The sequence below is a fragment of the Equus przewalskii genome, chromosome 6 (assembly GCF_037783145.1).
Source record: "Equus przewalskii isolate Varuska chromosome 6, EquPr2, whole genome shotgun sequence".
Classification (NCBI taxonomy): domain Eukaryota; kingdom Metazoa; phylum Chordata; class Mammalia; order Perissodactyla; family Equidae; genus Equus; species Equus przewalskii.
In genome coordinates, this window is record NC_091836.1 from 66,842,700 (window position 1) to 66,903,647 (window position 60,948).

General features: G+C 38.7%; 2 protein-coding genes across 5 annotated transcripts in view; both read left to right on the forward strand.

The window, feature by feature from the left end:
- The window catches only part of RSF1 (remodeling and spacing factor 1), a 146,008-nt gene extending 145,702 nt beyond the window's left edge, over positions 1-306 (forward strand). For all 3 annotated transcript variants that reach the window (XM_008524529.2, XM_008524530.2, XM_070625791.1), the window contains one exon: positions 1-306. This exon is cut by the window's left edge and continues 7,351 nt beyond it. The gene's annotated coding sequence lies outside the window, so the exon portion shown is untranslated.
- Positions 307-33,842: 33,536 nt separating this feature from the next.
- CLNS1A (chloride nucleotide-sensitive channel 1A) lies at positions 33,843-60,604 on the forward strand. Of its 2 annotated transcripts, XM_008524527.2 has the most exons (7): positions 33,843-34,273; positions 47,008-47,144; positions 51,416-51,517; positions 52,169-52,276; positions 53,396-53,569; positions 57,480-57,569; positions 59,831-60,604. In XM_008524527.2, the coding sequence occupies exons 1-6, from the start codon at positions 34,149-34,151 to the stop codon at positions 57,545-57,547; spliced, it is 714 nt and encodes a 237-aa protein (XP_008522749.1). In that variant the 5' UTR covers positions 33,843-34,148; the 3' UTR covers positions 57,548-57,569; positions 59,831-60,604. The 2 variants fall into 2 exon arrangements, with proteins under 2 accessions (XP_008522749.1, XP_008522748.1); XM_008524526.2 differs by lacking the exon at positions 57,480-57,569 and having other exon boundaries at positions 34,058-34,273.
- Positions 60,605-60,948: the final 344 nt, after the last annotated feature.

Sequence of the window (60,948 nt, forward strand, 5' to 3'; positions counted from 1 at the left end):
TAACTGCAGTGTATGAACACCTAGTGTGTTAGAATTGCAATGCATAGTTGTTTAAATATAATATTCCTTGTAAGTGACAACCAAAATATGTTGTGGCTGGTGCCAATATTTTTGTTAATGAAATGTTCAATGTCTCACTACAGTCTGATCAGCACTCTTGGTGTTATAAGCCAGGCCTAAAGCTATTTTATAGCTGTTGGCCTAATTGTGTAACTTTTTCTTTCAAAATGTTTTATTACAATACTTCTGTCATTTCTTTCACTTAATATATGTCAATTGTCATAATAAAAAATTTAAATAATTTGATGTATTTAGCATGATGTGTTTGCAAACTTAGTTTATTTTAAACTTTATGGCACATAGGTAAGAATTTTCTATGGCAGTGGATGAAGCTTGAAAGTTTTTATCACCCCAGCAATAGATGTTCTGTTACTATCTAGAGATTAAATTTGCAAGTGCATCAACTTCCCCAAAATAATTTTTAAGGCTATTTGCCAAGTTGGCAAATTATAGATATCAGAAAGATATTCTTGATTTCTATCTTTAGCCTCTGGAGAACTGACACCTTAAAGACACCTTGGACTTGCTCTGTGTGGCCCTGTGGGAGCACAGAACTAGACCAGAGGGCAGAAGCCAACAGGCAAAAGCTTTCCATCAATTCTTTGGAAAAACTTTTTTACAGAGTTTTCTAATAATAACCTTGGGGGTGAATTCTCACCAATAGGGGCTATTTGGGTTTAGGCTGAACTGCCACTTGACAGGAGTATAAGAGATGAACACCTTTGAAAAGGGGTTAGGCCAGATGACTTTAAGGGGCCCTTCCAATCCTGAGTATGATTCTCATCTACAAATGCTGATTTGAGAGATTTTCCTTACTCATGGAATATAGTAAGATTCACAGCAAGCTGATTTTCTTTTTCTTTTTTACCAACAATCTAGTGGAGTTCATCACTATTCGCAATTCTGGTTAAAAATATTAACTAGGTAAAGAACTTTTTTCATCAAAATTTCACTTAATGGAGTGGATTCACAAATGACAAGCAACAATGCTTCTCGATTGATTTGAAATTTTCACTTAAACAGAATGAGTCAAGTGGAGGTTACATGCTGTGTTGGAGGCTAAAGGTGACAGTGGTGTGGCAGCCTCGAGAGAGTTCAAAGGAGTCTTTTCTGGAGCTGAGACGGGTCCAGAATATGGCTGTCAGCCAACATCTCTTTCAGACTATGAGACCAGAGGATGTAGAAGAGTTCTTTTCTTTTAAAAACAGAATTGGTGTACTACACTGTGGTCATTTAGTAGAGATGGAATTATAAAAAATAATGAAGGGGCCGGCCCCGTGGCCAAGTGGTTAAGTTCGCGCGCTCCACTGCAGCGGCCCAGGGTTTCCCCAGTTTGGATCCTGGGTGCGGACATGGCACCACCTGTCAGGCCATGTTGAGGCGGTGTCCCACATGCCACAACCAGAGGGACCTGCAACTAAGATATACAACTATGTATGGGGGGATTTGGGGAGATAAAGCAGGAAGAAAAAAAAAAAAAGATTGGCACGAGCTCTCTAAGGTCCTAAAAGTCTAAATGAAAATCAAAGAGAAAGAACGCTCTCTACGGGATGTGTCTTGATATCTGCAACATTAGCACATAAAGTCATATCCCAAATGAAAAGTTAACTAGGAACCTACTAGTTCACGGTATAGGCCACCTATAGCTTCCTTATTGTTCCTCTTGCCCATATCAGAGCCACTTTATCCACACATGAGCACCCATCCTCTCCAGCCTGTCTCCAAAGAGGAGGTTTCTTCTCTGTTTTTGCCATGTGCCATCTGCTTGTGTCCTTGATCTGGCCCTTTCTCTTTTGCCTCCTCTGGGTCTTCATATCTCAATGATCTCTCTCTGATCTCCATCCCTCTACCTATATGAAGCTCTCCCTATCATGGAAAACAAACATGTCATCCTATCTCCTACTGAATCTGCCATTCATTCATTCATTCATTTGAGGAAGATTAGCCCTGAGCTAACGTCCGCTACCAATCCTCTTCTTTTTGCTGAAGAAGATTGGCCCTGAGCTAACATCCGTACTGCTAACATCCGTGTCTTCCTCCACTGTATATGTAGGATGCCTGCCACAGCATGGCTTGATAAGCAGTGCATAGGTCCTCACCCGGGATCCAAACCTGCGAACCCCAGGCCACTGAAGTGGAGCATGCGAACTTAACCTCTACGCCACTACGCTCCTGTCTCCCAATTATTTCTTACTTGTCTTCCGGTCTTTAAAATAAGTAGATTATAGAAATGTTAGATTATATTTGAAAATTCTCACTGAAATGTCAGAAATTCCTAAGAGAAACTCTAGGAAACCAGCAGGTTTCTCAGCAGCACACTTGAACTCCATCATTAAGAACAACTGTTAGGGAAAGCTGAAATTTACAATAGGGAAGATGTGCCTCCCTTTTCCCTGCACTTGTTTCATGTTTTTCTGTTGAAATGTCCATTTTCTTTTCTGTTTGGCATATTGCTTGCTAGTGGGATACCAGTAATTGCACCATGAACTCATACAATCAAATAGCTCTTATTCTGTCATTTGGAGCCAAAAAGTTAGAAGAAGGACTTGATTAATGATAACAGAACCTGATTAGAACCTGTGCTGTCTATAGTTTAGACTGTAAAGTAGATTTCCTGTATTTCAAGTGTAGATTTTTTTTTTAATAAGGATAAATTTTGTTGGTAACTAGGACTTACCAATAACAAAGAGAAGCAAGCTGGCTCAATGCTAGAAAATCAGAAGTTGGCTTCAGATTCAGATGGCAGGGCTGGAATTTTACTGGGAGAAGCTGTAAGCAGAATCAGGACATGCCAAAGACGCAAGGATGAAAGGCAAGGACCCACAGGCAGAAAAGACACACGAGAGGGTGAGAGGAGGCTGGGAAGCAGGCTTCAGGATGCTTGTCTCTGTGCCACAGCCACTTTTAATGATCTAGCTGTGCTTATGCAAGGCTTCCCAAAACAAAAGTACTTGTAAATTTTATTTCAAAATCTTTCTTCTGGTTTTTTAAATTGAGATATAATTCACATACCATAAAATTCACCATTTTAAAGTATACAATTCAATGGTCTTTAGTATATTCACAAGGTTGTCATCACCTCCGAAAGAAATCCCATATTATTAGCAATCAGTCATCAGTTCCCCCAATCCCCCAGCCCCTGGAAAACACTAATCTTTCTGTCTGTAAGGATTTGCCTGTTCTGGACATTTTATATAAATAGACTCATACAATATGTGGCTTTTTGTGTCTTGCTTCTTTCATTTAGCATGTTTTCACGATTTCATCCATGTTTTAGCATGAATCAGTACTTCATTCCTTTTTATGGAGAAATAATATTCTACTGTATGGATATACCACATCTTGTTTTATCCATTCATCAGTTGATGGATATTTGGATTGTTTCCACTCTTGGGCTATTATGAATAGTAAACATTCATGTACAAGTTTTTGTGTGGACATATGTTTTCAGTTCTCAAGTACGTATCTAGGAATGGAATTGTTAGATCATATGGTAACTCTGTGTTTCATATTTCAAGGAACTGCTGAACTGTTTTCACACAGCATCTGCATCTTTTTACATTCCCACTAGCAATGCATAAAGGCTCCAATTTTTTCACATCAATAACACTTGTTGTCAATCTTTCTTTGTTTTTTAAAGATTGGCACTCAAGCTAACAACTGTTGCCAATCTTTTTTTTCTCCCCAAATCCCCCCAGCACACAGTTGTGTATTTTCAGTTGTAGGTCCTTCTAGTTGTGGCCCATGGGACGCCACCTCAACGTGGCCTGACAAGTGGTGCCATGTCCGTACCCAGGATCCGAACCAGCGAAACCCTGGGCCACGGGAAGCAGAGCACGCGAACTTAACCACTCGGCCAAGGGGCTGGCCCCTCAATCTTTTTTATTAAAGCCATCCTATCCTAGTGGATCTGAAATGGTTTCCCATTGTGGTTCTGATTTGCATTTCCCTGGTGATTAATGATGTTGAGGATCTTTTCATGTGCTTATTGCCCACTTGTCTATCTTCTTTTCAGAAACATCTATTCAAATCTCTTGCCCATTTTCTAACTGGATTACCTCTCTTTTTAATGTGGAGTTGTAACAGTCCTTTATATATTCTGAATAGCAGACCCTTACCAAATATATGATTTGCAAATACTTTCTCTGATTCTGCAGGTTGTCTTTTTACTTTCTTGATGGTATCCTTTGATACACAAAGGTTTTTAATTTTGATGACATCCAATTTCCAGGTTGTTGGTGGTTGGTTGGTTTTGGTTTTGCTGAGGAAGTTTCGCCCTGAGCTAACATCCACTGCCAATCTTCCTCTTTTTGTATATGAGCCGTCACCACAGCATGGCCACTAACAGATGAGTGATGTTGGTCTCTGCCTGGGAACCGAACCCAGGCCCCAAAGCAGAGCACACCAAACTTAACCACTATGCCACTGGGACTGGTCCTGGGTTTTTCCCTCATTGCTCATGCTTAGATGTCATATCTAAAACACTGTTGCCTGGATTCAATGTCATGAACATTTTTTTTTTTAATTTGGCAACTGAGCTAACATCTGTTGCCAATCTTTTTTCTTCTTCTTCTCCCCAAAGTCCCCCAGTACATGGTTATATATTCTAGTTGTGAGTGCCTCTGGTTGTGCTATGTGGGACACCACCACAGCATGGCTTGATGAGCAGTGCCATGTCCACGCCAGGATCCGAACTGGCAAAACCCTGGGCTGCCGAAGTGGAGCACAGGAACTTAATCACTTGGCCACTGGGCCAGCCCCCACTGTCATGAAGATTTATGTTTTATATTTTCTTCTATTAGTTTTATAGGTTTAGTTCTTAAGGTTAGGTCTTTGATCTAGTCTGAGTTATTTTTGTATATGGTGTGAGGTACAGCGCCAAATTCATTCTTTTGCATGTGGCTGTCCAGTTGTACCAGCACCATTTATTGAAAAGACTATTGTTTCCTCTATTGAATTATCTTGGTATTCTTGTCAAAACTCAATTGACCAGAAATGTATGGGTTTACTTCTGGACTCTTCATGTGATTCCACTCATCTATATGTCTATCCATATGCCAGTACTACACAGTCTTGATGACTGTAGCTTTGTGGTTAAGTTTTTAAATCAGGAAGTGAGTTGTCCAAGTTGGTTCTTTTTTTGGTGAGGAAAATTGTCCCTGAGCTAACACCTGTTGCCGATCTTCTTCTTTTTGCTTGAGGAAGGACAGTCCTGAGCTAACATCTGTGCTGATCTTCCTCTATTTTGTATGTGGGACGCTGCCACAGCATGACTTGATGAGCAGTATGTAGGTCCACACCTGGGATCCAAACCCACAAACCCCAGGCCACTGAAGTGGAGTGTGCAAACTTAACCACTATACCACCAAGCCATCCGCTATTTTTTTTTTTTAAGATTGATTGTTGGTACCTTGAATTTTCATATGAATTTTGCGTTCAGTTTGTCAATTCAGTTTTGTCAAAAGGCAGTTAAAATTTTGATAGGGAGGAGCCGGCCCAGTGGCACAGCAGTTAAGTTCACACATTCCACTTAGGCGGCCCAGGGTTCACTGGTTTGGATCCCAGGTGCGGACATGGCACTGCTTGGCATGCCATGTTGCAGCAGGTGTCTCACATATAAAGTAGAGGAACATGGGCACGGATGTTAGCTCAGGCCAGTCTTCCTCAGCAAAAAGAGGAGGATTAGCAGCAGATATTAGATTACGGCTAATCTTCCTCAAAAGTAAATAAATAAATATGGGGGCTGGCCCCGTGGCCGAGCGGTTAAGTTTGCGCACTCTGCTGCAGGCGGCCCAGTGTTTCGTTGGTTCGAATCCCAGGCGCAGACATGGCACTGCTCATCAAACCATGCTGAGGCAGCGTCCCACATGCCACAACTAGAAGGACCCACAATGAAGAATATACAACTATGTACCGGGGGGCTTGGGCAGAACAAAGGAAAAAATAAAATCTTTAAAAATAATAATAATAAAATAAATAAATAATTAATTAAAAAAAGAATTTTGAGAGGGATTTCATTTAATCTACAGATCATTTAGGGGAATATTGGCTTTAACAATAGTAATTCTTCCAATCAATGAACATGAGATGTCTTTTTATTTTAGGTCATCTTTCATTTTTTCAAGAATGTTTTGTAGTTTTCCATGTAGTTTTCTTTTGTTAAATATATTCCTATGTATTTTATTCATTTTAATGGTATTATAAATGAAGTTGTTTTTCTTAATTTCATTTTTATGTTGCTCATTGCTATCATATAGAAATACAACTGATTTTTTTTTTACTTAGGAATAAACTTAACCAAAGAGGTGAAAAACTTGTAAACTGAAAACTACAAAATGTTGCTTAAAGTAATTAAAGAAGACACAAATAAATGTAAATACATCCTGTGTTCATGGGTTGGAAGACTTAATATTATTAAAATGTCAACACTATACACTAGGATGTATTTTCTGCAGAAATAGAAAAATTAATCCTAAAATTCATATGGAATCTCAAGGGCCCCTGAATAACCAAAACAATCTGGAAAAAGAACAAGCTCTGAGGACGCACACTTTCTGATTTCAAAACTTACTGCAAAGCTACAGTAGTTAAAACAGTGTGGTAAAAAACATAGGGCATAAAGATAGACATACCGTCATGTGTCACTTAACGACAGGGACACATTCTGAGAAATGCGTCATTAGGAGACTTTGTCATTGTGCAAACATCATACAGTGCACTTACACAAACCTAGATGGCATAGTCTACTCCATGCCTAGGCTGTATGGTACCAATCTTATGGGGCCACTGTCATATATGTGGTCTGTCACTGACAGAAACATTGTTATATGGCCCATGACTGTATAGACCAATGGAATAAAACATAGAGCCCAGAAACAAACTCTCACATATACAGTCAGATGATTTTTGACAAGGGTGCCAAGGCCATTAAATGAGAAAAAGACAATATTTTCAACAAATGGTGCTGGGAAACTGTATATCCACATGCAAAAGAGAGAAGTTGGACCCTTACCCAACACCGTATGCAAAAATTAACTCAAATGGATCAAAGATCTAAATGAAAGACTTAAAACTATACAAATCTTAGAAGAAAACATAGGGGAAAAAACTTCATTGCTTTAGATTTGGCACTGATTCCTTGGATATAACACCAAAAGCAAAGACAACAAAAGAAAAAAACAGCTATAATTGACTACATCAAAATGAAAAACTTCCGTGCATCAAAGGACACAATCAACAGAGTGAAAAGGCAATCCATGGTATGGGAGAAAACATTTGCAAATCATATATCTGATAAGGGGTTAATATTCAGAATATATAAAGAATAACTCAACAAAAACAAAAACAAACAGTCTGATTTTATAATGGGCAAAAGACTTGAACAGACACTTCTCCAAAGATGATATACAAATGGCCAATAAGCAAACGAAAAGATGCTCAAAATCACTAATAATTAGGGAAATGCAAATCAAAATCCCAATGAGATATCACCTCACATCCATTAGGATGGATACTATCAAAAAGCCAGAAAATAACAAGTGTTGGTGAGGATGTGCAAAATCGGAACACTTGTGCTCTGTTGATGAGAATATAAAATGGTGCAGCAGCTATGGAAAAGAGTATGGTGGCTCCTCAAAAATTAAAAATAGAATTACCATATGATCCAGCAATTTCACTTTTGGGTATATAACCAAAATAACTGAAAGCAGGATCCCAAAGGGATGTTTGTACATCCATGTTCATAGCAGCATTATTCACTACAGCCAAAAAGTAGAAGCAACCCAAGTGTCCACTGATGGATCAATGGATAAACAAAATGTGGTATATACCTACAATGGAATGTTATTCAGCATCAAAAAGGGAGGAAATTCTGACACATGCTACAGCATGGATGAACCTTGGGGACATTATACTAAGTGAAATAAGCCAATCACAAAAAGACAAATACTGTATGATTCCACTTATATGAGGTATCTAAAATAGTAAGTTCATAAAGCAGAGAATAGAATGGTGGTTTTCCAGGGGGTGAGGGGGGTGAATGAGGAGTTATCATTTGAGTATAGAACTTCAGTTTTTCACAATGAAAGAAATCTTTAGATGGACGGTGGTGATGGTTGCACAACAATGTGAATGTACTTAATGCCACTGAACTGTACAGTTGAAAATGGTTAAGATGGTAAATTTTGTTTTGCGTGTTATACCACATTAAAAATTAAAAAGAAAAAATATATAACTGATTTTTGTATATTGATTTTGTATCCTGCGACCTTGCTGAACTCATTTATTAGCTTTAATAAGTTTGTGTGTGTGGATTCCTTAGGACTTTCTAGATACAAGATGACGTCATCTGTGAATAGAAATAGTTGGATTCTTTTCATTTTCTTGCCTAATTGCCTGGCTAGAACCTCCAATACAATGTCGAATAGAAGTAGCGAGAGTGGACATCCTTGTCTTTTTCCTGACCTTAGCAGGAAAGCATTCAGTCTTATGATAAGTATGATGTTAGCTGACAGTGTTTCATAGATGTCTTTTATCAGGCTGAGGAAGTTCCCTTCTACTCCTAAATTTTTAGTTTGTATTTTTATCATGAAAGGGAGTTGGGTTGTGTCAAAGGCTTTTTCTATATCCATTGAAATGATCACATAGTTTTCTTCCTTTATTATATTACTATGGTGTATTATATTGATTGATTTTCATATGTTGAACCAACCTCCGTTCTTGGGATAAATCCCACTTGGCCATTGTGTTGGGGATCCCAAGATCACCCCCAGGATCAATGATTCACTAGGAGTACTCACAGGACTCAGCATATGGCCATACTCACAGCTATGATTTTTTACAGTGAAAGGACAGAAAGCAAAACCAGCCAAAGGAAATGGGACATTGGCAAAATCCAGAGGTGACCAGGCACAGGCTTCTAAAGGTCCTTTCCCAGTGGAGCCACACAGGACGTACTTCAGTCCCCCAGCAATGAGTTAAGACAACACGTGTGAAATGTTGTCTACCTGGGAAGCTCATTAGAGACTCAGTGCCCAGGGTTTTATTTGGAGCTGGTCACACAGGCATCATCTTGCCTAGTACATACCAAAATTCCAGACCCCCAAAAAGGAAAGTAGGTGTTTAGCATAAACCACATTGTTTGCACAAGCAATTTAGATACAATGAGCCAGTCAGGGTGGTGGTAACCCTCTTGAAATCAAAGTTCCCAGGCAGTAGTGAAGGGCCAACCTTGCAAGCAGGGCTTTCTAAGGATAAGCATTCCCAGGCCTGCTATGATAACTCTTTTCTGCACAATCCATCTCCTTGGCCCTTGTCCAAGGCATCGTCACAGCAAAATTATCATCAGTAGGACTCCATACAGCAGGACAAGAGCAAACTGTAGTACTGGCTTCAGTTATCCTCTTTAGGGGTTCTGAACTGAGTTGAAAGTACCCTGAATGCCTCCTTCCAGGATGGAGTGTGTCACTAACAGGGAACACAGACAAGAAGGACATTCTGATGGACAGTACATGGCACCTCTGGGAAAAAGAGCATGCAGTTGTTAAGGCACTTCAAACAGGACAGATGTTAGTCAGGCAGTACAGCTAACAGGGCCCCCAGTGTGGCTTTCCGCCACGGAGCTTCTAACCCTACGGTTCCCAGTCCAGTCTGAAATGATTTATGTCAGTCCTTGGTTCCAGAGCCACTGCAGTCAGTTCCAAAGAGTCTTGCTTGTCCGTGACTTCAGTTCATCAGTCTCCTGAGTGTGGATGGCATCTCTAAGTGTTCAGTGTGGACAGTAAGGAGCTGGGCCACCTTGCTGTCTCACGGTCAGCACTGTGAGGCACCGTCAGGTGTGACCATAGGCTCGGCAGTTAGTTTGAACTTAAGTGCTCTGAGAAAGGTAGCAGGAAAAGTTTTCATTCAGGAAGAGGGGAAAGCTTCCAGGAAGAGTTCTGAAAATCAAATCTCAATTTCCCTTTCCACAGTTCCCCTCAGACGTCCCCATGTGCCAGGGCCTTGTTTTTCCCCACTGGCACAAAATCAATGTGTTCTATTCAGTAATCAAATGTTTACATTTTTTCATCCATAAACTCCCACCCAGATTTTTTGTTTGGAAGAGTTGTATGCAAGAGGGACAAAAGGATTTTCACAGAAAAATATTTTTATACAACTTAACTAGAAAGACACACCATGTTCAGGAATTGGTCAGGCCAAAATCTTGAATTTTCAAACATTCTCAAAATGGGTTTACATAACCTCTTACCTCTTTCATCCTGATTACTTCTCTAGTGAGCAGCCTAGAAAAGCATGGCCTTTCTGGGGACAGCTGCTTTGAACAATCACACTGCAGTAAAGTTTGTGTACAGGAGAAAAGCGAGAGAGGAGAAGGGTATCAGTCCAGCGTTGCAAACTGCAAGTAATCCAGAAAGTTGAGTATCAGTCAACAGCGTGAGACACCCCTGAGAGGGGGTCAAGAGGTCGATCTGTCAGAAGGGCAGAGGGGTCACACTCAGTGTGATGTGTGATGTGCCCTGCCCCAACGTGCAGCTTCTGGCAGGAATCACAAGTTAGGAATTCAATCAGTCTCTGCATCCAAAATATAGAGCTTAGCAGGAGTTCAATTTCAGATGATGCCATTAGAGAATAAGCACTTTCTTGTAGGTATCTGAAAGTGACCCAGATGGTCCAGCCAGCATCCATGATGGTTTCAGTTTATGGCTCCACAAAGGGGTGTCCTAAATCTGCAGTGGTCCCAGAGTGGAAGACCTGTTTTTGAGCCTATATCTGCTTTCACATCAGGACAGCTGACGGTGAGGCTGAAACAGCCCATAGCAGACAGTACCAGGTCTTAGCGTAAAGTCAGGTCCAGGCAATTAGGATCTGCGAATTAGGATTACAAAAAACTCAGTTGCTTTTCTTTAGCACCAGCAAAGCCAAGTTGCTGCAGGGTCAGAAAACTGTTCCAAGTCTAAGTGACAAGCACGACCTCATTAAGCCCTTTTTGTCTATACTCCAATTTTTTTTTATACTCCAATTTTTGTTTATACTCCAATTTGACCCTCTCAAAAATATGCATATTGGGCTAAAAACCCATCAGTCTCTAAGGATCAGACACCTGATTTCACAACAGCTCATTATGAAATTAAAAACTGCTTGTTGAAACTCCAACTATCTGTGGATTGCCTTTCTTTTCATGTTGTCTCCCTTTTTCCTGATGCTCCAATAGGCAAAAATCAGAGTAAAAACCATGAATTACAGAGACTTGTTTGGTTTCCAATACTCACGAGCTTGAATTCTCAAATGCCTGCAAACAGCAAGGATGTTGTGTCTCACTAACACATTTTCTTTGCAGCCTTCCCTGACTGGAATGACCCTCCAGCATTTATGAAGTCACAAGTATATAACACCTTATATCATCTTTTATACATCTAGATGCAACGGCTACGAAATACAAAGTCTTTTTTTTCTTTCCCCATTTTTTTTCCTCATTGCAAATTTACTCAAACCCTTAGTAGTAAATTCAGCATTTACAGAGTTAACATGGGAGCTGCCAAGGGAGATACTGACTGAAATAAAAGGAGCAGGTGTCCAGGGTCTGCTGCAGCAGTGGCAGCAGCAAGCCTGCAAAAACAGTGTTTTCCCCCTCTGGGTTATCTAAAATTTTGTTCCAGCCATGGACACTGATTTAACTTTTTTTTCTTCCCACCTGAAGAAGAGAACAAAACCCAAAGCCATCATCTTGACTGCACTCCCTGCCCCACCTCACTTTAGCCAGTGCACTCAAAAGCAGCCATGGGCTCTAGAGAGCCAACTCTCCTGGAGTTGGATATATCATTTTTAAATTCCATAGGTAAATTTCACCCTTTGCAACAGACAGCATCTACTGTGTCTGGGTCTTCAAGACCACCTCCAGGACTGATGATTCACTAGGAGGACCCACAGGACTCAGTATATAGTCATATTCATGCTATGCCTTATTACAGTGAAAGGATACAAGCAAAATCAGCCAAGGGAAATAGCATACCAGGTGAAGACAAAGTCCAGAGGAAGCCAGGTGCAAAGCTTCCAAGGGTCCTCTCCCAGTAGAATCATACAAGATGAGCCTAATCACCCAACGAAAGGTTATGGCAACATGAGTGAAACGTAGTCTCCAGGAAGCTCATTACAGACTCAGTGCCCAGGGATGTTTTTGGCACATCTAGGCACCATTGGCCCAGTACACACCAAAATTCCAGACCCTCCAAAGGAAAGCAGGTGTTCATCATAAACCATATTGTTTGCACAAAGAATTTAGGCACAGTGGGCCATTTCTTTCTATTATTTTATTGAGGTCACAATGGTTTATAACATTGTGTAATTTCAAGTGTACATTATTATCAGTTTCTGTATAGACTGTATCGTGCTCACCACCAATAGTCTAATTTTTATCCGTCACCATACATATGTGCCCCTTTACCCCTTTTGCCTACCCCCCACCTGCCTTCCCCTCTAGTACCAACTAATCTATTCTCTTTGTCCGTGTGTTAGTTTATCTTCCACATATGAGTGAAATCAAGCAGTGGCTGTCTTTCTCTGTCTGGCTTATTTCACTTAACATAATACCCTCAAGGTCCATCCATGTGGTTGCAAATGGGATGATTTTGTCTTTTTTTCTGGCTGGGCAGTATTCCACTGTATATATATATACACCACATCTTCTTTATCCATTCATCCATTGATGGGCATTTGGGTTGCTTCCTCGTCTTGGCTATTGTGAATAGTGCCACAATGAACACAGGGGTGCACAAGTCTCTTTGAATTGTTGATTTCATGTTCTTTGGATAAATACTCAGTAGTGGGATAGCTGGGCCATATGGTATTTCTATTTTTAATTTTTTGAGAAATCTCTATACTGTTTTCCATAGTGGCTGCACCAGTTTGCATTCCCACCAGCAGTGTATGAAGGTTCTCTTTACTCCACATCCTCTCCAACATTTGTTATCTTTTGTCTTGGTAATTATAGCCATTCTAACAGGTGTAAGGTGATATCTTAGTGTAGTTTTGATTTGCGTTTCCCTAATGATTAGTGATGCTGAATATCTTTTTATGTGCCTATTGGCCATCTGTATATCTCCTTTGGATAAATGTCTATTTATGTCCTCTGCCCATTGTTTGATCAGGTTGTTTGTTTTTCTGTTGTTGAGTTGTATGAATTCTTTATATATTTTGGAAATTAACCATTTCTTGGAAATGAGATTTGCAAATATTTTCTCCCAGTTAGTGGGTTGTCTTTTGTTTTGTTCATGGCTTCCTTTGCCTTGCAGAAGCTCTTTAGTCTGACAAAGTCTCATTTGTTTATTTTTTCTTTTGCTTCCCTTGCCCGAGCAGACGTGGTATTCGAAAAGATCCTTCTAAGACTGACGTTAAAGAGTGTACTGCCTATATATTCTTCTAGGAGTTTTATGGTTTCAGGTCTTACATTCATATCTTTAATCCACTTTGAGTTAATTTTTGTGTATGATGTAAGATAATGGTCTACTTTCATTCTTTGCTTGTGGTTGTCCAGTTTCCCCAACACCATTTATTGAATGGTTTCTCCACTATATGTTCTTGGCTAATAGTCGAATATTACCTGTCTAAAGATGTGTGGCTTTATTTCTGGGCTTTCAATTCTGTTCCATTGACCTGTGTGTCTGTTTTTGTGCCACAACTATGCTGTCTTGATTTCTATCACTTTGAAGTACACTTTGAAGTCAGAAATTGTGATGCCTCCAGCTTAGTTCTTTTTTCTCAGGATTGCTTTAGCTATTCAGGGTCTTTTAGTGTTCCATATAAACTTTAGGATTCTTTGTTCTATTTCCGTGAAGAATGTCACTGGGATTCTGATTGGGATTGCACTGAATCTGTAGACTGCTTTAGGTAATGTGAACATTTTAACTATGTTTATTCTTCCAATCCACGTGCTTGGAATATCTTTCCATTTCTTTAAGTCATCTTCGATTTCTTTCAACAACGTCTTAGAGTTTTCCGTGTATAGGTCTTTCACCTCCTTGGTTAAATTTACTCCTAGATATTTTATTCTTTTTGTTGCAATTGTAAATGGCATGGTATTCTTGAGTACTCCTTCTGGTAGTTTGTTATTAGAGTATAGAAATGCCACTGATTTTTGAGTTGACTTTGTATCCTGCAACTCTGCTGTAGTTGTTGATTGTTTGTAATAGTTGTCTGATGGGTTCTTTAGTGTTTTTTATATATAGGATCATGTCACCTGCAAACAGCAAGAGTTCTACTTCTTCCTTTCCAATTTGGATTCCTTTTATTTCTTTTTCTTGCCTAATTGCTTGGTCAAAACCTCCAGTACTATGTTGAATAGAAGTGGCAAGAGTGGGCGCCCTTGTCTTATTCCTGTTCTCAGAGGGATGGCTTTCAGTTTTTCGCTGTTGAGTAAGATGTTGGCTGTGGGTTTGTCATATATGGCCTTTACAATGTTGAGGTACTTTCCTTCTATACCCATTTTATTGAGCGTTTTTATCACAAATGGCTGTTTGATCTTGTCAAGTGCTTTCTCTGCATCTATTGAGATGATCATGTGGTTTTTATTCCTTGTTTTGTTAATGTGGTGTATCACATTGTTTGATTTGCGGATGTTGAACCATCCTGCATCCCTGGTATAAATCCCACTTGGTCATGGTGTATGATCCTTTTAATGTATTGCTGTATTTGGTTTGCCAATATTTTGTTGAGGATTTTTGCATCTATGTTCATCAGCAATATTGGCTTGTAATTTTCCTTCATTGTGCTGTCCTTGCCTGGTTTTGGTATCAAGGTAATGTTGGCCTCATAGAATGAGTTAGGAAGCTTTCCATCTTATTCCATTTTTTGGAATAGTTTGAGAATGATAGGTATTAAATCTTTGAATGTTTGGTAGAATTCTCCAGAGAAGACATCTGGTCCTGGACTTTCATTTTTGGGGAGATTTTTGATTACTGTTTTAATCTCTTTACTTGTGATTGGTCTATTCAGATTCTCTATTTCTTCTTGGTTCAGTTTTGGGAGGTTGTATGAGTCTAAGAATTTGTCCATTTCTTCTGGGTTATCCAATTTGTTGACATACAGTTTTTCATAGTTTTCTCTTATAATCCTTTCTATATCTATGGTATCTGTTGTAATTTCTCCTCTTTCACTTCTTATTTTGTTTGAGCCCTCTCTCTTTTTTTCTTAGTGAGTTTGACAAAGGATCTGTCAATTTTTTTAATCTTCTCAAAGCAGCAGCTCTTAGTTTCACTATTTGCTACCGTTTTTTTGGTCTCTGTTTCATTTATTTCTTCTCTAATTTTTATTATTTTCCTCCAGCTGACTACAGGCTTCGTTTGTTCTTCTTTTTATAGTTCAGTTAGGTGTAGTTTAAGATTACTTACTTGCGCGTTTTCTTGTTTGCTGAGGTGGGCCTGTATTGCCGGGAATTTCCCTCTTAGAATTGCTTTTGCTGCATCCCATAAGAGCTGGCATGTTGTGTTTTCATTTTCATTTGTCTCCAGGTATTTTTTAATTTCTCCTTTGATTTCTTCATTGACCCAATGGTTGTTCAGTAGCATGTTGTTTAGTCTCCACATATTTGTGACTTTCCCAGCTTCTTTCTTATAGTTGATTTCTAGTTCTATAGCATTGTGGTCAGAAAGGATGCTTGATATGATTTTAATCTTCTTAAATTTATTGAGGCTTGCCTTGTTTCCTGACTTATGGTTTATCTTTGAGAATGTTCCATGTACACTTGGAAAGAATGTGTATTCTGCTGTTTTAGGATGGAATGTTCTTTATATATCTCTTAAGTCTATCTGCTCAAGTGTTTCACTTAAGTCCACTATTTCCTTGATGACTTTCTGTGTGGATGATCTATTCATTGATGTAAGTGCAGTGTTGAGGTCCCCTACTATTATTGTTTTGATGTTAATATCTCCCTTTATGTTGTTAATAGTTTCTTTATGTACTTTGGTGCTTCTGTGTTGAGTGTATATATATTCATAAGTGTTATGTCTTCTGGGTGGAATGTCCCTTTTATCATTATATCATGCCCTTCTTTGTCTCTCACTGCCTTTTTTATCTTGAAGTCTGTTTTGTCTGATATAACTATGGCAAGACCTGCTTCCTTTTGCTTGCCGTTTGTTTGGAGCATCGTCTTCCATCCCTTCACTTTGAGCCTGTTTGTCTTTAGAGCTAAGATGTGTTTCCTGGAGGCAGCATATTGTTGGGTTTTGTATTGTAATCCATCCTGCCACTCTGGGTCTTTTGACTGGAGAATTCAATCCACTTACATTTAGAGTGATTATTGATAATATGAGGGCTTCATACTACCATTTTATTTCTTCTTTCCCAGTTGTTCTATATTTCCCTTGTTTCTCTTCCCTTGTATTCCTGACTGCCATTTCAGTTTGGTGGTTTTCTGTGACGGTTTTCTCATTATTTATGATTTGCGGCTCTGCTCTGATTTTTGGTTTAGTGATTTCCATGAGGTTTGTATAAAAGATCTCATAGATGAGATCGTCCATTTTCTTTCTTTCTTTTTTTGTGAGGAAGACTGGCCCTGAGCTAACATCTGTCACAAATTTTCTTCTTTTTGCTTGAGGAAGATCGTCACTGAGCTAACATCCATGCAAATCTTCCCCTACTTTGTATGTGGGATGCTGCCTCAACATGGCTTGAAGAGTGGTGCATAGGTCACATCCTGTATCTGACCTGTGAACCCCAGGCTGCTGAAGCAGAGCATGTGAACTTAACCATTACACCACAGGGCCAGCCCTGATATAGTCCATTTTCTCATAGTGTTTTATCTTCATTAGCCTAAGCATGTTCCACCCCTCTCCTCTTCCTCATCTAAGTTATTACTGTCAAAAATTATTCTGTTTTGTGTTATGAGTTTGTGACTAAAATGAAGTTTATAGTTATTTTTTATGCTTTCCTTCCTTTTATCTTTATGTTATAATTAAGTGTTTGCTAAACTGTTCTGATAGAGAGCTGCAATTTTCTGATTTTGTCGTCTATTTATCTCCTTGCTCAAGGCTTTGTAAGCCTTTGCCTTTTTGTTTCAGGTATGAGGGCATCCTTCTTGATCATTTCTTGTAAGGGAGGTCTAATAGTGATGAACTCCCTCAGCTTTTGCTTATCTTGGGAAGTTTTTATTTCTCCATTGTATCTGAAGGGTAGTTTCACTGGATAGAGTATTCTTGGCTGGAAATTTTTGGCTTTCAGTATTTTGGATATATCATTCCAATCTCTCCTAGCTTGTAAGGTTTCTGCTGAGAAATTTGCTGAAAGCCTGATAGGGGTTCCCTTGTAGATTATTCTCCTCTGCCTTGCTGCCCTTATTATTTTTCTTTGTCATCAACTTTTGCCAGTTTTACTACTATATGCTTATGCTATTATAAAGAAGGTCTTTATGCATTGATGTAATTAGGAGTTCTGTTCACTTCATATACTTTAAGTTTAGTTCTTGCCCCAGGTTTGGGAAGTTCTCAGCTATCATTTCTTTGAACGGCTCTCTGTTCCTTTCTCCCACTCTTCTCTCTCTGGAATACCTATAATCCTTGTTGCATTTCCCAATTGAGTCAGATATTTCTCAAAGAATTCCTTCATTTCTTTTAACTCTTACTTTGCTCTCCTCCTCCACCTGAAGCATTTATATATTTCTATACTCTAAATTACTAATTCTGTCCTCCATAATGTCAGCTGTGTTTTTTAAGTTTTCTAGATTGTTTTTTAGTCATTCACTGTGTTCTTAGTCTCCAGAATGTTTTTTTGTGGAATTTCAATCTCTTTTGTGAAGAATTTCTTCTGATCATTAATTTTATTCCTGAGTTCCATGAACTGTCTTTCTGAGTTTTCTTGTACTCATTCAGTTTCTTTATGACAACTATTTTGAATTCTCTGTCATTTAGATTGTAGATTTCTGTGACTTCAGGATTGATTTCCAGAGACTTATTTTCCTTCTGCTCTGTAGTGTTAATATAGTTCTTCATGGTGTTTGATGATGTGATCCTCTGCTGGCACATAATGGTAGTATCAGGTAACAGATTCCACCCGCCACCACTGGGAGGGGGGCAGGAGCTGTGTTTTCTGAACTTGCCGCATCTGCTGAAAGTTGTGCCAGTAGGGCTTGTCTGCATTTGCCCACTGGCCACAGCCACTTGGCAGGTCACACATGCATGCTCAGGCACTCTGGTGTGGATCTGTTGCTTTGGCTGGAACCAGCTGAGTGGTACACTAGGCAGGGGGTCGGAGGGAGGCAGGGGCGCTTTATTTTGTGCACATGCAGGCCTCTTCTGTGCTCACAGATGGTTTGCCTGGGCTGCTGCGCTTGGTTGGGGTGCCCACACAGTGACTGAGCTGTGCCACTCAATGTGGAGCATTCCCTTGGGCCAGGCTGCCACTCCAAAAGTCAAAATGTTCATGCACAGGCCTCCCTGCTCCCCTGCCTCCTGTTACAGTTGCACCAGCTGCTGCAACCTAGATTGCTGCTGGTGGGGTGGGTAAAGGGATCCACTCACCACCTTCCTTTCACTTCCTGTGGATCCAGTACCCCCATCTTTAGATGTATGGCTGTGTGGAGCTCTCAGACGTTCTCTTGTGCTTTATAAGGAATCCTCTGTTGATTAGTGAATGTCCATTTGGTTGTAACTTAGCAGGGGAGAGACTAAGGGAAGAGCTCACTCTGCCATGATGCTGATGGCACTCCAGTGGGGCACTTTTATCAGTCAGAAGGTAGTGGGAACCTTGTCAAAACCCATGTTCCTAGAATCCAACCAAAGTCCAAGATTGCAAGCAAAACTTTCTAAGCATAAGCAGTATCAGGCCTGCTGCGTTAACTCTTTTCTTCACAGTCATCGTGTATAATCCTTTCTATATACTGCTGGATTTAGTTTGCTAGTATTTTGTTGAGGATTTTACATTTATATTCATAAGAAGTATTGGGCTGCAGTTTTCTTTTCTTGTGATGTATGTCTAGTGTTAGTATCAGAGTAATATAGGCCTCATAGTATGATTTGGTATTCTCTTCTCTTCTATTTTGTGGAATAATTTGTGAAGGATTAGTGCTAATCTTCTATGCATGTTTGGTAAAATTCTCCAGTGAAGCCATCTGGTCCTGGGCTTTTCTTTGTGGGAAGTTTTTTGATTAGTAATATAATCTCTTTACCTGTAACAGGTCTGCTCAGATTTTCTATTTCTTCTTGAGTCAGTTTTGGTAGTGTGTATCTCTCTAGGAATTTGTCCATTTCATCTAGGTTACTTAAAGTGTTGGCACGCAACTGCTCACAATATTACTTTCACTCCTTTTTAATTCTGTATAATCAGTAGTAATGTTCCCTCTTTCATTTCTGACTTTTAGTAATTTGAGACCTCTCCCTTTTTTTCTTGGGCAGACAAGCCAAAGGTTTGTATATTTCATTGATCTTTCAAAGAACTGACTTTTGATTTCATTGATTTTTCTCTATTGTTTGTTTATTCTCTCCTTCATTTACTTCCATTCTACTCTGTAGTATTTCCTTCTTTCTACTTACTTTGTGTTTAGGTTAGGTTATTAATTTGATGTCTTTGTTTATAATGTAGGCATCTACAGCTATATATTTCCTTCTATACACTGCTCTAGCTGCATTCCACAAGTTTTGGTATTTTGTGTTTTTTCCCCATTAATCTCAAAGTATTTTCTATTTCTCTTGTGATCCTTTCTTTGATTCCATTGGTTACTTAAGAGTATGTTGGGGCTGGCCCCGTGGCCGAGTGGTTAAGTTTGCGTGCTCCGCTGCAGGTGGCCCAGTGTTTTGTTGGTTCGAATCCTGGGCACAGACATGGCACTGCTCATCAAACCACGCTGAGGCAGCGTCCCACATGCCACAACTAGAAGGATCCACAACGAAGAATATACAACTATGTACTGGGGGGCTTTGGGGAGAAAAAAAAAAAAGGATGTTGTTTAATGTCCACGTATTTGTAAATTTCCTCCAGTTATTGATTTCTAATTCCACTCTATTGTGGTCAGAGAACATACTTTGTATGATTTCAATTCCTCTAAATATTTTGAGACTTCTTTTATGGCCTAACATATGTACTTCAGAAGAATGTGTACTCTGCTCTTGTTGAATGAAGTGTTCTATAGATGTCTGTTAGGTCTAGGTGGCTTATAGTGTTATAGTGTTGTTCAAACTTTCTATTTCCTTATTTATCTTCTGTTTAGTTTTCCTATCTATTAATGAAAATGGAGTTGACGTTTCCAATTATTGTTGAATTGTACATTTCTCTCTATTCTATCATTTTTTTTAAGCTTTCAGTACATGGTTGTGTATCCTAGTTGTTAGTGTTTAGTTCTCTATGTGAGCTGCCACCACAATATGACAACCAACAGACAGGTGGTATGGTTCCTCAACCGGGAAACAAACTTGGGCCACAGTGGTGAGAGTGCCAAATCTTAACTACTAGACCACCAGGTCTGGCTCCATTCTGTCAGTTTTCACTTAATGTATTTTGGGTATCCGTGTTAGATGCATATATGCTTATAATGGTTTGACACTTTCATCATTATATAATGTCATTCTTCATCCCTAGCAACAATTTTTGCCTAAAAGTCTATTTGTCAGATACTAATATACCTACTCCAGCTCACTTTTGCTTTCTGTTTGTACGGTATATCTTTTCCAATCTTTTACTTTCTACCTAATATGTCTTTGAATCTAAATTATGTCCTTTTAGACAGCATTTATTAGATCATGTTTTTTATCCATTCTGCCAATCTTTGCCTTTTAACTGTAAAGTTTAATCTATCAATATTTAATGTAATTACTGATGAGGTAGTATTTACATCTGTCTTTTTGCTATTTTCTACGTCTTTGTCATTTTTGTTCTTCTACTCCTATATTACTGCCTTCTTTTGTGCTAAAAATATATATCTTTTCTAGTGTAACATTTTAACTCCCTTCTTATTTATTTTACTATAAATTTTTGAGTTATTTTCTCAGTGCTTGGCCTCAGGATTATATTTAACATCTTAATTTATAACAATGCAGTATGAATTAATAATATATGATTTCAATAGCACAGAAAAACTTTTTTCCTATATTGAACTGTTCCTCCCCGCTTATGGTGTTATTGTACAAATTACAACTTTATACATTGTATATCCATCATTAAGATTTATACTTATTGCTTTATAGAGTTGTCTTTTAAATTGGATAGGAGAAAAAAAGATTACAACCAGTAAAATACATTTATGCTATCATTTATATTTACCTTTATAATTACTTTCACTGGTTCTCTATTTCTTCACATGGATTTGAATGACTGTCTAGTGTCCCTTTTTTTCAGCCTGAAAAAATACCTCTAGTATTTTGTGTAGGGTAGGTCAACTAGGAAAGAATTCTCCATTTTTGTTTTTCTAGGAATGTCTTAATTTCTCTTTAATTTTTGAACGATAGTTTTGCAGGGTATAGAATTCTTGGTTGATTTTTTTCTTTCAACACTTTGAATATGAATATGTCACCCTTGTGGTCTCCGTGGTTTCTAAAGAGAATTTAGCTGTCAATCTTATTGAGGATTCCTTATACATAATGAGTTATCTTCCTCCTGCTGCTCTCAGGATTCTCTTTATCTTTAGTTTTTGACAGTTTAACTATGATAAGACTAGGTGTGGATCTCTTTGAGTTTATCTATCCTACCTGGAGTTTCTTGAGCTTATTTGTAGTGTAGATTCATGTATTTCATAAAATTTGGGAGGTTTTCAGCCATTATTTCTTCAAATACTCTTTCTGCCCTTTTTTCTCTCTCCCCTTTCAAGGATTCCCATTATGCATATGATGGTGTCCCATGGGTTTCTTAGGCTGTGTTCACGTTTCTTCATTCCTTTTGATTTCTGCTCCTCATACTAGATAATCTCCAAGTTTTCTGATTCTTACTTCTGCTGCTCAAATCTGCTGTTGAACTGCTCTAGTGAATTTTTCATTTCAGTTACTGTACCTTTCAGCTCCAGAATTTCTATTTGGTTCCTTTTTGTAACTTCTATCTCTTTATTGACAGTCTCATTTTGTTTATATATTGTTTTCCTGATTTCCTTTAGGTCTTTGTCCATGTTTTCCTTTAGTTCTTTGATCCTATTTAAGAAAGTTGTTTTAAAGTCTTTGTCTTGTAATTTCAATGTCTGGGCTTTCTCAGAGACAGTTTTCTTTTATTTTTATTTTTTCTGTGAATGGGTCATACTTGTTTTACTTCTTTGCGTGCTTCCTAAGTTTTTGTTTAAAACTGGACATTTAAAATAACATAATGTAGCAACTCTGGAAATCAGATTCTCTCCCTCTGATTTTGTTTGTTGTTGAATCAGTGTAATTGTTCTTATTTGTTTGGTGACTTTTCTAAACTAATTTTGTAAAGTCTGAGGTTTTTGTGAAGTGTGGCCACTAAACTTTCTACTTGGTTTGGCTAGTGGTCAACTAATTATTGGACAGAAGTTTCCTTAAACACTATGATTTTTTAAGTCTCCTGTGGATCTGGAGAGTGGAGAATGAAACTAGGGTAAGTTAAAATGTCATGAAACTTGCTGGTCTAAGATTCAATTGCTTTTCTTGAATAAATGCTCCTTGGTAAGAATTTGCTTAATTTCAATAAGTCTGTAAAAAGCTTATTTTAACAATTTTTGTCAATGGTTTCAAAGTTTGTGAGAAGTAAGTTTTCAGATATCCTTTTCTGCCATTTTCATTATTGTCCCAGGCCTTTATTTTTAATAAATCCACAGTTATCAAAGATTTGTTTGATTCATTTTTTTCACTTATATAACTTATTCAACACTCTTTTCAACTTGTTCAACACTTTTATCAAATATTTTTGGATGCCTCACGTGTAACAGATAAGCTAAATACAGGAGCTGCACGCTCAAGAGGAGCTCCCAGTCCATTTGGGGACATAAACAGGAATACAATAGAAGGTAACATATGTTATGCATGAAGGAAGTACAGCGGGCCACAGGAGACAAATAATAAGCATGCAACCAGGTTCAAAACTGACAAGGGACTCAGAGTTGAGGACTGCGTTCAGCTAGACACTTCAACAAAGGCATCTTTATTTACAGATGCCTAATTAATTCATAACCAGTCGTTATTAGCATCAATACTTGGTTGATAAAAAGGCCATCTGATAGAAACTTCCTCATCTTTCCACACTAATATTCTGCGTCTGTACCCATCTTTTTCCCTTCCTACTTGACTTACCAAAGAGGTCTCCCCTGGACAAATATCAACTACTTTACATAAACTCGGAAGTATCATATTCCTTTGTACCCTGTCAAGGACATTTCAGGCAGCCATCCCACTGTGTTCTATATCATCTGTCTTTCCCCTTCACCTAAATCATTACCATCAGCCTACAGACATGTTATAATATCCCTGTCATCCCTAAAAACACACACACACACACACACACACACACAAAAACAAAAACAAATAAAATGTTACCCTGATTCTTTAACATCTTCAGTGAGATATAATTAACATTCCATACATTTCACCATTTACTACCCGGATTCTTTATCTTCCTCTCCAGCTACCAACCCCATTCACCTGTACTCCTTCAAGACAAACTTCTCAAGAGGGTCATCTGCCCAGATGTCCTCCAATTCATTCTACATACCACCCTACTCTGGCTCCGGCCCTTGTCGTTCTAAATTATCAACAATCACCATCAACACTTTCTGAGCCTCCATCTCTCATTTAACACAGTTGACCACTCCCTTGCTGAAACATTCTGTTTTTTTGGCTTCTGAGACACCACCCCTGAATTTCCTTCTCCTTCTCCTATCCTTTCTTCTCCTTAGTGTTTTATAGGATCCTCCTCCCCATGAACCTATCTTCATCATGTTGCAGTTACATGAGGCTCAGTTCTGGACATTCATTTCTTCTTTTTTGACAAGCTCTCCTAAGATGATCTCATCCATTCCCATGAATATTAACTACTCCCTAATTTATAACTTCAACACTCATCTCTCAATCTTGCTCCAGACTTATATATCTAATCACCTGTCTGACACTAGTCCTTGAATGTCTCATAGGCGTCTTAGGCAGAACGTGTCTACAATTGAACTCTTGCTTTCTCAACCTAACCCAGTCCCCCTACACACACACACACACGCTCCTTCAGTCTGTTCTTCCTCAATTACTCCCTCAGTCTTTCCAACCCAGCAAAAGGCACTGCCAGCCACCCAGTTGGTCAAGACACAAACTTGGGAGTCATTTAGATTCTTCCCTTTCCTTTATCCTGCCACATTCAATCAGTCAGAAAATCCTGTCTTGTCTACCTTCAATCTGCTCTGCCTCCTCCTAATCCAAGTTTCCATCCTCTCTCAGCTGGACAACTACAGGAGTCATTAATTAGTCTTCCTGCTTCTTCTGTTGCTCTTCCTCCAATTAAATCTCTATACAGCCACCAGAATTCTTTTCAAAAGCATATATGATCACGTAACTTCCATACCTAAAACCTTCTACCTTGGCCTACACAATTCACATGATCTGGGACTTGACTATTTCTCTAAACTCATGTCTGGCTATTCTTCCCCTCATTCATTATGCTCCAGCAACAGGATGCTTCTTCTAGTTTCTCAACTGGAAGTGTCTTAGTACATGTTATTTTTTTAATAGTCTTCCTTGGGTCTACCATACCATCAGAAATCCTACTTAAACATGAACTTGGCTTCTTGAACCAGCAAAACATGATCCCTGCTTAGAGTTTCTCATTCTTCCAAAGTACAATTATTTAGGCAGTCATAATTAACTCCTCCTTTTCCACTCATTCCCCTTCGTCCCAACACCCAGTCAGCCTGGAATCCTCTAGCTCTGTGATCTTAATCAACTCCCCTTATCTGTAACTCAACTTTATGATCTATAAAATAAGTGATTGTACCAATTATGGATTCCAAGGTCTTAACCAGTTGTATGGTAATCTTTATTAATAGTACAGTTTCTTTAAAATTGAACCATTGAGGCCAAAATAGCCAAAACAACCTTGAAAAAAAATAGTGTTGAATTACTTACTCTATCTGACTTTAAAACTTACTATAAAGCTACCAGATAGCATGGTATTGGCAAAAGCAAATTAGATAAATAGATCAATGGAACAGAAATACACCCACACATGCATGGTCAGATGATTTTCAACAACGGACCCAAGCAATTAAGTGGGGGAAATAAAGTCTCTTCACGGGTTGGTATTGGAACAACTGGATATCCATATTGGGGTGGGGGGTAGAATATTGACCCCCCACCTCACACCATACACATAAAATAATTAATGCTGGGTCACTGACGTTAATGGAAAAGCAAAAACTATAAAACTTCTAGGAAAAAATAGGATATCTTCACAACCTTGGGGTAACCAAAGATTTCTTAGAGAGGACATTAAAAGCACTAACCATGAAAGAAAAAAAAATGAATAAATTAGACTTCATCAAAATTAAAAACTTCTGCTCATCAGAAGACACCATTAAGAATATGCAAAGGCAAATCATAGTCTGGGAGAAAATATTCATAACACATATATCTGACAAGGTACTTGTATCTAGAACAAAGAACTCCTACAATTCAACAATAAAAAGACAATCTAATTTTTTAAATTGGCAAAAGCTTTGAAAATATACTACCAAGAAAATGATATACAAGGCCAATAAACATATGAAAAAATGCTCAGCACCATTAGTTACTGGAGAAATGCTAATTAAAACCACAAAGAAGTACACCACACACCCACTAGAATGGTTAAAAATTGCTACCTCTGGTCAGGAGATCTCTGGCACCATATGTTGTAACATAAGCTGCTTTCTTCAGTTTAAATTACTTTCTTATGCAGACTCCTTCTGGCATCCGAAAGAATGAATGTCTGCTGATGCGGTGAAGCTATGCCCTGCATGACTTCTATTAATTATACATTTCAAAGAGGGACCCCAGTGGTTTGTTAAAACAAGGGCATCACTGCCTGAGTTCACTTCCTGGGTCTGTTCCAAGATTCACCATCTTCCCTGATAATCCATGCCCTGCAACTGAAGGATGAAGGAACAGGATATCGAAATGAATAGTACAGCTTTAATGTTAATCTTCTCCTCCTGAAAACCCTGACACAGTGGGGGACTCTGTTGCTCAGCACCACCTTAGTGTGCAAGCAACAGGAATTGCCAAACATTGTTAAGTTGATTAATCTTTCAAATCTATCTGCTTGAATAATCAATGGAATAGGTGCAATTCCTCTTAAAGTTAAAACCCCTTGATAGGTGTCACGTTGAAATGTTAGTACCTGGGTTAGCACAGAATATAAAACCACTATTCATTTTTTATCTAATTTATTTTCTTACTTCGTGATTTTTATTTTTTCCTACACTTTTTTATGAGTTTTTTCCTACTGGTCCATGTTTTTATCTTCATCCATTTAATTTTACTTATCTTTCTGTTTATTCATCATCCACAACACTATAAAAGTTAACTTTGGCTCACAGTAGACCCTTGACATTGTTCAGGTATGTTAACAGAAACCTTCTCAAATCCTTAAATTCAAGAATATCACCATAGCATATATCGTACCCTCTTCTCTGACATCATCCCCCAACACACACAAAAGAAAGAAACCCACACAATGAAGTACAGTTTTATGAGAGTGGAAAGGTACATTAAGTCATAGTAAGAGAGAAGCAAGTGCAGGGCAGTCAGCTGGGCTCCTTCATCACCTCACCATTTCTTTCAGCAAAATGCTGCAGATTGAGGGATAATTTGTGGCAAGTTCTTCACGAATGCCAAGGGCTTGCTGTACACAGCCCTTCCCAGACTGTCCTTGCCTACATTCCAGTCCTGCCATGCAAATCATGCGCCACAGACAAATTCTTGCAGTTCCTCAAACACTGCACACTCCTTTCTATCTCTGTGCCATTGAATGGAATTACCTCTACCCCTGCTTTTCCTTCTGTCTTTCTCATCCTCAAGTCCCAACTCAAATGTCACGTTCTCAATGAAGTCCTCTGGATTCTCACGCAGAGCAATCACATGCACTTGGTGTGGACTTCAATACAGCACTTATCGTAAAAGATTATAAATTCTTCCTGTGTCTCTTTCCCCAAAGACTATGAGGCCTCTGGGTTCACTGAACCAAGACCAGTTTGGAGGCTCTTACAATAGTGTAATTAAGAGACAAGATGGCTTGAAGTGGGCAACAGTGTAGGAGGAGTGAGGGGTCAGATTCATGAGACAGGAAGTGACAGAACTTGGTTGACTGGAAGCAGTAGAATGTAGCGGTTAAAGGGTGCAGGCTTTGCTGCCCAACAGCTTTGGTTCTCAGTCAAGCTCTCCCACTTAATAGGTATGGACCTTGGACTTGTTTTCTTATCTGTAAAATAGGAATTATGATAGCATGTATTTCCTGGGGTTGATGTGAAGATTAATTGATACAAGTAAAGTGCTTAGAACAGTGAGTATCTAGCCCTCTGTAAATGTAAGTTGCTGTTTTTGTTGTTGTTGTTATAATAGTAATAAATAATAATAATAATAGTATTATTAGCAGATATGAAGAGTGAGGGAGAGGAAGGAATAAGAATAAATCCCAGGTTTCTAAGTTGAGCAACTAAATGGAATGCAGTACTTTTACATAAGATGGGACATTAGAGAAATAGCAGAATTGAGCAAGAAGATGGTAAATTCCAACTGTTTTTACTAAGACAATTTTTTTAGAGCCGTTTTAGGTTCACAGCAAAATTAAGGAGATGGTACAGAGATTTCCCATATACTCCCTGCCCCTATTCATGCATAGCTTCCTCTATTTCCCCTTACCAGAGTGATATATTTGTTACAATTGATAAACCTACATTGACACATCATTGTCACCCAAAGTCCATAGTTTACAAGTTCAATTTTTGATTAAATGAATGAGAGGTGCCTGTGGAACTTCCAAGTGGAGATGTCAAGCAGCCTGCAGGATAAAAGTTTGTATTCCATAGATTGGAACAGTAATCAAAAACATCCCAAAAAATAAAAGTCCAGGACCAGACAGCTTCCCTGATGAATTCTACCAAACATTCAAAGAGGACTTAATATTAATCCTTCTCAAGCTATTCCAAAAAATTAGGAAAGATGGAATGCTTCCTAACACATTCTACGAGGCCAACATTACTCTGATGCCAAAGCCTGACAAGAATGACACAAAAAAGGAAAACTACAGGCCAATATTGCTGATGAACACGGGTGCAAAAATCCTCAACAAAATATTGGCAACCAGAAGACAGAAACACATCAAAAAGATCATACATCACAACCAAGTGGGATGTATACCAGGGATGCAGGGATGGTTCAATATCCACAAATCAAGCAATGTGATACACCATATTAACAAAATGAGGAATAAAAACCACATGATCATCTCAATAGACGCAGAGAAAGCATTTGACAAGATCCAACAGCCATTTATGATAAAAATTCTTAACACCATTGGGACAGAAGGAAATTACCACAACATAATAAAGGCCATATATGACAAACCCACAGCCAACATCATACTCAATGGGCAAAAACTGAGCGCCATCCCTCTGAGAACAGGAACAAGACAAGGATGCCCACTATCACCACTCTTATTCAACATTGCACTGGAGGTTCTGGCCAGAGCAATTAGGCAAGAGAAAGGAATAAAAGGAATCCAAACAGGAAAGAAGAAGTGAAACTCTCGCTATTTGCAGACGACAACATCTTATATATAGAAAATCCTAAAGAATCCATCAGAAAACTTTTATAAATAATCAACAACTACAGTAAAGTTACAGGGTACAAAATCAACTTACAAAAAGCAGTTGCAATTCTATTCACTCATAACAAACTAACAGAAAGAGAACTCAAGAATACAATTCCATTTACAATCACAACAAAAAGAATAAAATATCTAGGAATAAATTTAACCAAAGAGGTGAAGGACCTATACAATGAAAACTATAAGACAGATGACGACATAAAGAAATGGAAAGATATTCCATGCACATGGATAGGAATAATAAACATAGTTAAAATGTCCATACTACCTAAAGCAATCTACAGATTCAATGCAATACCAATCAGAATCCCAATGACGTTCTTCACGGAAATAGAACAAAGAACCATAAAACTCATATGGGGCAACCAAAGACCCCCAATAGCTAAAGCAATCCTGAGAAAAAAGAACAAAGCTGGAGGCATCACAATCCCTGACTTCAAAAAGTACTATAAAGCCAGAGTAATCAAAACAGCATGTTACTGGTACAAAAACAGGCACACAGATCAATGGAACAAAACTGAAAGCCCAGAAATAAAACCACACATCTACAGACAGCTAATCTTCGACAAAGGTACTAAGAACATACAATGGAGAAAAGATAGTCTCTTCAATAAACTGTGTCAGGAATACTGGACAGGCACATGCAAAAGAATGAAAGTAGATCATTATCTTACACCATACACAAAAATAAACTCAAAATGGATCAAAGACTTGAAGGTAAGACCTGAAACCATAAAACTGCTGGAAGAAAACATAGGTAGTACATTCTTTGACGTTGATCTTAAAAGGATCTCTTCTAATACCATGTCTTCTTGGACAAGGGAAACAAAAGAAAAAATAAATAAGTGGGACTTCATCAGACTAAAGAGCTTCTGCAAGGCTCTTTAGGAAAGCAAACCAGGGTCAAAACAAAAAGACAACTCACCGGTTGGGAGAAGACATTTGCAAATCATATATCCAACAAGGGGTTAACCTCCATAACATATAAAGAACTCGCGTGACTGAACAACAAAAAAACAAACAGCCCAATCAAAAAATGGGCAGAGGATATGAACGGACATTTTTCCAAAGAAAATATACAGATTGTCAACAGGCACATGAAAAGATCTTCAACATCACTAAACATCAGGGAAATGCAAATCAAAACTACACTAAGATAGCACCTTACACCTGTTAGAATGGCTAGAATTACTAAGACAAAAGATGATAAATGTTGGAGAGGATGTGGAGAAAAGAGAACCCTCCTACACTGCTGGTGGGAATGCAAACTGGTGCAGCCACTATGATAAACAGTAGGGAGATTCCTCAAAAAAACTAAAAATAGAAATACCTTATGACTCAGCTATCCCACTACTGGGTATCTATCCAAAGAACTTGAAATCAACAATCCAAAGTGACTTATGCACCCCTATGTTCATTATTCACAAGAGTCAAGACATGGAAGCCATCCAAGTGCCCATCGACTGATGACTGGATAAAGAAGACATGGTATATATATACAATGGAATACTGCTCAGCCAGAAAAAAAGACAAAAATCGTCCTGTTTACAACATGGATGGACCTGGAGGGTATTATGCTAAGCAAAATAAGCCAGACGGAGAAAGACAAACACCATATGATTTCACTCATATGTGGAAGATAAACAAACACACGCATAAAGAGAAGAGTTCAGTGTTACCAGAGGAAGAGGACTGGGGAGTGGGCATAGGGGGTGAAGTGGAGGACTTATATGGTGACGGGCAAGAAATAATGTAAACTTTAATTTCACAAAGATCTAAATTATTATGAACTCAATTGTTAAAAAGTGAAGCATGTATATTACCATATCATATTTTAAGATGTTTTGATAACTGTATTGCAATATAATTTTTTTATAATCCTATGTTTTTTATTTCATATGTTTAAAAACACTCTGTAGGCCATCCACACTGGCCTAGTAGTGAAGTTTGGTGTGCCTCACTTCAGCGGCCCAGGTTCGGTTCCCAGGCACTGACCTACATGGCTACATGACAGTGTCCATGCTGTGGTCGTGGCTCACAAACAAAATAGAGGAATACTGGCAACAGATGTTAGCTCAGGGCGAATCTTCCTCAGCCAAAAATAAAATAAAATAAAAACATTCTGAAAAAAGAAAAAACAAAGTTTGTATTTCTTGAGAGAGTTCTAGGGTAAAGATATAGATTTGGGAGTCATCTGCACAGGGTAATTCAAACCATGGGCATGGATAAGATTGCTAAGTCAAGTGTACAAGAAGCAGAACAGTGACTAACACTGTTCAAGGTTCTCTCTCTCTCTCCTCTTTAGTTAATATTAGTTATCTACTGCTGCATTTACCCCCAAATTTAGCGACTTAAAGCAACAGATAGTATCTCAGTTTCTGTGGGGCATGAATCTGGGCACAGTTTAGCTGGGTGCCTCTGCTTCAAAGTCTCTCTCAAAGCTGCAGTCATGGTGTCAACCAGGGCTGCAGGCATTTCAAGGCATATAGTACTTCAAAGTTCATCAAAAACAAAAAAGAAAAACCCAGCTTATCCTACCTGTAACTTCCAGGGCTAGGTTAGAAGAGGCCATGCAGCTTCTTTCAGTCTCTCTCTTGGGATGCTCACCTTCAAAATCCAGCTGCCACGTCGTGAGGAAGCTCAGGCCACATGGAGAGGGTACTAAAGGTATTCCAGCTGATAGTTCCCACTGAGGTCTCAGCTGATAGCCACCATATGTCCTACACGTCAGTAAGGAAGCCTGGGCATCTCGGAGTCTATCTATTCCTCGTTCATACTTTCCACCAGTTCTTCTTTCAACTCCATTGCTCATCCTCAAGGACGTGGTCTTAAGAGTGCATAGCAAGCACGTGAACTAGTAAGAATGAATTTATAGGAAGCTTAATTCTTACTATCACTAAAAGGCAAGAATATCTTTATAACACTCTGCCAACTATTTCTAAAGGTGAAAGTTGAGTGAAGACATTGAACTTGGCATAAAAAGGCAGAAATTTAATTTCTAGCTGAGTACTGGTATCGTAGTCTGCAGCAAATCACTTAATTTCTCTGATCTCCAGTTTTCTTATTTGTAAAGTAGGCATAATAACTGCCACCCTGCCTACCTTACAGAATTATTGTGAAGCTCAAAGGAGATAATGGGTGAGAAAAGCATTCTTTCAAAAGTAAACACTATACAGTCATCCCTCGGTATCCACTGGGGGTTGGTTCCAGGATCTCTACGGATACCAAATTCTGAGGATACTTAAGTCTCTTATATAAAACTGCATAGTAATCACACATAACCTACGCACATCCTCCCACATATTTTACATCATCTCTAGAGTAATTATAATACCTAATATAATGTAAATGCCATGTAAATAGTTGTTATACTGTATTACTTAGGGAATAATGACAAGAAAAAAAAAGTCTGTACATATTCAGTACAGATGCAACCATCACAGGCCTTTCCATCTGCAGTTGGTTGAATCTGAAAATGCGGAACCCATGGATATGGAGGGTCAAGTGTACAAATGTGAAGCTTATTAAGTGCCTATTGCTTACGTTACTCATAGGGATTTATATAAGAAGCAGAAGGAACAAATCCTGCCCTTCTTTAAATTCTTGATGATATGCCTCAGTTTGCTTTGACATACATTTGCGTAAATGCCTCCTCCAAGCCTGTCACTGTAAGAGGTGAAGGGCTCCTTGTCATAGGTAAGATCCCTTTTCTCCAGTTATAGATTTGGATAAAATGTTTTGCCAGTAAACAATAACTTTTTAAAAATAACACTATGAAAAATATGTCAAGTTGACATAAAATTATCATACAGGGTTGAGCCAATTTTCTCTCTGAATTATTTGGGGGATTCTGTTTCTGAGCAAAGCATTGGCTGTTTTACTAAATAGCCAACCACATATAGACAGCCTGTGGGAAACCTCAGACTCGCCATTTTCCATATTAGATTTGTTAGCTACTCTCAAAGCTTACTCCTCCTCCTGAATTCTCCACCTTGGAGAAATGAGCCAGTGTCCACTCAATCACTCAAGCTGGAAATTTAGGAATAATCCTTGACTTCTCTCTCTTCTTCATCCATACTGATCTTCACCTTCACCACCAAGTTTCCCCCAATCTATCTCCAGATTCAGACGATTTTACCTCAGGAATAGCTCTAGAATTCATCCCTGTTTCCACCCCTACTGCCAGTCTCCCAACTATACTATGGCAACAACTTCCTAACACTCTCTCTGCTCAGAGTGCCCCTGCTCCAGTCTCACTATGAACAAACGAATCCCAGTTAAAAAAATCTAACACTCCTCTAACTCTTCATAAGGTAGAAGTAAAACTACTCCACACGTCTCGTCCTCTAGCCTCGACAGTCCTACAGCATAGGTGTGATTATACAGGCAAGAAAAGTGGCATCTAGAGAGACTGACTTGACTTCCACTAAGTCTTTCGTGGCGAAACTCTTGCTCTTGAGTTTAATGCCTCAGGCCTCTCATCTGTAAAACTGGACCAATAATAATAACTTTCTCAGTAGTTTTCATAGAGGAAATGAAGAAATAATCCAGGTAAAGTGCCTAGTACAGTGCCGGGCACATAACACTTGGTTACCTTTAGTTGCTATGATTCTTTTCACAGTTTTTATTGCTCTTATTACTTTGCTCTTCAGTGCCTAATTAATAAAGCAAGTGTTCCAAATCTGGTGGACTAATTCCCACTGAGGCAGCTCCCCACACGGAGTTAATTACCTCTTTGGGCTCGTTCGCCCGCCAGAGACGTGGGGATACGTGGCTCGAGCATTGGAAGGTGTTAGGACCTAGACTGACGTGTGGGACATGGTTGTTAAGCTGAGATGTGAATATGCCGGGACGAGGCGGGTGCAGGGGAGAAGAGCCGTGAACCCAATGAGGAGACCTCTGACCTGTAGATGAGTGTGACCTCTACTTCCTGTGCATCCTCAGGCAAGGGACTCATGTCTCAGATCTGTTTTCTCTTTTGTAGAAAAAGAAATTTATTATTCCTTGTGCTTTCTCTCTCACAGGCTTGCTGTGACAACCCTGAAGTTGGAGGCTGGGGAGACCATTCCACTATTCCAAGCCTGGAGCCTCAGAAATGGCGAGGGGTGAGAGAGGGAGGGAGTCACGTGACAAACTCGGCCCTGCCGCCTCAGGCCTCCGAAAGCTTGCCCTAGAACGTCCAGTCTCTATGGTGGCTGGCGCTCAAATTCCGGTGCAGACTAGGTTGCCCTTCCGGGGTAGTTGCCACCGCTTCCGGGGCGGGACGCCGGGATTTGAGGTGGCTGTTCCTCGGCTCGGTCCTGGCCTGTGTCTCCGCGCTCCTTGCTGCCATGAGCTTCCTCAAGAGTTTCCCGCCGCCGGGGTCGGCTGACGGGCTCCGGCAGCAGCAGTCGGATACCGAGGCTGTGCTGAACGGGAAGGGCCTCGGCACCGGCACCCTTTACATCGCCGAGAGGTAGGGTGCCTGTCCTCGAGCGCCTGCCTCCGCGCCGCCCTCCTCCTGCTGGCGCGGGCCTTGCGGAGGAGCAGGGGCGAGACCGCGACCTCGCGGCTGCTGGGAGGGGGAGCGCGTGCTCGGTGTCGCCTCGGGGGTGCCTCTGCTCGATTGTTCTAGTGTCCTCTTCTCTGGAGCCTGCCTTTCTCTCTTCAGACGGAGTTCCCCTCACTGATTATGCTTTTTACCCGCCCGTTCACCGGAGAACTCGTGCGTGCGTTACTCTTTACTCAAGGGTTTGTTTTAAGGTTTTGAATTTTCAGACCGTGAGTTAGTCATCGATGTGTCTATCTTTCCCGATGAACAGATGCGGGAGGTGTTGCCCTGGGCATGATATACGGGCTTAGAGCAGATTGTGGAGGATTTTGAAAGTTTGATTAAGGAGTATGGATTTTCTTCTGTAGGTGTGGGTGGGGAGAGGAACACCCTCAAACCCCACGCTCGCTGGGGTTATATCCAGAAGAAGCTGACCTTTATTTCCCATTTCTGACTTTCATTTCCATTCCTAGAAGAAATTGCCCTTTTATTTGGCCACCTGGAGCACTTTGTACTTTCACAGTCAGATCGACATGGTTTAAATATTGCGGTTGTAGAACTGAGGTCTCTGTTTCCTTGACATAAAGTTCCATTCATCATCAAGCCAACAGCGGCATGTTGAATCCTTCCTGTCCTTCCTATCTCTCTAACTTCACCTTCTGCTCCATCACTTTTGTCTACAGAGAAAGTTCTGTTTTTAAGAGCCTGTGTGATTACATTGGACACACACAGGTTATCCAAGATAATCCCCCTTTTATTGTCAGTTTATTAGTAACCTTAATTACATCCACAAAGCCCCTTTTGCCATGTAACATAACGCATTCACAGGCTTGACACCAGGGGATGAAGGTCATAGGGGCCAAAATTCTGCCTACCACAGAGAGCACAAAAAAAAGTAAAGAACCCATGGTTTAGAGAGAAATCTAGACACTGAGCAAACCTTAGTCTTTTGGTCAATCATTGAGATAGCAGATAGGAAATATGGATGGGAGGAAAAGCAAGTTTGGGGTGAGGTGCAGAAAATGAGTTTGGTCTGGACATGTGGATTAGTTGGACATAGGAGTATGTCTCTTGGGAGAGTGGTATTAAAGATGGAGATTTGGAAATCATTAATGTAAGTGTTAGCATACTCCTGGGAATAGATCAGCTACCCCAGAAGAGAAGAGGGCCAAGGATGGAACCTTGGGGGGACATCCACATTAAGAGGTAGGTTATGGAAGAAGAAACTTGAGTAGAGAAAAGGAGGAGGAGGAGGAGCAGTTCAAATAAGGTAAAATCCAAAAAGCATCTGTTGGATATTGACAAGAAGATCTTTACTGATCTTGGGAGAGCAGTTTCTTTTAAGTGGTGGAGATTGGAGCACGGATATATTTCTAGCCACCACACAATCCCACAGTCCCTTGTTTCTCCATGACTTCTCTCTCTCTTGGCTTTTCTTTCTGTAATATAACTCCTTTTTGGGAAAGGTCCTATGCTTGTTTTTTAATTTTTAAAAATTTCAAACTTAGAGAAAAGTTGCAAGTGTTGTTAAGTAATACCTGTGGACCCCTCGCAAAGATTCATCAGCTGTTAACATTTTGCCACATTTATTTCTCTCTTTTTTTCTGAGCTATTTGAGAGTTGCAGACATGTTGTTACTTCACCTGTAAATACTTCAGCAAAAATCTCCTAAGAAGAAAGACATTCTCCTTACAACCACAATACACTTAGCACACTGAGTAGAAACTTTTTTTTTTAAGATTTAATTTTTTTCCCTTTTCTCCCCAAAGCCCCCCAGTACATAGTTGTATATTCTTCGTTGTGGGTCCTTCTAGTTGTGGCATGTGGGACGCTGCCTCAGCATGGTTTGATGAGCAGTGCTGTGTCTGCGCCCAGGATTCAAACCAACAAAACACTGGGCCGCCTACAGTGGAGCGTGAACTTAACCACTCAACCATGGGGCCAGCCCTAGAGACTCTTTTAAATTCTTATCTGTTTAAAAAAGAAAATTTATTTCAACTTTTCACTAACAAATATCTTATGTTTCTTCTTTAAGCAAATATTTTTGTAACATATACCTAGAAAAAAGAACATCAATTATATATGTATAGTTTAAAGAATTATAATTAAACCAACACCTGTATATCCACCATCCAGGTTAAGAATAGAATATTACCAGTACATTGGACACCTCTTTACTCATCGTCACCTCCTTGGTCTCTTTCCCCTTTTTGTTCTTTCCCACTGAGCGTTTTCAAGACTTGATAGAATCAAGTTCTCAACAAACTGGGAAGGCTTCCTAGAGGATGTGACAAATGAGGATTAATTGTTACCCAGGTGAATGAGGCAGGGCTAAGGGGAAATGTTCTTTCTAATCAGAAGAAACAGGATGCTCAGAGGCAAGGGTGAGAAGCAATATTGTGTGTGCCAGGAGATACATATGTCCAGTTATGCACCTCATAACGTTTCAGTCAACGATGGACCCCGTGTACAATGATGGTCCCGTAGTTTAGTACCATATAGTCTGGGTGTGTAGTAGGCTGTACCATCTAGGTTTGTAAGTATACTCTATGATGTTTGCACAAAAAAATAGCCTAACGATACATTTCTCAGAACGTATCCCCATCATTAAGCGGCGCATGACTGTATATGTGTTTGTACACACACACAGTCTAGCAGTTCTGCCTCTGAGGGAATGAGGGAGACAGTGGAAAAATAATAAAGCTGGAGAAGGAGAGAACCGTGTTCATGACCTTGGCTTATAGCCCGAAGGCTTTGGGGAAACTGCTTTAGGATTTTAGGCAAAGAGGGACAGGGTCTGATTTGGTTTTAGGGTAGATGGTTTCTCAGATGTGTATTGAGAAATTTAGAATTCTCAGGCCTATTTTCAAAGCTTAGTTTTCATAGGAAGTTGCCTTTTTATCCAGATAAGGAAGGAAACAGAGGCACGAATCATTCAAAATAGATCATTTGAGAGAGGTAAAATGAAAAAGGTAATTTAAACTTACAAGTAACACTTTTTTATATCTTATTGTAAAATTAATTTTAAACCAAATATTTAAACCAACTCAAATTGAAGACCTCTCTTATCTTCCTGTCCTGTTTTTCACCCCATGCCAGGAATAAAGGACACTGATCATACTTGTGCAGAAGTATTGGAAATTAGCAGAACATTCCTCTGCATGTCTCCTGGCTTTCTAAATCTTGTTTTTTCCTTTTGTGACTCATGGTTTCTTTGGGACTAGGTTTAGTTAGATATTTTGGTTTTGGAGGGCTTTTCTTCTAGAAAGTAGGTAAAGAATAAATAAAAATCAGAACTTAATGATCAGAGTAAATGTTGGTTCTAAGTGGAATTTGCTTCTGCTCTGTCGACTGTATAATCCGTGTCCATCTATAAGATTATGAGAACTCCCTAGGAGAAGCTTTGCAGAGGCAGTGTTTGTGTTCTGCCAGCAGTAAGAAACTACAGAGTAATTATTAGGTGCTTTTTAAAGTAAAGGCCGTAATTTCATTGGCACTGAGTCTTATGTTGATATTTTAGTTTTTCCGTTACCTAATTGAGTTATTAAAGAAAGTTTTATGGCTCTGGATATTTGAAATAATTTTGGACACCCAAATTTGGAATGCTCCTTTCTTTTTTTTTTTTTTATTGAGTTAATGATAGGTTACAATCTTGTGAAATTTCAGTTGTACATTAATGTTTGTCAGTCATGTTGTAGGTGCACCACTTCACCCTTTGTGCCCACCCCCCACCTCACCTTTCCCCTGGTATCCACTAAACTGTTCTTAGTCCATAATTTTAAATTCCTCATATGAGTGGAGTCATACACAGATTATCCTTCTCTCGCTGGCTTATTTCACTTAACATAATTCCCTCAAGGTCCATCCATGTTATTGCAAATGGAATGATTTTGTTCTGTTTTACAGCTGAGTAGTATTCCATTGTATATATGTACCACATCTTCTTTATCCATTCGTCTGTTGCTGGGCACTTAGGTTGCTTCCACATCTTGGCTATTGTAAATAATGCTGCAGTAAACATTGGGGTGCACAGGACTTTTGGGATTGCTGACTTCAAGCTTTTTGGATAAATACCCAGTAGTGGGATGGCTGGATCGTATGGTAGTTCTATTTTTAATTTTTTGAGGAATCTCCATACTGTTTTCCATAGTGGCTGCACCAGTTTGCATTCCCACCAGCAGTGTATGAGGGTTCCTTTTTCTCCGCAACCTTTCCAACATTTGTTACTATTAGTTTTAGATATTTTTGTCATTCTAATGGGTGTAAGATGATATCTTAGTGTAGTTTTGATTTGCATTTCCCTGATGATCAACGATGATGAGCATCTTTTCATGTGCCTATTGGCCATCAGTATATCTTCTTTGGAGAAATGTCTGTTCCTGTCTGCAGCCCATTTTTTGATTGGGTTGTTTGATGTTTTGTTGTTGAGTTGCGAGAGTTCTTTATATATTATGGATATTAAGCCTTTGTCAGATAAATGACTTGCAAATATTTTTTCCCAGTTAGTGGGTTGTTTTTTTGTTCAATCCTGTTTTCCTTTGCCTTGAAGAAGCTCTTTAGTCTGATGAAGTCCCATTTATTTATTCTTTCTATTGTTTCCCTTCTCTGAGAAGGCATGGTGTCTGAAAAGATCCTTTTAATACTGATGTCAAAGAGTGTACTGCCTACGTTTTCTTCCAGAAGCCTTATGGTTTCAGGTCTCACCTTTAGGTCTTTAATCCATTTTGAGTTTATTTTGGTGAATGGTGAAAAAGAATGGTCAATTTTCATTCTTTTACATGTGGATTTCCATTTTTACCAGCACCATTTGTTGAAAAGACTTTCTTTTCTCCATTGTATGCCCTCAGCTCCTTTGTCAAAGATTAGCTGTCCATAGATGTGTTGTTTTATTTCTGGGCTTTCAATTCTGTTCCATTGATCTGTGCACCTGTTTTTGTACCAGTACCATGCTGTTTTGATTAATGTAGCTTTGTAGTATGTTTTGAAGTCAGGGATTGTGATGCCTCCCGTTTTGTTCTTTTTTCTCAGGATTGCTTTAGAAATTCGGGGTCTTTTGTTGCCCCATATGAATTTCAGGATTCTTTGTTCTAATTCTGTAAAGAATGTCATTGGGATTCTGATTGGGATGGCATTAAACCTGTAGATTGCTGTAGGTAGAAGGGACATTTTAACTATGTTTATTCTTCCAATCCATGTACATGGAATGTCTTTCCATCTCCTTATGTCGTCATCCAATTCTCTCAGAAAGGCCTTGTAATTTTCATTATATAGGTCCTTCACTTCTTAGTTAAATTTACCCCAAGGTATTTTATTCTTCTTGTTGTGATTGTGAATGGTATTGTGTTCTTGAGTTCTTTTTCTGTTGGTTCATTACTGGAGTATAGAAATGCTACTGATTTGTGCAAATTGATTTTATACCCTGCAACTTTGCTGTAGTTGTTGATTACTTCTAACAGTTTTCCAATGGATTCTTTGGGGTTTTCTATATATAAGATCATGTCGTCTGCAAACAGCGAGAGTTTCACTTCTTCCCTCCCTATTTGGATTCCTTTTATTCCTTTATCTTGCGTGATTGCTCTGGCCAGGACCTCCAGTACTATGTTAAATAAGAGTGGTGATAGAGGGCATCCTTGTCTCGTTCCTGTTTTCAGGGGGACGGCGTTCAGTTTTTGCCCATTGAGTATGCTGTTGGCTGTGGGTTTGTCATATATGGCCTTTATTATGTTTCCTTCTATGCCCATTTTGTTCAGAGTTTTTATCATAAATGGCTGTTGGATCTTGTCAAATGCCTTCTCTGCATCTATTGAGATGATCATGTGGTTTTTATTCCTCAGTTTGTTGATGTGGTGTATCACGTTGATTGATTTGCGGATGTTGAACCATGCCTGTGTCGCTGGTATGAATCCCACCTGATCATGATGTATGATCCTTTTGATGAATTGCGGAATTCTGGTTGCAGAAATTTTGTTTAGAATTTTTGCATCTATGTTCATCAGTGATATTGGCCTGTAGTTCTCTTTTTTTGTGGTGTCCTTGTCAGGTTTTGGTATCAGCGTGATGTTGGCCTCATAGAATGTGTTAGCGAGTGTTCCATCTTCCCTAATTTTTTGGAATAGCTTGAAAAGGATAGGTATTAAATCCTCTCTGAAAGTTTGGTAGAATTCCCCAGGAGAGCCATCTGGTCCTGGGGTTTTATTCTTTGGGATGTTTTTGATTGCTATTTCAATCTCTTTCCTTGTGATTGGTCTGTTCAAATTGTCTGCCTCTTCTTGAGTGAGCTTTGGGAGATTGTAGGAGTCCAAGAATTTATCCATTTCCTCTAGGTTATCCATTCTGTTGGCATATGGTTTTTTGTAGTATTCTCTTATAATCTGTTGTATTTCTGCAGAGTCTGTTGTTATTTCTCCTCGCTCATTTCTGATTTTGTTTATTTGAGCTTTATCCCTTTTTTTCTTTGTAAGTCTGGCTAGCGGTTTGTCAATTTTATTTATCTTCTCAAAAAACCAGCTCTTTGTCTCATTGATCCTTTCTACTGCCTTTTTCGTTTCAATAGTATTTATTTCTGCTCTGATTTTTATTATTTCTCTCCTTCTGCTGACTTTGGGCTTCATTTGTTCTTTTTTCTCTAGTCCAGTTAGGTGTGCTTTAAGGTTGCTTATTTGGGATTTTTCTTGTTTGTTAAGATGTGCCTGTATTGCGATGAATTTTCCTCTTAATACAGCTTTTCCTGTATCCCATATGAGTTGGTATGGCATGCTATCATTTTCATTTGTGTCCAGGTATTTTATTTCTTCTTTAATTTCTTCAATGATCCTTTGCTCGTTCAGTAGTGTGTTGTTTAGTCTCCACATCTTTGTGCCTTTCTCAGCTTTTTTCTTGTAATTAATTTCTAGCCTTATAGCACTATGATCGGAGAAGATGCTTGTTATTATTTCAATTTTTTTAAATTTGTAGAGGCTTGCCTTGTTTCCCAACATATGGTCTGTCCTTGAGAATGTTCCATGTGCACTTGAGAAGAATGTGTATTCAGCTCTTTCAGGGTGAAGTGATCTATATATGTCGATTAAGTCCAATTGTTTTAGTTTTTCATTCAGCTCCACTATTTCCTTGTTGATTTTCTGTCTGGATGATCTGTCCATTGATGTGAGTGGGGTGTTGAGGTCCCCTACTATTATTGTGTTGTTTTTAACATCTTCCTTTAGGTCTGTTAATAGTTGCTTTATGAATCTTGGTGCTCCTGTGTTGGGTGCATAGATATTTATAAGCGTTATTTCTTCTTGATGAAGTGTCCCTTTGATCATTATATATTGTCCCTCTGTGTCTCTCTTTACCTGTCTTATTTTGAAATCCACTTGGTCTGATATAAGAATTGCAACACCTGCCTTTTTTTCCTTGCTATTTGCTTGAAGTATTGTCCTCCACCCCTTCACCCTGAGTCTGTGTTTGTCCTTGGGGCTGAGGTGTGTTTCCTGGAGGCAACAAATTGTTGGATCTTGTTCTTTAATCCATTTTGCCACTCTGTGTCTCTTTATTGGAGAGTTCAATCCGTTCACATTGAGAGTGATTATTGATGCATGTGGACTTAATGCTGTTAATCTGTCGCTCATTATCTTGTTTTCCTGCGTTTCTTTTCCTGTGTGCTTTAGCCTACCCATTTAATACTGCAATTTCTTATGCTGGGTTTCTTAGATTTTTCCTTATTTATGGTTTGTGACTCTGTTCTGTACTTTATTTTAGTGTCTACCTTGAAGTTTGTATTTAGAATCTCGTGTATAATATAGTCTATTCTCCGGTGGTCTCTTACTTACTTGACCAATACTGATTTAGACCCTTTGCTCTTCCCCTCCTAAATAATTATTTTCATTTTTTATTCCAATTCGTCGTATTAATTTGTAGTTAGAGTGATAAGATCGTCCTTGTTTTGGTAGTTTCCTTACCTTTACCCTAATGCTATAATTGAATATTTGCTATCCTGTTCTGGTTCTATCCATCGGTCTCCCTAGTCTGTGGATTGTGACCCCTTTCTCCCTTTTTTCTTTTTTCAGGTATTAGAGCCTTCTTGAGGATTTCTTGTAATGGAGGGCTTTTAGTTACAAATTCCCTTAACTTTTGTTTGTCTGGAAAAGATTTAATTTCTCCCTCATATCTGAAGGAAATTCTTGCTGGATAGAGTATTCTTGGCTGAAGATTTTTATCCCTTAAAGCTTTGAATATGTCACTCCATTCTCTCCTAGCTTGTAGGGTTTCTGTAGAGAAATCCGCTGACAGTCTGATAGGGGCTCCTTTATAGGTTATTCTCTTTTTTTTTCTTACTTCCCTGAGTATTTTTTCCTTATCTTTCCTTTTTGCCAATTTTACTACTATGTGCCATGGGGTAGCTCTTTTTACATTGACAAATCTAGGAGATCTAAAACCCTCCTCTACACACATTTCTCCGTCGATCCCTAGATTTAGGAAGTTCTTTTCAATAATTTTGTTAAGCACACTTTCTGCTCCATTTTCCTTTTCCATATTCTCGGGAATTCCTATGATCGTTATGTTCTTACTCCTCATTGAATCCATTATCTCTCAGAGATTTTCCTCATTTTTTTTGATCCTTAGTTCTCTTTCTTCCTCTGTCTGGAGCCATTCAGCCTGTCTATCTTCAATTATGTTAATTTGCTCTTCTGTGGTGTCTACACACGGGCATTCAGGGAATCTGTATTCTGTTTTATCTGGTCCATTGTGTTTTTCATCTCAAGTAATTCTGTTTGATTCTTCTTTATGATTTCAAACTCTTTTGTGAAGTAACTCCAGAACTCGGCTTGTTTATCTTTCTCTCTACCTCATTGAGTTTTTTGATTATAGCTGCTCTGAACTCATTATCACTTAGTTTACCTAATTCCAAGTCCTCATGACTTAATTTTATGTTTTTATTGTTTTCCTTCTGGTCTGGGGCTTTTATAAATTGCTGGATGGTAGAGGAGCGGTTTTTTTGCATGGTGGTAGAATTCGGTTGCAGTGACAGCCTGTCGCCACTAGATGGAGGTCAAGAGCCGCGTGTTATGAGCTCCCTGCCTTCGGGCAAGATGGCTGCGCCCACTGGCTTTGTGGTGGGGTGGGGTGGGGCTGTTACTCACATGTGCCGGTCTGGGTTCAGATCAGTTCTGTTCTCTGGTCTCCCGAGGCCCTTGGTTTATGGGGTCCCCGTGGATGGAAGCTTTCCCCCCCGTCAGTGGGTTTCCACTGGACCAGTGGCAGGAGTCCTGGATGATCCCCCGGTCGTGCAGCCCCTCCCCTGCTCATTCCCGACCGGTGCAGCAGCGATCACAGACTCTAGGGGAGGGAGCAATGTTCTCTCCTACCGTTCCAGCGCCTCCGAGGCTGTAAGTAGGGTTTATGATCGCCGCCTTCTTGGTATTGTAGGTCTCTAACGAGCTGGCATTATGTTTATTCTCTGAAATTCAGTTCTTCCAGTCTTTTGTTGTATTTTGGAGGGGAGAGAATCCCGGGTCAGCTCACCCCGCCATTTTGCTCCACCCCTTCTCCCCTCCTGAAATGCTCCTTTCTTAATTGTGATAATGCCAGGGGAGTTTTAAGTTGAGAAAAGGGAGTTTATCTGCTTAAAATAATATAGTTTTAGTAAGGGACTGGCAGTACTTCTCTGATACATGAGCACTTTCATCTTCACATTAGGTGGAAAGAGGTGTCCCAGAAAGGTACATACTGCACACAATCTAATTAGAATAATGATATCCATTTCTTTGGAATCAGTGGGGTGAGTCATTCTGGAAAATCATTTCTAGAGCTTTACCACTTTAGGCTCCTTAAGATTTATCCTTTTAAGCCTCCCAGGTTTTCTTTTTCTTTTTTTAATAAGCATGTTGGATGGAAATCTTTCCAAATGGCAGTGCCTTTTTTCTTGCTATTGCTTTTTTAAGTGTACAGATTGTTGCATTTTAGGATATTTACAGAGTTGAACAATTATCACCACAACCCAATTCTGCTTCTGCTTTTGCTACCTGAGCATCATGTGTTAGACACTCGCATTGTGCTGTTAGACATTGATTTTCTTTAGGGGGACTGAGCCGTAAAGTTCAGCATCCTCTAACATTGAATATGAATGATCTCAGACTGCTGCACTGTCATTATTCCTGCCCAAGGGAGTCCCGAGTTCTCCTATGGTATTTGCTTTTCCTTGGTTAGAAATTAGACAGCCAGGGGCCGGCCCCGTGGCCGAGTGGTTAATGTCACCGCTTCAGCAGCCCAGGTTTTCACCAGTTCCAATCCTGGGTGCGGATATGGCACCGCTCATCAGGCCATGGTGAGGCGGCATCCCACATGCCACAACTAGAAGGACCCACAACTAAAAATATACAACTATATACTGCGGGCATCTGGGGAGGAAAAAAAGCAGAAAAAAAAAAGATTGGCAACAGTTGTTAGCTCAGGTGCCAATCTTTAAACAAAAAAGAAATTAGACAGCCAGCCTTGTTAAAATTGTTTAGAAAATAGAATGATACAGGGGTTTTATTGCGTTTAACTTCTTTTTTTAACAACAGCTTTATTGAGATAATTCACGTAGCATGCCCATGTAAAGTCTATAGTTCAGTGGTTTTGAGTCTGTTTACAGAGTTGTGCAACCATCATCACAGTCAATATTAGAATATTTTCATTGCCCCCAAAGGACACCGTCACCCATTAGCAGTCATTCTCTATTTCCTTCTAAGCAACCACTATGTTGCATTAACTTTTATTTCATTAACCTTGTTTTGTGATTTCTTAAGGTTTTTGTGTGTGTGTGAGGAAGATGGGCCCTGAGCTAACATCCGTTGCCAATCTTCCCCTTTTTATTTGAGGAAGATTGTCCCTGAACTAACACTTGTGCCAGTCTTCCTCTCTTTTGTACGTGGGACATTGCCACAGCATGGCTTGATGAGCAGCGTATAGGTCTGCAAGATGTGAACCTGTGAGCCCCGGGCTGCTGGAGCAGAGCACAAGCACGTAACCACTAGGCCACTGGGCCAGCCCCCTTGAGGATTTTTTTGCTTTTTTTTTCTGCTGAGTGGTGCAGTTCCAGATGAGTGAAGTATTACCAAAAAATTAATCACCCCTTACTCAAAACTCAACATACTTATTTTGGTAGTATATTTCCTTTGTTATGCCAATAAAATATTTTCCTTTGACCACTTTTGGGGGAAAACTAGACCTTACTTATCTGTGGCTTTCTCTTTTTTGTGTGTGTGAGGAAGATTCGCCCTGAACTAGCATCTGTTGCCAATCTTCCTCTTTTTTTTTTTTTTTTTGGCTTGAGGAAGATTAACCCTGAGCTAACATCTGTGCCAGTCTTCCTCTCCTTTGTATGTGGGATACCTCCACAGCATGGCTGATGAGTGGAGTAGCTCTGCACCCAGGATCCGAACTCGGGATCCTAACCTGTGAAGCCTTGGCCACCGAAAGGGAGCACATGGAACTTTAACCACTTGGCTGTGGGGCTGTCCCCTGTGGCTTTCTCTTAAAGCTGCAGAATAGGGCTGGCCCTGTGGCACAGTGATTAAGTGCTCACCTTCCGCTTCTTGGTGGCCCGGGGTTCGCCAGTTCAGATCCCGGGTGCGGACATGGCACTGCTTGGCAAAAAGCCATGCTGTGGTAGGCATCCCACATATAAAGTAGAGGAAGATGGGCACAGATGTTTCCTCAGCAAAAAGAGGAGGATTGGCAGTAGTTAGCTCAGGGCTAATCTTCCTCAAAAGAAAAAAAAAGCTGCAGAATGAATGACAGGCTTCATAAAGTCTGTCTTTCAATGTGATATTTTCTAACTTGTAGTATGATTATAGCCCTTTCATGTGTATGTCATTTAATGTAGGATTAGTAGAGACATTAGTGATTCCTAGGTATTTATTGCATACTTAACATACTGAGCACTTTGCTAATGGTTTTGAAGAATATTGTTAAATAAAGGAATATGACAGATTCTTTTATCATGTAGCTCACTTTCTGTCAGAGTACATAGAAGATTCATTACCCCAGAGTTAAGTGTTAAATGTTGTATTACTGAGCATAAGTGCCATGTAGAAAAAGAAGAGATCATTATGGACTACAATAATTGGAGGGAGGGCTCAGAGAGGAGCTGGAACTTAACCAGATGAAGATGATTTGCAAAAGCAAAGAAAGTACATGAAGACATTCCAAATAAGAAAAAGCATAAAAGGCATAGAAACACACATGTAGGGGCCAGCCTGGTGGCTTGGTGGTTAAGTTCCTGCCCTCTGCTTCAGCAGCCTGGGGTTCACCAGCTCAGATCTTGGGCGTGGACCTACACACTGCTCATCAAGCCATGGTAGCTTCCCACATAGAAGAACTAGAAGGACATACAGCTAGGGTATACAACTACGTACTGGGGCTTTGGGGAGAAGAAAAAAAAAGAAATACACGTGTGACTTAAGAAAAATTGCATTTCAAATCTTTTTGGATTTTTAGCTAGAAGAGACCATAACAGAATTGGTTTTAAAGAAATTCAGTTCCTGCTGCTAAATTTTCTTACTTTAGGGATGTTTCTAAACAGTGAGCTTGAATTTATTCACATGCATCAAAGTGTCCAAGCTGAACCTTTATGAACTTTAGGATATTACATTAGGATTCAATTTCTTCAAATAATCTACTTGAAATGTGTTTTTCAGCCGCCTGTCTTGGTTAGATGGCTCTGGATTAGGATTCTCACTGGAATACCCCACCATTAGTTTGCATGCAGTGTCCAGGGACCTAAATGCCTATCCACGAGAGCATTTGTATGTTATGGTGAATGCCCAATTTGAAGGTATGTATGGTGTAATTTAATCTTGAGCTTCCTTTGGTAGCATATTATATTTTAAAAAGCAGTCTGTGATCATAATCAATGTAATTTTCAAGCCATTGACCTATTTTGGATAATAGTTTATTAAAGAAAATTTCAGCACAGTAAAACAGTTTGGATACTGCCTTTTATTTTCTATGTATTTGCACTTAGAATTATTCAGTTATTGTGGATACATTTCTGATTTTTCCTATTAACTGTTTATTCTCTTGGTAAAGGCATTTGTATTTGGCACCCATAGAGGCTTGGATCAGTATACTTGAAGCTTCCTAGAGTTTAGGGTAGAACCTTTTTTATTTTGTCACAGAAGTGGTTCTCAGTAGGGGGGTGACATTTCCCTTCCCCCACATTTGGCAATGAGATTTTGGTTGTCATGACTCAGGTTGGGGAGGAATGCTACTGGCATCTAGTAGTTAGAGGCAAGGTATGCTAGTAGACATCCTACAACGCATAAGACAGTCTCCCCACCAAAGAATTACCCCATCCAAATGTCAGTAGTGCCAAGTTTGAGAAACCCTGGGTTACAAGATTTCCAAGTTTTGCTGTCAGAGATGACTACAAAGGTTCATAAAAATCTAGTGAAGTGGATGAAAGAAAAAGTAGGAAGGACAAAAAAAATCCATTTTTTTAGACCGTCATCAGTGGGTTGTAAGAATTCTGAATGAGAAACAAGTTAGGCACAAAATAAAAACTTGATTTTTGTAAAACTAACTAAATAAGAAGTTTATATACTATGTTGTGTTAACTTAACATGTTTGTCTTTTGTAGAAATGCAGAACTTTGAGGTAGAAAGCACATTTGTCAGACTTTTAGTAAACTTGCTTTTAAGATAATAGGTTGCTTTTCTTTGACATAGTGTATAAGAGACAATCCCATGAGTTTTCCTGTTGAGCTATTGCTCCTTTAGTTTATTTTAATATGGTTTCAGATATAAGATGACCATTTATATTCAGTGTGGCACAGTGAGAAACCCTGCCTCATTTAGTGGTAATGGCTGATTCAACTACGGTCATGCATCGCTTAATGACAGGGATGCTTTTCTGAGAAATGCATTGTTAAGTAATTTCATTGTTGTGCGAACATCATGGAGTGTACTTAGGCAAACTTAGTGTAGCCCCACTACACACCTAGGCTGTATGGTACTAATCTTATGGGACCTCTGTCATAGATGCAGTCCATTGTTGACCGAAATGTCATTAAATGGTGCATGACTGTATCTGAAAATATTTTTGTTATAAGATTGCAAACTCTTGCCATTGGTAAGGGTCCAGAGGTAGATAACAATCTAGTAAAGTTTGAAAGAGAGGGTAAGGAAGAGTAAAAACTGTTGACCCCGTAGTAGGACTTTCAGATGAGGAGGTATTGGGCACTAAAGTTCACTTTCCATCTAAGTACGTACAAGTATGATTTTATAACCAAGAGTATTACATATGTCATGTTTTGGTTAAAGCACTCATTCATTCATAGAAATGTAGAAATAGACTGCGAAGTACCCTTGTCCGTCAATTCCAAGTGCTGGTGTGAAATGCCCAAAAATAGTGTAGAACATTGGCATTGGGCAAGGTGCATATCAAAAAGTAAGGTTAGAGAGGTAGGGTTTGAATAAAGCTAGTTGAAGAGAAAAGCACACTGAATAAAAAGACTCTGTCATTAACTTGCTAGGCATGTGATTTTCTTCTCTCTGAGCCTCAATTTTATCCAGAAAAATTAGGTGATTATAGTAGTCTCTAGTTCTTATACCTGGCTGCACATGAGAAACACCTGGGAAACTTATTACAAATGTAAATCCTGGGAATTCCAAACCAAGGAAAAGGATTCAGTAGGTTTGGTGTAGATATTTTAAAGGTTTGCTGTGTATGATTATTTTCTTGAAATTGATGGGATTTTGGTTAATCCTTTCTTATTAAAATGAGTAGGACTTTTCTTACTAGAAGGTAGAATCCTCCTGGGGCATGTTTATTTCAATAGCTCTCCAGTTCTGTTTATCTGAAACTCCACTCTTCTCCTAAGTTACACATGCTTGGACCCTATTTTCCTAGCCTTTGTTTCTCTCATCCTGATTCTCCAAGCTCCAGATTTTTTTTCTCTTGGCTTATCTACATAAACCTCTTTAAAATAGGCCATCAGGTTATTGTTAAGGACGTTAGATTATTTTTTAAATGACTAAAAAATTATCCCCATTGTTGAAAATTTAGCAAAATTTAAAGAGACTGAAAATGTGACAGCCACTACTGTGATCTAGCACGAGATGATGAGTGTTGGTCATGGTTGTATTTTTTTCTTAATTATAAAAATACTATATTAATTTGTTGCCTTAAGGTGGATTCTTTAGGATATAAAAGAAATTGTTAATAGTGGTTACTTCTAGGGTGAGGAACTAGAATGGTAGGGACCTATGTTTTCCTTTGAATCCATCTAGACTCTTTCAATTATTTTTATACCACTGTGTATTTTATAATTTAAAAAGTGATGTTGATTCAGTTATAGAATAATAATTTCAGTATATCATTTTTTAAAAATTGCATTGAAAAAGTTTGATAGTACCATAATATATTCAACTATTTAGAATTATTTAGATTTCTCCAGTATTTTTGTATTAGTTTACTTGTTTACAGAGGACATGTATATTATATTTAACAATATAATAACATTAGAAACAGAACAGGAAAAGTCCTATGAAATCTGTTATTTAAAACTGTTAATAGTGGCCATTTTAAAGTTTTTCTTTCTTTTTTTTTTTTTTTTGCTTATCTGTATTTTTTCACTCTACAGTGAGTTTGTATGATTTATAAAATAAAAAATTTTTAAAAAATTTAGTGGATACCCCCTATAATTGATTCCTGTGAGTAGAATTACTGCATTAAAGGTAATAAACATTTTTAAAGCTCTTAATGTATATTGTCGGATTGCTTTCCTGAAAGTTTTTATCAATTTATACTTTCAATAGTAATGTATAAGAAAACCTTTCCAGCTTATCTTCATCTGTGTGGAGAATTAACACTTTTTTAAAATGTTAACTTTAATACGCTAAACAAAATTTAATTTATATTTTTAAGATTATTAGTTTTGAAGTTTTGGGGTCTAAATATTTCTGTTGACCCTAGGGTTTTTTTTCCATTATGAATTAATTCAAACATTGAAAAGTGCAGAGAGCAATAAAAATTTTTCATTATTCAATATCCAGCATAAATTTTAACCTTTTTTCATAGTTACTCAGGTATTTTAAAGAAAGAAAACTATATGAATATTGTTGAAATCCTTTTCATATCCCTCCCCATTTCATTCTATACTCTGTTTCTAGAATTAAACATTATCTTAAAGATGATGTGTGTCATTCCTGTCTATGCTTTTAGATTTCACTGACTATGCATATACCCACAAGCAGTATAATGGTTTGGTTTTGTTTTTAAAATTTTAATGTAAGTGGTGTTATATATATTCTGCAACTAGCTTTTTCACTCAGTTATATTTTTAAGTCTATCCATTTTGGTACATATAAATCACATTTGTTCATTTTTCACTGCCGTCTGTCTATAAAGTGTAATGTGACCAGGTTACAATACATCTATTTACTTTTTTAGTCAACATTTAGTTTTTATATTTTCACTAGTACCTGTGGTACTTTAGTAAACATTTATGTACAAGCCCCTTGTCTACATAGTATGTACTTAGATGAGGAAATGCTTGCTGGGTAGGAGGATGTACACATCTCCAGAGTGGTTGTAGCAATTTCCACTTCCACAAGTGGCACGTGCTAGTCCTCTTTATTGAGCGTTTGTATTTTTTCTTGCTTACAGATTTTTTAAATTTATCTGTTGGCTCGGTTAACTTTTGTGGGCCTTAGTTTTCTCATCTGCACATTGTTGGTGATGAAGCACATCAGTGGTTACAAGCTGCTGCTGAACCCTTAGTACAAGGTGAAAGGTCAAAGAAGCAGTGGACAGTGGAACTCTACTTGTTAGACGCCTGACTGTTGAAGTTTCCTCATCCCCTCCATGACCCCGAGGGGGCTTAGAATCCCTGGGCTCAGTGAAGTACAGTTTGACTAGACCAGAGGGACTATCCACGGTCTTTTTTTAGCTCTAAAATGACTATGTTCTTATAATTTGAAGTAAAAGTTGAATTGCAGTATTTAGGTATATCAATAAGCATCCTTCAAGAAATTCTTTTAGGCATTGTTTTTATCAAAACAAATAAACAACATCATTAAAAAGTTATGTTTATTCCCTTTCTAGAAGAATCAAAAGAATCTGTTGCTGATGAAGAAGAGGACGACAGTGATGATGATGTTGAACCTATTGCCGAATTTAGATTTGTGCCTAATGATAAATCAGCATGTGAGTATTGTATAGAATTGATTCTTTTCCCTTTATGTACCAAGCATTGTTCCTGTCGACACACGCACACCCCTTTACCCTCATTGCCTGCCTTCTATTGCCTTTTCTTTGTTTTAGCATCTGTAATATTGAGGACCAGATACCTATTAATATCAAAGATGGTGACTGTAGTGGGAGTATAGTAGACACCATGTTACTTGGTATGTTTTATCAATGGAGGAATATGGTTATTTTTATTAACTTGATGCTGTTCACTGTGAATCCCACTGGCTGGAGGGCAGAGAAGTCATTGGCAGTTCCAAAGTGAAAGATGCCAGGATAGCTGGAAAGAGGCTTATCAGCTGAAGGCCTTCACCCTGATATAGCAGTCTCACCAGGACTCTGACTCTTTCTCAGAAAATCCAACCGGGCATGAAGAGATCTCAATGGTAGCTTGAAATGACCTCTTACTATTTTGTGACTTGTCCATTGCCATCAAGCACTTTTCAAGACTGATTCTCCTTGGAATTTAGCAGGTTTTGTTAATGTCATGACCCTAGTACACCCCTTGTCTACCCATTAAAGTTATTTGCGCTGATGGTTATTTCATTACATTTTCGTTGTGCATTGGCCAGAAAAAAGTATAAATTACAATTTAATTTTCTTCTTCAGTGGAGGCAATGTTCACTGCAATGTGTGAATGCCAGGCTTTACATCCAGATCCTGAAGATGAAGATTCAGATGATTACGATGGAGAAGAATATGATGTGGAAGCACATGGTTAGTGAAATGGATTTTTTTAAGTGTTTCTGTGTGTTTCATTTTAAGCATTTATTTGTACTAAGGGTGTGGGATTATAGTTGTTTATATCTCTACTAAATACCCATATAGTATGATTATTAATAAAAGTGAATGGCACAATTTATGTCTAAGTCAAATTGGAAAAAATTTTGGGCTTTCCAAACTTGAGGGTAAAAAATAGAGATTATTGGGGGGTAGAAAATGGATAGAGATAAATGGAAGGAAAGAAATTGGTAGATAGGAAAATAGGCAGTCAGGAGAGTCTTTTTAAGTTGATGCAGCTACTCACAGAGAACAAGCCTTCTCCCTCCACCACTTTAAACCTGTATCACCTGCATCTTTATTTAACACAGTCCTTCAAACAGCTCATTGCCAAAGTCATTTCTTTTTCCCAGAACTATACTTCATTTATCCAAGAGTATTTCCCCTGGCCTCCCCAGACCAGAATGCAGTCTCTAGCCTGGTAGAGTCTTGTAACTTGAGATGCCTGCTGTTCTCTTTTCTTTTTCCCACTGGTCTCATGTATACCAGTCTGGCTATCCAGAGCCCTTTCCTCTGTATGTACCCACTTCCTGGCTTTAGGAAAACTTATTTCTGGGTTTCTCCTTTATATATCTAAATACGTTCTCATCTTTGCTGAGATTTTTGGGAGATTCTTATTTTTGTATCCTTTTTGTATTTTCCAGAATTTCTGATTTTTTAAAAGGAGCATGTATTTTAATCAGGAGAAAATTTTCAGTACAAATTAATATCAAATTAATTTGCGCTCACCTGTGAAATTCCCAGCTTGGCACAATATAAGACTCCCTGACCTTAGGAACACCCTCCTTTCCTTCTCGTCCCGGACATTTGATTCTTTGGGAGTTGCTGTTTACTGTCTCATTATCTCTTGGAATCCCTTTTCATCCTATAGGATAGGGACTTTTTTTTTTTATTTCTGTCTTCAACAGATGGCCTATATGTGTGTGTTAAATGAATGTTGAAAAGTGTTTCCTGGAAGCCTATTTTTACTGTACCTTTTCTTCAGTAAATGCATAATTGATGATCCATTTTTTTCTAATTGTTTTATAATAGCTTAAAAACTTTTTATTTGTTTAGAACAAGGGCAGGGAGACATCCCTACATTTTATACCTATGAAGAAGGATTATCTCACTTAACAGCAGAAGGCCAAGCCACATTGGAGAGATTAGAAGGAATGCTTTCTCAGTCTGTGAGCAGCCAATATAACATGGCTGGAGTCCGGACAGAAGATTCAATAAGAGATTATGAAGGTGAGTATCCTGTCTCTTCAGTGTGAACAGTCAGATGATCACTTGGGCAATAAGGGAAGTTATGGAGAGAACTTACATAGGTTCTTTTGGAAACTCTTAAAACAGAGAAATCTCAGAATTAACTTTTTATAGTTCAGGAAGCAAATGTGGAATTACATGGAATAGAAATTCTCAAGTAAATTTTTTTTTCTTTTTTTACTTTTTTTCCTAACTACAAAAATAGTCTGTGTTCATAGTCAGAATTGTTTTAAATGGGCACAAAGAAGAAATGAAAAATCAAGTATAATTCTAATTGAGAGACATCTATTAATTTTCTATTGCACGTCTTTCCAGTCTTTTTGTTTGTATGCTTGTGTGTGTATATATGAGTGTGCACACATTGATGCTGCCATTTTTATTTTTAAAATGGATTCCTACATGATTATATGTAAAACTAGGATAGTCAGTTGATTTAAAGGGTTAGGCAGCATTTAAGAAATTTGGGTTCTTTTTCTTGTGACAAACGTTTGGACCTTAAACAAATGGCTTAAAATGTTTCTGTTTCAGTTGTCTCATATTTGTAGGCTTCTTTGTAAATATTTTCCCTGTTAGGCTGGTTCCCTTTTCTAAGTATCCTCTTTCAGTTAGAATCCAGGAAGTATTTTTTTTTTTTTTGAGGAAGATTAGCCCTGAGCTAACATCTGCCACCAATCCTCCGCTTTTTGTTGAGGTTAGCCCTGAGCTAACATCTCTGCCCATCTTCCTCTACTTCATATGTAGGACAGCTGCCACAGCATGGCTTGACGAGTTGTGCGTAGGTCCACAGTGGGGATCTGAACGGGCAAACCCCAAACCGCCAAAGCAGAACATGTGAACTTAACCGCCACACCACCGGGCCAGCCCCCCAAAGTGTTCTTTTGACTCAGCCTTTATCATTTATTCCTCATCCAGTCCAATGCTGAATTCTGTACATTTTCCCTTTAGATGACTTTCAGATCTGCTTGCTATTACTACTGCTATCCTCCAAACCTAGGCCCTTTTCTTCTCACACTGGATTTACAGTAGTAAATTTTTTGCCTCAGTCATCCCTTCCTCCAGCTCACTGTGCCATATTAATCTTCGGAGAACACTCTCTGTCGCCCCTTTTTAATGATGTTCCCTTAGTGGTTGCCTGATACTCACCATATAAGGTTCAAATTCTTCATCAGATTCTAAAGAGACAACACTGTCTTTGTCTCCTATGTCTCCAATCTCGTTCCTGCTACCCTCAATAAAACATTTAGAGGGTGCTCTTATGTGCCAGACCCTAATTTTAAGCACATCACACATATTTACTCATTTAATCCTTTCAAGACCCCTCTGTGGTAGATGCTGTTATGATCCCCATTTTACAGATGGAGAAACTGAGGCACAGAGAGGTCACAACTTGCTTGAGGTCAAATAACTAATAAGTGGTAAGGGGATTAAATGAGCTAATATGCAAAAATGATATACCAGGCACTCTTATAAGCACTTGTTGCATCTTGTGTGTATTTAATGTATATTGTTATTTTATATTGCTAGAGTCTTAACACTTCTAGTTTTTAGTGATAGAAAATATTCTTAAAGAGGGTTGCCATAGTTCTTTTTTTATTGGTACATTTAAGTTTTTCTCATAGTGTTGTGATCAGTATCTCTATGCACATATCATATTGACCTGGGGGTCCTGAAGTTCTGGGATATTTTAATTTGGAAAAGTGTAGGCTTTGGGTCACACTGTTCATCCTTATGTCTCCTCTCCATTTTAAGCCCTATCTCGTGAGCCTCTAACATAGGCTTTAGGATGGCTTTAACATGGCCCAGATGATTTCTCATGCCCTACCAAACTCTTAGCTGAAAGAATTCAAGATGCTACCTTTTTTTATTACAGTGATTGACTAGAGAGTGCCTTTGGACATTGAAAAGCCTTTCATCACTGAAGAGTTTTTGCTTTTGTTTTTATTGTAGAATTTTTTATTTAATGCCTGTATAGCAAACGATTTTAAGGTCACAAACACTTTTTGCTAAAGTGAGAGTTTTGGACTTTTATTCCTAAGCCCCATATTAAATTTGAGAGTTGCCTGTATATTAAATTTCTTCAGCTTATACCATGCCCCGTCCTTTAAAATTCTGAGTACCCATGTCACTCTTTTTGCCATTTATTTACTTAGACTTGTTTCTTTTTTCCTTTTTAAAATTCATTTTTTAAATTTTTAAAATAAAAATTCTATATATGTAAGGTGTGCAACATGTTTTGTTATACATAGTGAAATGATTACTGCAGTCAAGGTAATTAACATATCCATCTCCTCACATAGTTACTTTTTTTGTGTATGTATGATGAGAACACCTGAGATCTGCCATCTTACTAAATTTCAGTCTTTTTGCCGTTTAAACATATGCTATCTACTAGTGGCATTTCAGTGCTTCATGTGCTTATTTATGTAAGAGATATTTATTGAGTTGCTGTGCCAGGTACAGAGAATACAGCGGTACTCGAGAGATGAGGTTACTGTCTTCACATCAATGGCATGCTAGTGGAGTGAAAAATAAATTAACTAATTAGGCAGTTACAGTATATTGTCATACAGCATTGAGATATGGGGAAGCTTGAAAATCTGTGGAGTCAGAGCTGGGCCCTTCAACCAGCCTGGGTAGTTAGAGATTCAAGCTTCATGGAGTAAATGACATCTAAGCCAAGATCTGAAAGATGAATAAAAGTGACCCAAGTGAAGGGGGATTACATACAGGTTGGGGAGAGAGGCAGGTGAGGGAATAGCCTTGTGCAAAGGTTCATGAGCCCATTCAGTTTTGGAGAACTGAAAATAGTTCATTATGTCTGGAACTCTGAGTGTGAAGGGCAATTATTATAGCAACAGATGAAAGTGGAGTAGTGAACTGGGCTGTATCTTAAAGGAACTTGAAAGCTGTGTTAAAGAATTTCAGCTTTACCTTTAGGTTAGTGGGAAGCCGCTGAAGAATTTTAGTTTGATTGGTGTTTCAGAAGATACACTGGCTATGATACGGAAAGTTAATTGCAGAGGGAAATACTGGAGAAAAGAAGAGAAACCTTCTTAAGTAACTTCTGTTTTAAATTAGATGAGAGATAGTGGCCTAAATTAAGTAGTGGCAGTAAATGTCAAAAGACAACAGATTTTAGAGAGAGAAGCAACAGAAGTTAGAAAGATGGTATGGGTTTCTGGATTGAACAGGTAAGAGGTGTCCTTTAGCAAGACTGAAAAGAGAAGCATTTTCTATGTGGGAAGATGATGAGTTAATTTTAGATACGTGTTTATGTTTGCATGCCCTGCTGGGTGTCCAGGTCGTGGGGTGCCAAGGGGCTGCAGGCAGAAGCCAGTTTGTGGTGGGCTGAAGAGTCAAGGGGTGCATAGCAGGCGAGGAAATGGAGAAAGCAGCTGTCGACAACTCTTTACAGGGGGCTTTTTTTTTTTTCTTATCCCCCCAGCCTTTTTAATGAAGTGAGAAAAACAGGGCAATAAGCAAGAACTTTGCTCATTTTGTCTTTTCTCTTGAATTATGGTGTAAGCTTTGTAAGGATAGGACTTCATATCTTTTTTTAAAAAGTCACACAGTGAATACCAAGCAGTTTATGAAGAGCGAACAGTTGAGGCTTACTGCATTTGAAAGTTCCTACCTAGTGTTCTTTTAGTGTTGAGGCTGAGAATTTACAAAGTACGTGTTAAATGTATAGACTATTTTTAACTTGACCTAGATCCACATGAGGCGTTTTTCTTTCTCAGTTTGTTCCTCGATACTTTAATTTTCATAAGAGAAAGAAATAGCAACTTTTACTGATGGGGCACTGGCTTCCTTCTGGGCGAAGTGTAAGTTGAATCTTTACCTATGTGAAGCACTCAGTAGACTATCGCTTGGCGGTTAATTTTTTCTTCAGATGGGATGGAGGTAGATACTATACCAACAGTTGCTGGGCAGTTTGAAGATGCAGATGTTGACCACTGAAAATGATTTATGCTGCTTTGGGGTGAGTAGTTTATTTTCTCCTTTGTCACTGAACATGAAAATCATGTGAAATAATTTTTATTTTCATAATTCAAGAGAACTCTATGTAATTAGCATTTTGGGAAAATGTTAATTATCCATTTCTGAAATTATTGAAAATTATGTTTTTTCCCCTAAGAAATCAATGTTTACAAACAGGGTGATGATCAGGTCAACGTTTACTGAGCACTTACCACATGCCAAGCACTGGTGTAAGTGTTGAGGATACATGGAAGAATAAGACGCATTGATCTTCAATGAACTCAGGAGAAGGACGTGAGCCCTTTGTTCAGAAACAGAGATCTCTCTGCTCGGCTCAGTTGGGAGCAGCAGAGCCTGATATCATGTCTTGGTCTGCTCTTGAGTTACCTTTTCCCACTTTGTGATGGTTGAAACCTTAACATGTTCATCAAAAAACACAAAGCAGAGATTTGCTGCAACTCACTGCTGTTCAATTTCTGGAGGAAGTAGTAGTAATTCAAAACTGAGTTTAAGCCTTTAATCATAATCTTGTGTCAGTTTCCTTCCTTCTGAAAATAATGGAGGACCAAGGTGCTGGGCATCTTAGCGTTCAAGGCTGATTTGCCAAACTGTAGTAAGCCCATGTTCAGTTGTCCAAAAGCTCTCATTTCCCAAGTTGCTTTATGGGCTGTTTTTCTTGGCTGACATAGGAGCTCACTGCCCATTTTCTCTTCTCTGACACATTCACATCAGCTTTGCCTGAAGTTTGTCCCTCGCTATTTATTCACTACATGTTTCTCTGAGAAGAAAATTGTCCTCTGCCAGCTTGAGTATCTCATGTAGTTAGTTCACATACAGAACTAGGACTAGGAATCCTAGTCGCCTGCCCTTTATAAGCTGCAAGATTTTCACATTGTTAAATTATTGTCTTTCTTTCCCCTCTACAGTGTCCTCCTACCTCTGACCTTATAGCATTTTCTTGAATACTAGCTGTCTTCCAATCTTGGAGATGCTACTTATATCTAGACCCTTTATTTTATTAAGGCATATAGTGATAGCATGGCAAGATTTATATATATTGGCTTGACTCTTCTACATTGTCAGTCATCTAGTTAGGTGGTGAGATCCTCCCTTATTCCTCCCATTGACTTTCCAAATTATTGCCATTGTGAATATAACACTGCTTCTTATCCAAACCATGAATTCTGATAATGGAGCTCTGCTTTCCTCTCAGATGCTATCAGTAGAACTATCAGAAAATAATCTCTTAAAGTTCTTTGCTTTATCTCTCTCTCCTTAAATACTTAATTTTTATTTCCACATTTACTTCTGTCCTTGGTAGCTGTACAGTCTAAAATCAGCAATGTCTCCTCTGGGGTTAGCTAAAATTATGTGTTCATATTGCTAGAGTTCTGTTAACTTGAATTTTCAGATATCACAGTTTCAGATGTCAGTACTTCAGTATTCTCTTTCATGGGAAGTCTTTTGGTACCAGCTTAAGTCTTATTCCCTTATTTCTCACCTTCTTATTTCCCACGTTCCTAATACTTAACTTTTATTGAAACTGGAAAACAGAATTTTTTTGATCTGGCTTTCACATACGTCTTAAAAAACAGACTATTCAGAGAACACCAGCCACTCTATTAATAAGGATTATGAAAAACTCATTTGGTCTGTCATTACTGGTTACACAAATGGGATGTTTCTGCAGTTTCCTGGCGAGAATTCTTAGGATTCTTTGTAATGTAATTCTGTGGTGAAATAACTATACAATAGCCACAAACTTTGTAATGAGCTGATGATTTGTTTTCTATTCATTTTATGCTACAGCTCAAGTGGAGAAATATTTTATTCATAAAGTTTATACAAGTTCTTCATCTGGATAATTGACCTAAATTCCAAACAATGTCTGTAAATTTTTAATCATTTAAAATTGTATTTGCCCTTAAGGGATGAATAAGGAATAATTAGAGCGTTTATGCAACCATTAAAAATTTCAAGATAATGGCACTGGGACCTCTCAGTGCATGAGATTGGATGAAGGGAAAGGCACATGAATGGGAGAATCACAACTCGGCCACTTTTGGTTCTGTGCCTTTGGACAAGGCATAACAACTTCTAATCCTCAGTTTTCTCATCTGAAAAATGGGGATGATGATAACTACCTGGCAGGATTGTTGCAAAGGCTGAGATGTAATATATTTAAGTCCCCTGGCACTCTTGACCAGGCACTCAATACATAATAGCTATTATTATAAACACTGTAAACCTTTTGTTTTTCAGATTCTGCTCATAACTGTAGGAGAGAACTTGGTGCCTCTTCCACTGTGGAGTGAGTGTTGATGAAAGTCTTTTCTTTCTCCAAAACTCACCTGAACCAGTTCTTTCTTGAGACAGACTATACTGAGACAACAAGCTGTCACCAGCAGAAGAAACTATGACCTTTATTAACAAAGGTGAATTAACTTAACCAAGAGGGTATTTGTAGTTTATCATTTACCCCAGAACTTTCTGTGTCTAGGTACCCCCTCAGTAGGCCTTTACTTCCTGCCTTCACTGTATGCATCTTCTGTAACCTAGCAGGCCTATGTGGTGAAAATGCATAGGTACTTGGAGGTGTAGGCAGACTGGATGGGAAAGAGAGAGGCTGATCCAAGATGTACCCCTTTAGGGCCTATGGATACCCTTATCTCTTAAAAAGAAGGGCAGAGATCTCAGAGAAGTCCTGGCCTCCACTCATTCTCCACAGGGGTGAGGGTCTTTTTACTAATTTGGGACCCAGATGAATTCATTCAGGCATCTCGAGGGAGCCTCTTTGGAAACTTCCCAGCCGCACATTCTACCACTCACAAGTGTTCCTGACTAGCTTTTGTTGCTTTACCATGTTTTGCCAGTCTGTTCTGTTGTAACCTCTTAGGTTATGTCCTTTAATTTCCAACCTCCTAGGTCACTTTCTGTAACAGAACAAGTGAAATTGGGATGAAGTCTTCAGAGTACTTCAGATGATAATTGTTTTGTCTTTGTAATAGCTTAACAAATAAATCTAGGTTTTCTATATTATTGTGCTCTCATTCTTGACTAAAACCATTACCGAGAAATGTTTTTTAAAAAATTAATGCTGGCAAAAAATGAGAATCTTGTCATCTTATTTTTGTTTGACTTTTGTTGAGATCATGAACATGAAATGAGTCAGAAAATGTATAGTTAGAGCTTCGGGCATATATTTAGTAGGGCAAAGATTTAACACATTTCAAGGGATTTCTGCTTCTTCCACTTGGAACCGGAGTAATTTCTTATATTTATTAACTCTCAATTTTTAGTTTTCACAGACACCTGGGTATTTATAAGGCTGGTTTGTAATTACAGATTTATACTTGGACTTTTGATAATATTATATGACC

Excerpts from the sequence above, each read along its gene's own strand:
- CLNS1A (XM_008524527.2), top strand. The coding sequence starts at position 34,149 with ATGAGCTTCCTCAAGAGTTTCCCGCCGCCGGGGTCGGCTGACGGGCTC. Across the intron at positions 47,145-51,415 it reads GGTGAATGCCCAATTTGAAG|AAGAATCAAAAGAATCTGTT; the intron begins GTATGTATGGTG and ends TTCCCTTTCTAG. Across the intron at positions 53,570-57,479 it reads TTCAATAAGAGATTATGAAG|ATGGGATGGAGGTAGATACT; the intron begins GTGAGTATCCTG and ends TTTTTTCTTCAG.